Genomic DNA, 72089 nt, shown 5'->3' with positions numbered 1-72089 from the left:
AGAATTGTTCAGTGTGACAGAAGTGCAAACCTTCTGCAAATTTCTGCCGATTTCGGTGCTGGGCCATCAACAAGTGTCAGAGTGCAAATCGTTCAATGAAACTTCATCGATATGGGCTGTGAGAATTGAATGCCCAGTTGTGTATTCTCAATTACTGCATGACCAAAGGTTTATGCCTCACCTGGGCTCAACAACACCAACATTGGACTATTGATGCCCAGAAACATGTCGCCTGGTCGGATGAGTTTCGCTTCAAATGGCATTGAGTAATGGACGTTTATGTGTATGGAGATAACCTCATGAATCCATGGACCCTGCACGTGGATCATGTGCATTTGGAGCAATATGAGAACCCCTGATATGTCTAAATATGACTTTAACAGGTGACACTTATGTAAGCATCCTGTCTCATCACCTGCATCCATTCATGTCCCTTGTGCATTCCAACAAACTTGGGCAATTTGAAGAGGACAATGCAACACCCCACACATCCAGAATTGCTACACAGTGGCTCCAGAAACACTCTTCTGCTGGCCACCAAACTCCCCAGACATGAATATTATTGAGCATATCTGAGATGCCTTGCAACATGCTATTCATTTTAGATCTCCACCCCCCTACACTCTTATGGGTTTATGGACAGCCCTGCAGAATTCAAGGTGTCAATTCCCTCCAGCACTACTTCAAACATTAGTCAAGTCCATACCACATCTTGTTGTAGCACTTCTGCATGCTCGTGGGGGCCCTACATGATATCATGCAGGTGTATCAGTTTCTTTGGCTCTTCAGTGTAAATAACAATGCTGCTTCCTCAGTTATATTACATGGGTGTTATTTATTTTCTATTGGTAGCATAATTCATTGATATCAGTGCATTGGTTGAGTAACAGGGTGATGTCACAGTAAATTTTTCTTTTGTGTCAATCAAGTGATCTGTCAAGCTCTCAGAACTTTTATTATCTATATTATCAAGGTCCCAGAAATAGCTAAATGGACCCTTTTTCTTCTTTAATTATGACAAAATGTCATTTATAAGTACAATTACAAATTCCCCAGGAAAGAAATTACTAGAGATGCCAAACTGGGAGGCATATTTTGTCATTGCTCACATCCCCAAAACCTTTCATAAAGTAGGGATTGTATGGGCATTTTTCTATGGGCACTGCTATTACATATTTCAGTCTTATAGGATATTCTTTTTCCTACTGTACAAGTGCAAGATGGCTCATTATGTGTCAAAATAAAGTCAGCATAGCAAGTACCCACATAACTAGATTAATTAACATTTTCAGTTAAGTAATTATTTTGACACCATCGAAAATTATGTCTTTTACGGTAGTAGTTTTTGAGTGAATCCGTTATATCTACATTTTATTGTTCCTATTTAGTACAATTTGGCTCTGACAAGATGTCTTCATGACAAATGGGTGGTTCCCATCCTGTAACCTAAGTGACTTGCCATTTCTTTTGAACTTTCCAAACCTATCCCTCTTTCCTCCCGGGGGACGAATTAATAGTCACAATATCTAGGCCTCATGATTTCACTTTTAAATATGTATCAGTGGTATGGAAATCCCTTTCCTGAAGGTAAGCTGTGACTAGCAGTTCTCTTGCATTGAAGTTTTATAGTTTTCTCCAGTGAACTGTCGTTTCCATCTACAAGGTGAATCATAATTAACAGTAAAAAATGACATGACTGAAAGTAAACGATATCTCATAAAACATTAGTTCATGGAACTATGTGCACTTGAACTTTTTTCTTCTATTATTATGTACTTTTAGTTGTGATGGTTTTTGTTATTGTGATAAATCTTGAATATATCATTAATCTATACAACACTATTTGTACATACTTGCAAGAAGTTTAACATAATAGAATAAATGGATAAGGTTACACAAGCTGCTGCTTCCTCAGGTGTATGAAACAGCTGACACATATCTCAGATTGTTCCCTTTTTGCATACGTGCAAAACAATGCATAAATAATCTTGTAACACTGATAAGTGATCTCAAATACGAAAAAAGTGGAAAATGAACCATTTTTAGGCCTAAAAAAAGGTGGCATGTGAAACAAGAAACAAACATTTTGAACTGAAAACAACAAACAAATATGATAAAGTAGAGAACAAAAGAAATGATTTCACATCTCCAAGAAGTACCTTGAAGAAGCAAGAAAATACTAAGCATTTGCAAATGTTACACCAGGTGAGAGAAATACCGAAAGGTGATTGCATCTTGTCAGCTAGCCATGGAACATGCTTAGCAGGTATTATGGCCACTATTCAGCATATGTAAGTAGAAACACTATGGAGAGGAGGAGTTGCCATATATGTTAAAATAACTCGTACTGTGAAAAATCTGGAAACTAAAAAGTTTTGCGTAGAGCAACACATAGAAGCATGTGCATGTGAGTTTAAACTAAATAAAGACACTTTTACAATTGCAGGCATGTTGGGAAATTTGTAACTATTTTTGAAAAAGTTGGATTCTTTGTTGTGCTACCTGTCAAACAAAGGAAAGCAAATTATTGTTTGCGGTGATTTCAATGTAGATTTTCTGAAAGAGTCAGATAGAAAGCTTGACCTTGAAGTATTACTTGGTTCTTTCAATTTGACATCAGTTATTGATTTTCCTACTTGGGTGGTACAGGAAAGCAACACATTGATAGATAACATTTTCATAAACCAAGATAAATTTAATCAAATAAAAACTTTTCCTGTAAAGAATGATCTGTCTGATCATGATACACAGCTAGTTACAGTATATGATATAGCTGTATACAGTAATGCAAAACAGTCCTCCAAAATAGTGCATTCCATTAATGATTCACCACTTCAAAATTTTAGGGAACGCTTGCAACAGTTAGACTGGGATGAGGTGTACAGGGAACATGACACTAATTTAAAATTTAACCTATTTCATGATACCTTAGTGAGTATATTTGAAAACTGCTTCCTTAAGAAAACAGTGAAATATAATTTTAAGAAACCATGTAAAAAGCCATGGCTTATGAAAGGGATAAAAATAATAAACAGAAAAGGGAAATGTGTCTTATAGCTAGGAGGAGTAATGATCCCGAAAAAATGAAACATTATAAAAACTGTATTAAGAAATGTTATTAAAAAGTCCAGATGTATGTGCATTAGGTCTGAGATTAGCACATCTGATAATAAAATTAAAAACAATTTGGAATATTGTGAACAGGGAAACATGGCAACCGGGAGCACAATAAGACTGTATTTCCATCAAACACCATGAAAAAACTTTTCCCATGCGGAATGTTTCTTTCTATTTTATAAACACCATGAAAAGTTTTTTAACAAGAAGACAGAAATAGAAAATATTTTTAATAATCATTTTTAAGTGTTGTAGAGAAAATAGATTCCAGCTATTCATTAGAAAATGCAAGGCAGTATATGGAAGAAGCAGTATCTACACAATTTGATAAAATTAAAATTCAGCCCACCTCTTCTACTGAAATTAGGAAAATAATAAATTCACTCAAAAGTAAAAGCTCACATGGAATTGATGGCATTTCCAACAGAGTACTAAAAGGTTGTTCCCAAGAAATAAGTAGGATTCTGAGCCACATATGTAGTAGCTCACTGAAACAGGGAATTTTTCCAGATAGACGGAAATATGCTATTCTTAAACCATTGCATAAACAACGGGATAGATCTGATGCTAACAACTACTGCCCAATCTCACTTCTGACAGCTTTATCCAAAATTCTTGAAAAAGTAATGTATTCAAGAGTAGCATCACATATTTGTGAAAATGAAGTATTAACAAAATGTCAATTAGGTTTTTAGAAACGCTTTTCAACAGAACATGCTATATATTCTTTTACAGATCACATATTAAATGCAATGAATAATTGAACATCACCCATTAGAATATTTTGTGATCTCTCAAAGGCTTTTGATTGTTTGAATCATGAAATTCTTCTAGATAAGCTTCAGTATTGTGGTATGAGTGGGACAGTGCACAAATGGTTTAATTCATAGTTAACTGGAAGAATGCAAAAGGTTGAAATTAACGGTACAGATAGTCTACAAAAACCATCAGAGTCCTCGAACTGGAGAGGTATCAAGAATGGTGTCCCACAGGGTTCAATCTTGGGGTCCCTTACTGTTCTAAATATATATTAATGACTTACCACTCTGTATTCATGAAGATGCAAAGTTAGTTCTTTTTGTTAACACAGATCACATACAAGTATAGTAATCACAGCCAAGAATCAAGAATCAGCTGAGGAAATTGCCAATAATATCTTTCAAAAAATTATTAAGTGGTTCTCTAAATTCTAAGAACACACAGTTTATACAATTCTGTACAGTAAATGGCATAACGCCATTGATAAATATAGACTATGAACGGAAGTCTGTTGCTAAGGTAGAATACTCAAAACCTCTGGGTGTGTGCATTGATGAGAAATTGAATTGGAAGAAACACATCGATGATCTGCTGAAACAGTTAGATTCAGCTACTTATACCATTAGGATTATTACAAATTTTGGTGATAAACATATCAGTAAATTAGCCTACTATGACTAGTTTCATTCACTGCTGTCATATGGCATCATATTTTGGGGCAATTTGTCATTAAGAGAGAAAGTACTCATTGCACAAAAGTGTGTAATCAGAATAATAGCTGAAGCCCACCCAAGATCACCTTGCAGCCATTTATTTAAAGAACTCAGGATATTCACAGTACCTTCACAATACGTATATTCACTTATGAAATTTGTCACTAATAACCCATCCCAATTCAAAAACAACAGCGAAGTGCATAGCTACAACACTAGAAGAAATGATGATATTCACTATTCTGGATTAAATCTCACTTTGGCACAGAAAGGGGTGAAGTATGTTGCCACAAAAACCTTTGGTCAATTGCCAAGTCATATTAAAAGTCTGACAGCCAACCAACATTTAAAAGCAAATTAAAAGAATTTCTGAATGACAACTCCTTCTACTCAATAGATGAATTCTTCAATATGAAGTAGTAACTGTAAAGAAAAAAAATTAATTCATTAATTAATTTCTGTAAAGAAAACTTATGTTAAAGTGACACGTTCCACATCATTATGAAATGTTGTATTCATGATCTATGGAACAAGGGTTAATGTATGTATGTATGTATGCAACCTAAATTAGAAGTAACAGGATTTACCCATTGTGGCACACCTCCACGTGAACTGCTAAAAGACTAAGAAACAATAGTAGCAAAAACTTCCAAGTGTGTTATTACTGGAGGAGGAAATGGCATATATTAGAATGAAAGTGTCAATTCCACCAGGGCTCTAAGAGATTTTGTAGGAAAACTGTATATGTCATAAGCAATCCAAAGAGGCATGGCCTGATTAAGCTTCCTGTGTAAATAAAGAAATCATCTGTGCAAATAGAAAATTCAGGAAGATACGTAGCATTTTCTCTAATGTTACATTTATTGAAGCAACAAGCTCAGTGAAAGAACATTTCACATAGCATAGCCAGCACACAAACAACTATGGTAAAAAAATTCTGTACAAAGAAATATGAGAAAAAATAGCAGCCCATGAAAACAGGTAAATAGACCTACACCACTGTCAATGACTGTAGAAATAGAAGATACAATACTGTATCCAGTAATTGAATTAATACAGCCACAAGATGAAGAAACAGAGGAGGAAACACACTCTGCCCTGCAAAGGAACACGAAACAGATTCATCACCAGGAGAAGAAGGAGTGTCATCACCAGCAGAAGAACTCATGTCATCACCTGCAGAATAATAAGTTGTGGCAGAGACCCTGCAGACAAGATCAAGATGAGGAGAAAGAACAATGAAGGAAAAACCTCTCAAAGATCAGAATTTATTGTACCAGCAGATAAAAAGAAATCAGATTGTACAATATAGATCCAGTAAATTGGAACAGATAGAAGTACTAGTAGCTGCAGAGTTACAAAATATATTTATTATGTCAGAACATGGGCTAAAGGGAAATGAAATTAATGTTTACAACATACAGGAATATAAAAAAGTTGCTAATTTCTGCAGATCTGCACCTACCGACAGAGGCGTAGCAGTCTATGTACACAGTAAAATAGAGGGTATCATTCCACAGTCTGTAGACAACCGTAAAGAAATGCAATTTGAAGCTGCAGCAATGCAGACAACATATAATGGAAAAAAGTGTTTGATTTTGGGCTCTGTGGATCACCAAACAGTTAGGTGAATGGATTTCTAAAGCAGTTGTAAGTACTGTTAGTTAAGACTAGCAGGGAATTCCCTTATATATTATTGTAATGGGTGATCTAAATATTAACACACTAATAGACAACTGTTATACAAAAGGTTTTCAAGCTCTGGTTAAAATGTGTGGACTTAATTTAGCAATAGACAGTCGATTGAGGTGCTGCCAAAATACAGAAACATTAATATGTCATGCACTCACTAATATACACAGAGCAGACAGACAGTACAGGTCATAAACACAACCACTGAAGAGCACTACAGGGTATTAGTTCAAGTAACAGGCAATGTAGGAAGGTCAGAAAAAATATTTGAAGAATTTAGAAGAACAAAGCACACATACATAGATAGGCTACACAGGTTATTGGAAACCAAAGACTTTAGTGAAGTATATTCAATAGAAATCCTAGAAAAAGGATGGGTATCATTCTGCAATACATTGGGCCGTGACATAGCTGTTACACATCCATTACTATATAGGATAATAAAGGAGAAGTATAACAAAAATTGGGTCACAATATAGGTAAAAAGGAAGAGGGAAGAGGTGAAAAGTATTTACGAAAATTTTTGGCTGAGGCCAACTCAAAAGGAAAAAGAAGAAATCCTGCACCAAACTGATTTAAGAAACTAAATCAACATATTATGAAAACAAGACAGCAACCTCAACAAATATCACTAAGACCACTTGCTCTAAAATAAATGAAGAGAAGAAAGGTGTGTATGTGTGGAAAACACTGATAACATAGCACTTGGGAGGGAACTCAGAGATACACAAAATGTCAACAGTACTTTAAACAAACATTACAATGATGTTGTGGAGAAATTAATAAATAAAAATTATACTTCCAAAATAAAGATAATAAACATTCCTTACAAGATGAAATGCTATTCCTGACCCCATCAAATGAATCATAAATCGTTGAAAGAATACATAACCTGAAAACAGAAACCACTGAGGGACTAGATGCTAAACTAAATAAACGCTGTTTGCATTGGCAGTAAAGCCATTAGTCTGTCTGATAAACTTATCTATGGAGAACAGAATATTTCCGATGTGCGTGAAAAGGAGTAAAGTAATGCCTGTACATAAAGGAGGCTGAAAAAAAGACCCAGGCACTTACAGACTGATAACTATTACATCTGTACTCCATAAAATAATAGAAACCATAATAAAAGATATAATACTAAATTTTGTACAAACTAGTAATATTCTCAGTGATGAACAACATGGATTGAGAAAGAGAAAATCTATCAAAACAGCAAGAGCTGAATTTGTAACACTTGTAACTAAAGCACTTGATGAACAGAATGTTTGTGATATGTTCCTTGACCTGTGCACCATGACATTTTATTACAAAAGATTCATTGTTATGGTATAAGGGGGAAAGCAGTCAACATCATTAAACCATTTTTGGGAAATAGAAATTAGTGTGTAGAAGTAAAGCAAAAAGTAACAATAATATAACAAGCGTCTTTTCAAATTTTGAAATTGTGAAATACAGGGTTTCTTAATGATCCATCCTTTGTCCACTACTTTTCATCCTATAGGTCAATAATATGTCCAAAACAGTATCTGACAGGTAGTAATGCATGCACATGGCACCATATTTGTTGTTACTAGTTCTACAACAGATGACTTGTAACAGAAGGTTTTGCTAAATACGAAAAGTGTAAATAATTATTTTGTGGAAAACAATCTCTTTGTAAATGAAAAAAAAGAAAACAAATATGTAGATTGACACAAGCAGCTTTGGACAACATTACTATCAAGCTTGAAGATCTAGAAGGAGACAACAGCTATAAATGTCTAAATGTAATAGTGGATAGGTATATGACATGGGAGTATCACATATAACATTTCCAGCAGAATAGGTTCAAGCAAAGGTGAACCATAACAATTTTAAAATTGTGTGTGGAATCATTTCTAGTATGTGGGGATGCAAAAAATAATATTTTGTGTCAAAATGTCGATGCTGCTGTAATTTTCTTTTTCTCTCTTTCCTGGCAGCACTGAGTGAAGACCAAGGCCCTTAAAAAAAAAAAAAAAAAAAAAAAAAAAAAAAAAAAAAAAAAAAAAAAATGTTGTCTTTTATAATATACTTTTAATGATAATTTTTCTGCAGATTCTGTAGTAACTAGCAGATATATGTAAATGTAATCAGACATTAATTGGTATATATCACTGTATTCTCTCTGTATATGTAACCTTTATGTAAACATGAGGTGTCCAGTATCACTGTAAGAAATGTTCCCCAGACAAATAAGGAGTAAATGTGATCACATTGTTATTTTTCATGGAACAACTGTTACCTATATGCCTTACACATAGATATCTATTTGCAGTGGAATTTGCTACTCGACACGAAGTTAACAGGGATCATTAATTTTTGAATCTAGATAATAATATAATTTTTAGGGGTAGCTAATGAAATATGTTTTGAATTTTCTTTACAATTTACAGAGATTCTCAATACATTAAATTGTGTCAAATCGGAGCTTGTTCAAGACTTTTGTTTCAGACAATAGGGCCCCGCTCTGAACTCTAAGCAGAAGAGAAAGACTACACAGGAATTATGCTTCTATTTTTTGCTGTGATGACACTTTACCTGAACTGATTTTTACTATGGACAACAAATGTCATAGAGGAGTAAATGTACTGATAAAGAAATTACAATTTACAAGTTCTAAAAGGATCCTCTATATGACGTGAATTTATTTAATTTATACAGTACGTTTGCTGTTTACTTCTGCTGGATGAAACCACTGAATCCACTCATTACTGCACCTGCATTGCCCCAGAATATAAATCTGTAAGGAGACAGGTAGTGAAATTACAGAAACAATTCATCATCCCTGTCTTCAGTGTAACAAAGTGAGAGCTATTTTGTAACTGCAGCAGATGCTGAGCTTAGCCTCTTAATTAGGTTGTGCACGTACTGAGTCCATTTTAGCTTGTGGCAGTCATGGCAAATAGTAAAAACAGGTGATGTGGCAGCATAAAAGGAATTTTCTACATTATCTAGTGGCACGAGTATAATATATATTTCTCATAACAGCATATAGTTTTATTTGTTTGAATCTTGATACTGTGGCTCTTTGTAAGATTAGAAGGTAAATTCTTTGCTGAAAATCTGTTGTAGGCATTGAACTGTCACCATGACTGTTTAAGATATGATTGATGCAAATGTTTCCATGTGAACCTAAAGACTGAAAAAATCCAGCAGTCTCATTTTGTTTTGTCAATGAGCAACTTTTATATAACACATAAAAGTGAAAAATCCTGAAAGGTTAGAACACAACACAGTGTTCTGGACAACTGACTGGAAAAGAAAAATAATGGGAAGAGGTCTAAATACAAAAGAAAAAACCACAACTTTTACCAATACAGTTAAAGTCTAATAATGTTAGCCACAGTGTCAGCAACAGGAGTGAACTAATTATCAAAAACTGATCTTAAAATAGTTCAAGCTAGTATTTATTTATACTCTTTGACATGTTTCAGTCACGTAACTGATCCTCAAACCAAAATTGTCCATGATGGGGTGGCAGTGAAAACAGTATTGTCAAAGTAATACACTCTGTTATACTGAGTGATTTTTTCCTCCATGTACAAACTCTAGAGATTGATCAATGAGAGGATATAGAACATAAAATGTCTAGTGAACTTATGTCCAGAACTGCATGCTAGAGACCATTTATTCAATTGTGCATTGTTACAGAGACTGTGATCCAATACATACTGTATCATGCAGCCAAAGTTACAGTATGTGCTGAAAATGGTTTCCACGTGCCTCAATGCATGTGTGTGTCCCATATAACTTGTTCTGTCTCACACATTCATATTGGCCAGGCTGCATCCAAACAGTATCAAAGAGAGCATAAATATGCTGCTCCAGTGTCTGCACATCTGGAATGGGGTCCGCATACACAGTACTTTTGAGATGGTCCCATAACAAGAAATCACAAGGGTTGAAATCTGGTGAATGAGCAGGACATGCAACTGGACCCCCTCATCCAATCCACTGACCAGGGAAGACATGCTTCAGATGGATCCGGACATTAACAGCAAAGTGGGCTGGTGGGCTGGAGCACCATCACATTCCAGACACATAACAGTTCAAATCATCAATCGCACTTCTTCCAGCAAGAGAGGCAAATTCACCTGCAAGAAATCCCAATAGTTCCAGCCTATTAGGCAGTGTGGGTGGAAGACTGGTCCAAAAATTTGGTCATCAATTATCCCGGCCATACATGCCAGATGCACCGATGCTAATGATTCACTGTCGTCACAGCATGGGGATTCTGCATCCTATCGCACAGATGATTGTGACAAAAATTCAAGAACACCATTCTGCGTAAAGGTGGTCTCGCCTGTGAATAGGATGGATGACACAAATCCCAGAATCATGGTTGCCTGGTGAAGAAACCAGTGACAAAACTGCTCCCAGTGTCGAAAGTCTGTCATTAGTAAGTCCTGCACATGCTGTAAGTGATAAGGATAGTAAGAATTGTCATGGAGAATGTTCCACTCTGTTGTCTGGCTTACCCTGAGCTGGTGGGCCAACTGCCTGGTACTGACAGTGGTAGCTTTCCACAACATTAATCACATTTTCCTCCAAGTCCGGTGTCTGAACATTACGGATACGTCTTTCATGGTTTCCTGCTTCCTGAAGCAACCCCATCTCAGACAAATGGTACAACACTGTTGCAAACATTGAATGCCGTTATTGTTATCAGAGAAGAAATAAAAACTTTGAGGTTCGCCGATGACATCGTAATTCTGTCAGAAACAGCAAAGGACTTGGAAGAGCAGTTGAACAGAATGGATAGTGTCTTGAAAGGAGGATAGAAGATGAACATCAACAAAAGCAAAACGAGGCTAATGGAATGTAGTCGAATTAAGTCGGGTGATGCTGAGGGAATTAGATTAGGAAATGAAACACTTAAAGTAATAAAGGAGTTTTGCTATTTGGGGAGCAAAATAACTGATGATGGTCGAAGTAGAGAGGATATAAAATGTAGACTGGCAATGGCAAGGAAAGCATTTCTGGAGATGAGAAATTTGTTAACATCGAGTATAGATTTAAGTGTCAGGAAGTCGTTTCTGAAAGTATTTGTATGGAGTGTAGCCATGTATGGAAGTGAAACATGGACGATAAGTAGTTTGGACAAGAGGAGAATAGAAGCTTTCGAAATGTGGTGCTACAGAAGAATTCTGTAGATTAGATGGGTAGATCACATAACTAATGAGGAGGTATTGAATAGAATTGGGGAGAAGATGATTTTGTGGCACAACTTGACCAGAAGAAGGGATCGGTTGGTAGGACATATTCTGAGGCATCAAGGGATCACCAATTTAGTATTGGAGGGCAATGTGGAGGGTAAAAATCGTAGAGGGAGACCAAGAGATGACTACACTAAGCAGATTCAGAAGGATGTAGGTTGCAGTAGGTACTGACAGATGAAGAAGCTTGCACAGGATAGAGTAGCATGGAGAGCTGCATAAAACCAGTCTGAGGACTGAAGACCACAACAACAACAATATTGTTATCGGTGAGAATGGGTCTGTTGATACAACCTTGCTGCCCACCACCCGTTCCTGTTTGTCTTTCTGTAAGCAAACACAATGACGGCAAGCTTTTCATACAAATACAGAACCATTGTGTACAATGTTGTATCACATCCACTACAAGGTGAGACAGCAAGAGAATTGTGTCAGACACAATATTACCGATCACTACGACAGAAGAGGGAACCAGGGCATGATGTGTGAGGAACAACACCACCCTCTAGGAGGAAACCATGCATAATGTAACTGGGTGCATGATACAGTGCGTTTTAGACCACAATCTCTGTAACAAGGTATGATTAAATAAATGGGTCTCTAGCATGGAAACCATGCATTTCTGGACATATTTTCATTAGATCTTTTTTTGTTCTATATCCTGTCATCAATCAGTTCCTAGAGTTTGTGTACAGTGGAAAAAATCACCCTGCATATCAGACAACTGTGCACAAGTAAACTGTGGTGTAATGAGACACCACACAAGAAGAGTTTGCAATAGTTGGTACCAGAAGTACTGTGGACATCTTCCCACAGCAGGAACATTGCTGCACACAAACCAATCCTGCTGCCCACAAGAATCACCCCTTGCAGCCGCAGCACCACCAGGAAGAGAGGTGCACACTTAAGTAACCATGCTATTAGACACTCAAGATACTTTAGATAGTGCTGTGTCATGGTTTGAGCGACATACAGTTCTGTGCTTCAAAGTAGGCAGTGTAAATAGCCAGTGTGCAAAGTACACCTGCCACATCCAGCTCAAAGCAGCCTGACTGGAACTCAGGCTAGACATGTTCCACATGGCGGTAAAGACCCATTTCACGTCAGATGAGGAGCTAATGCTAAGTTTTGTCCGAAATTTTTTTAGTCTCGTAAATAACAGGCACACCCTTGCCGTAATGAACAATGTTACGACTGTGAGAAGCACAAACATATTCAGTCTGTATTCTTGAAAACATTTAAGCATCGAAGATCACATTTCTGTGCTAATAAAGATTCAGTCATGAGTCTGAATGAAGTTTTGTCAAAACCTGCTCGTAAAAAGTGGCAAAATACTATGTAAGTCAGTGTGTAAATCTGTGTCATACTCACAGAAGTCATCACCCATTCATAGGTAGGTTAATAAATTAAGTCACTAAACATTTCAAATCAAGAAGTGCAGATGCAACTCAACACTGGAGCTTCTGTAACAATTTTTGAGCAGACACGCTTATGAATGCCTAGGCCATCAAAAACTGTCTCAATCACAAAGTGTCATTGATGTATAAGGGAGATGATGTTCTGTTGATAGGTTTTTGTGTTTGTAGCTTACCATACTCACAGAAGTCATCACCCATTCATAGGTAGGTTAATAAATTAAGTCACTAAACATTTCAAATCAAGAAGTGCAGATGCAACTCAACACTGGAGTTTCTGTAACAGTTTTTGAGCAGACACGCTTATGAATGCCTAGGCCATCAAAAACTGTCTCAATCACAAAGTGTCGTTGATGTATAAGGGAGATGATGTTCTGTTGATAGGTTTTTGTGTTTGTAGCTTACCAACAACATATACAAAAACATGGTGAAAACAGTTTCTTTTGCAGCTTTCCAGTCAAAAGACAGTGCAAACATTTTTGGCATGGATGCCTTCTATCTATTTGGCTTATACATACAAGACAATGTGTTGTCATTGGACACTTCTGTGCTTAATGACAATGTTTCTCAATTATATAATAAGGTTAGTGAGCTATTTCAGGACACATAGGGTATGCCAAAAAAAATTTGCGTGCATGTAACTGTAAAAGACAATATGTGAACAAAATTCTTCTACACCTGGCCTGTTCCATAAGACATAAAGACACAAAGTAGCAAAAGAATTTAAAAAAGTGGCAAGAATAAGGCAGTGTTCAACCAACTGCTGAAAGCCAATGGGCTTCTTCCTTGGTAACTTAGACCAAACTGAATGAAAAGTTATTTTTATAGTCAATAGTAAATCATCATGGTTGTGGATTCTCATCAGTTGCCATGACCAGACGCAAATATGGAGAGATTAGGTGCTGGTCAGTACTTTTTGAAATTGACTTAGATGATGTGTATCTTCAGATACCATTAGATGAACATTCACAACAATTTTTTGTGATAATATGTTTTTGGCCATATTCTAGTGTTATTCACAACAGCTGACAGCAAACGTGCCATCATGTTCAAAGTACTTCAACAACATTGCAGTTTATAGTTGTATGCCAGAAGAGAATAGAAAGTTATCTGAAGTGCTTTCTTCTGCAGGATTCTGATGTAAAAGTGTTAATTATTTCAGACAGATTGCATAATTAAGTCCTGTAATATATGTTCAAGGAATTCATCCATCACAAGCACATCTGAAAGCCATTTTTGACTTACCAGAGCCTCCCAATATCAAAGAACTGCAGGCAGTTAGGAAAATCAACATATTACATTTGGTTTATCCCAAACTCTTCTCAAATTACAGCTCCACTGCATCATCTTTGTAGGAAGAATGTTCAGTCTGTCTGGTCAAGAGAGTGTGCTACTGCTTTCAGGTGGCTGAAAGATGCTTTGTTGAGTGACAGTTGCCTGAGATGTTTCGACCCGTCCAAACAAGTAATTTTGGCAGATGACAAATCATCCCATGGGATAAGAGCAGTCTTGTCCAAAACAATTAAAGGTGCTGACAGACGAATTGCATTCGCCTCTAAATTGCTCACTAAAGCACAGTGCACATATTCCCAGTTTAAAAAGGAGGCTCTGGTAATCACATATGGTGTAACGAAGTTTCACCAGTACTTGTATGTGTGAAAATTTTACCTCATCACGGATCACAAACTGCTGATTTCACTGTTCAGTCTGACCTGCCCTATCCCACCGTCCACAGCTCAAAAGTCACAGTGCTGATCTCTCATTCTGCCTAATTATCAGTATGAGAGTCTCTACTTTTCAATTCCGAAACATTCCAACACTGACACACTGTCCAGATTACCTGTTGGAAGTGATCCAGTATTCAACAAGTCAGAGTACTCATGTTTTTATGAAGAGGTGCAGGACACAGAGGAAATATGAGAGTTTCTAATGACGTAGAAGAGGACTAGTCAGGGAACAGCTGCAGATCCAGATTTGCAAGTTTAGGTTCAGTACATCAGCACTGGTTGCCCACAGGCAATTAAAGCAATTCAGAATTTGTTGGTTTATCAGTATTTTGCACACCAATATGTCCTTTCAAATAAGTAATGTTGATTCTTTTTCACAGAGAAGCAGATCAGTCCAGAATGCCCATATCCAGATCATTATAAACTGGGGTTCTTAATTTGTTGCATAGAGGTCATTGGGGTACCGTCAGAACAACATAACTTATCCAAAGCCATTGTACTTGAGTCGGTGTGGACTTCCAAACACTACAGTTAATTGAAAATTGCCATTCCTGTGCAGAGCATAAAATTTTTGTTGGCCTAAAGCCAAAGTTCCATAGCAAAGACTGCATGTGGATTATGCTGGTCCGTTCTGGAACAGTAGATGGTTAATAGTGGTGGATGCTTTAAGAAAGTTTCTATTTGTTGTAACCATGCAGTCCATGACTGCTTCACAGACAACCAAAGTGCTAACTTCAATTTTATGCACTGAAGGACTCCCAGAACTTACTGTCTTAGGCAGCGGACAACAGTTTGTGTCAAATGAGTTTAAACATTTCTGTGATACCATTGGCATTCAACGTATCACAAGTGCCCCATTCCACTTACAGTCTAGCAGAGATACTGAACATTTTGTACATACTTTTAAAAGCAGCTGAACGGGCTTCACACATACCAGTCAGAAACAAGCTCTTCAAATACAGGATGTTCCAAAATGGACTTTACAACTTTAAAAATTCATATAAATTTATTGAAAGAAAATATGGAGCTGGATTTAGGGGTATTTTGTAGGTAAACAGATCAAGCTTTTTATCTTAAACTAAAGATGTTTCATGTGGCTTCCATTGCTTATCCTGCGCACATCCCATTGGAAGTCAGTTTCTTCCCAAACTTGCGCTTGTAACTGGCTCAGGGGCAGTGTAAATTCTTGCTCTAATTGTAAGTTCAGGTAGAAAAGCTGGCACAGGAGGTAGAAATACAACATCCTTGATGAACCCCATTAAAAAAAAAAAATTGATCAGTGTCAGGACATAACATTGTCTCACTCACTCAATGATGCCATCAGATGTGCTTAGATGACCTGATGATTTTCCATGTCTTACCAAGCACACTGTTTCTACAAAACATTTATGCCACTCATAAATTGTAGGCCTACTTGGTATGGAAATTACGCTGAACTGTTGTTGCCAACTTCAATTCTTCAAACCAAAACATACATTTAGCATGCTTGGGTCCAAGGCAGCCATCTTTAACGAAACTGCTGCTAGCGTTTTTTATGGAGTGATTCAGCACTAGCGAACTACATGAGACAAAAATTTATGTATTCCCCTACAAATTGACACTACAGGACATCAGGGATCCAACACAAGACAAAATGTTGATGAATGAAGATCAGCAGACCTTGGTTATGTGTGTGCACTCTACAGTCAGTTTTTTAGTTGGTATTTTCAGGAATTTGGTAGGCAGATGCTGGGTTGCAACCAGCGCCGCCCCATCAACCATAGTTCAAGCACTTACTCCATCACTTACACCAGTGATCAAGCTTTGCCTCTACATCTCCTCCCCCCCCCCCCTTCCCCTACTGTTGTTTCATCTGCCATAGGATACAACAACAGCGAGGAAGTTTGTGGGGAGGAGTGTGATGTACTGAGATACTAAACAAGAAGAGTTTGCAAGAGCTGGCAACAGATGTACCATGGATGTCCATCAGCAGAAGGAACATTGCTGTGCGCACACCAATCACACTCCCAACGAGAATCACACCCCTGGAGTAACAGTGGCACCAAAAAGAGTGAAGTGTGCTTGAGTAACTGTGCTCGAGCAGAAGTCAGTTGAAAGCCGTAAGTCAGTCTAAGTCTTGTTAGGGAACTTCCTGCAGAACATCTGTCATCTCTTCTGAGTTATCGAGTGAGATAGAAACAGTGGTCAATAGACAGACAGTGGTTAGTCTTCAGTAGAGACTGAACAGCGAATAGAATTATCGTGCATGGACAGAGACCACCTGCCTAGAAATTTGACTGAGTACTGTTAGTTTAAAACCGTTCTTTGAATAGTACATCAAAACAGAAGTTGTGTGGTCAATGCAGGACACATAGGCTAAACCTGCATTCTACAATTGCTGTAACCGGCATTATCAAACAAAGTTTAGTAATATATTTTACTATTCACTATTCTGTGTCACTTTCTACACCTACATTTACATGGATATTCTTCAAATCACATTTAAGTGCCTGGCAGTGGGTTTATGAACCACCCTCACAATTCTACATTATTCCGATCTCGTATAGTGTGCAGAAAGAACGAACACCTATATCTTTCCATATGAGCTCTGATTTCCCTTATTTTTTGTAGTGATCATTCCTCCCTATGTAGGTCAGTGTCAACAAAATATTTTTGTATTTGGAGGAGAAAGTTGGCGATTGGAATTTCATGAGAAGATTCTGTCACAATGAAAAATGCCTTTCTTTTAATGATGTCCAGCCCAAATCCTGTATCAGCTCAGTGACACTCTCTCCCATATTTCGTGATAATAGAAAATGTGCTGCCCTTCTTTGAACTTTTTCAATGTACTCCATCAGTCCTATCTGATAAGGACCTCACACCGTGCAGCAGTATTGTAAAAGAGGACGGGCAAGCATAGTGTAGGCAGCCTACTTAGTAAATCTGTCATTTTCTAAGTGTACTGAGAATAAAACACAGTCTTTGGTTAGCCTTCCCCACAACATTTTCTATGTGTTCCTTCCAATTTAAGTTGTTCGTAATTGTAATTCCTAGGTATTTATTTGAATTTACAGCCTTTAGATTTGACTGATTTACCATGTAACCGAAGTTTAATGGATTCCTTTTAGCACTCATTTGGAACACCGTAGTCTTTTCATTATTTATGGTCAACTGACAATTTTTGCACCGTTCATATATCTATTTTAAATTGTTTTGCAATTTGTTTCGATCTTCTGATGATTTTATTAGTAGATAAATGACAGTGTCATCTGCAAACAACCTAAGACGGCTGCTCAGATTGTCTCCCAAATCATTTATATAGATGAGGAACAGCAGAGGACCTATAACACTGCCCTGGGGAATGCCAGAAATCATTTCTGTTTTACTCAGTGACTTTCCATCAGTTATTATGAACTGTGACCTCTCTGACAGGAAGTCACAAATCTAGTCACATAACTGAGGCAATATTCCATAAGCATGCAATTTCACTACAAGCCACTTGTGTGGTACAGGGTCAAAAGCCTTCTGGAAATCCAGAAATACAGAATCAATCTGAAATCCCTTGTCAATAGCACTCAATACTTCATGCGTATAAAGAGCTAGTTGTGTTTACAAGAATGATGTTTTCTAAACCCATGTTGACTGTGTGTCAATAGACCGTTTTCTTCACTGTAATTCATTATGTTTGAACACAATATATGTTCCAGAATCCTACTGTATATCGACATTAATGATATGGTCCTGTAATGAAGTAGATTACTCCTATTACCTTTCTTGAATATTGGTGTGACCTGTGCAACTTTCTAGTTTTTGGCTATGAAACAGTTGTACATGATTGTTAAGTATGGAGGTAATGCATCAGCATACTCTGAAAGGAACCTAATTGGTATTTAGTCTGTACCAGAAGGCTTGCTTTTATTAAGTGATTTAAGACGCTTCAGTACTCCGAGGATATTTACTTCTATCTTACTCATATTGGCAGCTGTTCTTGATTCGAATTCTGGAATATGTACTTTGTCTTCTTTTGTACTTTGGCAGCACTGCCTTTGATTGTATCTCCATTGCTATCATGCAGAGAAGGCATTGATTGTTTCTTGCCACTAACATACTTCACATACGACCAGAATCTCTTTGGATTTTCTGCCAGGTTTTGAGACAAAGTTTGATTGTGGAACCTGTTGTAAGCATCTCGCATTGAAGTCCACACTAAATTTCGAGCTTCTATAAAAGATCGCCAATCTTGGGGAGTTTTCATCTGTTTAAATTTGTCATGTTTGTTTCGTTGTGTGTATATGGGGGTGGGAGGGTATGCATGCACTATCATAGAACCCATGCATCCATCCTACCAGGACATCTTTATTCAGCAGGAATAAGATTTTCATCAAAGTGGACACTCCCAGTCCACAACATAAACAACAACATGTTTTAAAACTCAAGTGAAATAATTTCTTCTGTTCCATGTTGGAAATATGTTATGAGATAACTCACTGAAATCGATGGAAGGTAGTTTAAACTGTTCATATATAATTACTTTAGGCTTGCTTCTATGTGTTTTTATTATTGTTAAGTCAATAAAATGCATTGTGAAGTACAAAATCTGCCCATATACACAGGATATGAATGTTCTTACCTACTCAAGCTACTATTGTTGAAATTTTGCATAGTTCTCACAAATTCTTCTTACTAACAGAGCATGGAGGAGAGCCTCTTTCCACATTAACATCTGTGTAATTGAATCAATGCTTAAGTTGTGTATTTGCTATTGTTGTTCAGATACTCTGCAGCAATTTCACAGTTCCATTTTTTTTTTTTTTTAATAATTTACAGATATGTTGGGACAAATCGTATGACATTGTGTCATTGACTCGGATGTCAAATTAATTCTAGTACAGAAAAGTAAATACTGATGTAAAGATTTAAAGTCAATACATCTATCCTAACAGTTCTTGTTTTGGCAGCCCTACATGGCATAATGTTCGGTGATGTATTATACAAATGTTTTTAGTAAAAAACTACTTATTTGAATAAAAATTGTATAAATTTTATTTGTGAAATGACTCTGCTCTGTACATCTGCATGTTAGTAAGAGCAATGTAAATCTTTCTCAATTTTAAAGCTTTTAAGATTAGAATAATGTCTCACACCCTCATTTTACTTGTAAATATAAATAAATACAAACAACATACATTCTCTATTATGAATAATACTACTGTGTACAAATCAATGATTTATCCAGTAAGATGTTTAAAGAATTTAGAGCAAGAACTATACACAATATAGCAGTCTATCTTTCATTTTCACCAGGTATGAGAGAGAAGTCCAGCTTACAGATGGTCAGACACCATTTGGAAAATTTTTCTCCTAAACATTTTTGCAGTACCATGTTATTCCATCTCTTAAAAGATACATGCAGTTTTCCAATTTTTTATGCTCATATCTGCTATTATAAAAGTACATGTCACTAGACACTAATATAGTGATAAAAGATACCTGTTCCATTGGTATTTATACTAAACACTACGGTAAAAATGGTTAAATATGTTTTACTTTCATTTTCCAACTTCAGCACAAACATTTCTCATGGAAAACTTCCCTCTTGATCTTATATATAATATGTTCAGGGCATCATATTTTTCATTAGCAAAATATTTCTCATTACCAAAACTATTATTTCTTACCATTTTTTCATGTCAAATGAACTGATTCTTAGTCCAGGCACATGCACTGTTTTGTTCACAAAATACTTGGCTATATGTAATTCAAATACACAGTCACTGTACAAAAACATGCATACTTCATAATAGTTTTCATAATATTACTTTTATGTATTGTACTCTTTCAGAACATTGTTCTGATAGTCGATATTCTGAAATAAATTACTATTTAACCACTAATCTCCTTAAAATGCAAGATCATGGCATATTTGGTATCAAATCACATTTGTGTAGGAAACTCCACTGATAAACCAATAAATAGATGAGTCAATAAATTAAAAATATTTAACACAAAAAGTAAATCTCTGATTTTATAATGACTAGAATAGTAGCAGAAGTACATCTATGCAATAAATAAATAAATAAATAAATAAATAAACAAATGAACTGATGCTCTGGAAAACTGTCTTTGGTCACATATATAATCAGCTTAAAATTCCGTTGCTCATATTGTAGTCCTCTTCAGATGGTTCTGTTTTGATCTTAACTTCCACTTGACTTAAAAGATGACTGTAGTCCACAGCTTCTGGTTCACAGTGTGGTTCTTGTTTGATTTTCTGCTTTACCTCTTTGATATTTATTCTTTGTGAGACCATTTTGCTCCATCGATCCTGAAATAGATTAAAATTCTTGTGACACCTGCTTTATTGTGTTTATTTGCATTCCAGTAATTGGTAATAATATGATATTTACATTCTTCAACTGCATTTAGTTTGTATGAAACCAAAGAAAGTAAACATAAATGCAAACTGCTTGAAACAATAAGAGCAACAGTTATCCAAACTAATATACCTTAATATTGTAATGAAAGAGATTGTTGTTACTCCTTTCTTTCTCAACACTGTGATGTTTATGATTTCCTTTACAGTTACAATGTCGACAACATGACTTGCACTCCTTTTTTATTCTGTAACAACAGGTAACATTAGTGGTTAGAATGAAATAAATATATTGATATGGTCATGCACAGCTTACAATGAAAGAAATTTACTTCTGTTTCTTTGATGTAACTTTCTGATGAAAATTTCTCATATGTTTATTGTAATCACTTTTATCTATGTATATGCAGGAACAAGCATCACATCGTAGACAATCTTCAAGTCGTATTTTTGTAAGTCCAACAGGCTTCTTCTCTGAAAGTTAAGGAAACAAAAAAACTTTTAGTACAAGTTTTACCTTTGCTCCACCCTTATAAAAATATATACAACTAAAAAGATACATATTAGAATTTTTATTTCAAACTCTCTTCCTTTGGATAATGATTTTCATTCACATTGTTTGCTCTAAAAAAATAATACAGGTAAAAGCTACCCAGTGTCTAAATTCCATGTGATCTCTGCTTCTGAACTCGTGATGTTCATTCATGTATTCCTTGTTCCATAGATCCCATCAAGGAAAGCCTTCAGGAATGTGGAACAAGTCAAGGTTCTCTAAATAAGGACATTAACACCACAAAAACTTGACCTTTCCAACATTAATAACACTAAACTATCACTATGCAGTGCTGCTTAATACTATTTGTGCTTCATCGCCTGAACATAAACAATTTAATATGTGAGGGCCAGGCCAAAAGCAAAAAACTGTTGCTTCCTTAGGTACATAAATAACTGCCATTTAAATTGTATCTCGATATTTAATTGATCACATTTCTATTTTTTCAAGAAGATAGTTACACACAACAACAGAGACCTGTTTACAATATATTAATACTTGTCATGGGACTTTACATTGATTGTGTGTCTTTCTCAGGGCTAATTAACATGTAAGAGATTTACTATACACAATTTTAAGATGCGACTAAAATGGATGAGATATTTAGAAATACAGGTCAACAAAAATACACAATTACAGTTGAAACAATACATGAATTTTAAATTTCTAAAAAGTTAATGAAGTTCTGACAGGATGTGAACTACCAGAAAAGAGAATGACCAGTCGACAAGTCAAAAATGAAGGTTATACAGGCTGAAAATTAAATACACATTATTCAAAACTGAGCAACAAAAGAGAAAATGAAAGAAAAGGCAAGATAAATCAGAAAGTAATACACAAGTGAGAAAATTAGAAGTATATTAAGTGAAAAGAAAAGACAGAAAGAAATACAGTAAAGTGGAAAAAAGGAGAGCAGATGAGAAATAGTAAATGGGAGTAAACAATGACAGAAGCGATTGAGCTTTATTGGTGTTGAGAATGAAGCAGATACTGTAGAAAAAATTACTACCTGTAAGGTCTCAGTTACCATTGTTCTGGACAAGAATAACAAAGAGCATATGAAATGAAGATAGCAACAAGGCAATGGCTATTGTGTTGCACAGTGTGCTTTGTGACAGTATATTTTATGGTGACATATGAAGTTGAAGAGTTGGTGCACATCAAATGGTGCGTGCAATGGGGTATCGCTGTTTAATAAGAGAGATTTTGCTGCTGATGGAGCTGGATTGGGAGTGATACGTCAGTGCATAGGACAAGTTTTGTGTTAGGGGTGGTCACAAGGAACTGAAGCATACAGCAAGGTAATGGATTGAGGAGAAGCATATGTTCTAATCAGGATGTTGCAAATGTTGAGAGAGTGACAAGAAGCTACTCTAAGAGATGTAGGAACAGTGGGTTGCCATTTGGAGTAATAATTCAAGGAAACATAACTCTATTGGAGAAGCTGATCAGTACCTCCCAGGCCAGAACAGTAAAGTATTGTGTAATACTGTTTATAGTGGAGACAGTAGTTTCCTGAGTTGCTAGGATGGGATGAGAAACCTGTTAATGAGTCAAGCTGCTGGGGTAATCATTAGTGCAGGAAGTGGTGGCATGTCTGCATACTCATGCAAGAAATCAGCAGCTCACCAGATGCATTACCCAGATTCCCTACAAAGCTAGGTGACAAGATGAAAATATCATCTAGTGTGTTTGAATACCGAATATTTTTGGATAAGCCATCTTGCAAGTAGAAAATGCTTTACAACACAAAAAGAAGCAGATGCTATAATTCTTTAGGATGCCTTCCTTATATCTGCTGGAAGTCACAACATTTATGTTGAAAATTATACAGAACAGAGATCAGTTCTTTGCAAAAACTCAAATGTTTACATACCCAATATCAGCCAAAAACTGCAACAACATATAGACTATTTATGCACAAAAATGTAGCAAAATGGACAAAATTATTCCAGAGGAAAACATTACAACACATTACCTGACACTATTGAATAAATGCAAAATATAGCACAATTCTTGTCAGGTGTATCGCACAATAAGTACTAATGTAGTGTTAAACAATGCATATGTCAACCACCTGTGAATACAATCAATCTTCAAAGACTTTTGTGACTTCTTCGTAGTAGTCAAGCCACAGACCTATGAGAAACCCCTTCAAGTGGTGGAATGTGTGGAAGGGGCATGTTTTATGGTGGGTAGTCTATTCCCTCCCATGCAGAGGATCTAATTAATTCTTTGATTTTGAACAGCAGAATGAGGATGTGCATTTTTGTGCAGTATCAAAATTCATTACCCGTAGGCCATATTGCTTATTCACTGCTCATCAAAGCATCCTGAAGGTTGAACATACACATCTGAAGTTATTCGTCATTCTTTGTGGTATCAAATCAACTACAGAACATCAAACCCATCTAAAAACATGGCTGCAATAATCCTGCATGTGATGTGGAAATTGTTTGTTCGACTTTCACATTAGCTGGGAATTTTTATGTCACTATTGTGTTTACTGTTGCTTTGCTCTTGGAGTTGAGGCAACTGTGTCCCATCCTCAGTGGCAATGTGGTCCACGTCACCTCTGTCCTTATTGTCTTGAATCAGAAATTTCAAAGCACAGGCCATTCTCCTATTTAATATTCCTCAACAAGCAGCCTGGGACTGCATCACATATACAATTTTTTGAATTGAAAGTTTGCAAAAATGATTCTGTATGGCACTGACCTTGAAAGTAGTGGGAATTTTGCAGTGAAAAGGTGAAATACACCACCAGTCCTCATAATTTTTTGCAACAACTTGTGATGCAGGTAGCTGGGATACTCTTACCTTCCCTCTTGTTTTGCCATTTGCCTCCTTAGAAATCGATTTTTTTTTTTACCCCCCACCATTAACATACGTGAGTATAATCTGCATTTTCATGAAAGAGAAAGGTTGGCCCTCAGTTTTAAGGAACATAACACCAGATCTAATTTTGTGCTTAGTTTTACGTATGTAATTGATTTTCTAATTTATTTTGACTATTCCTAGTTAATATCTTTTGTTATATGGTGAAATCAGTAATTTTTTCATAAATTAAATTCTATTGTTGACTTACAAGCAAATATAAATTCTGTAATAATCGTAAACATTTGGAAGATGAAATACTTGTAAACTTAAAAGTATCTATTTCACTCTCTTCGAAAACATGTTAGCGAAGCCAGCCGCCGGCCGCGGTGGTCTCGCGGACTGCTACGGTCGCAGGTTCGAGTCCTGCCTTGGGCATGGATGTGTGTGATGTCCTTAGGTTAGTTAGGTTTAAGTAGTTCTAAGTTCTAGGGGACTAATGACCACAGCAGTTGAGTCCCATAGTGCTCAGAGCCATTTGCACCAAAGCCAGCCCTTAATTAATTTCAAAGTAATTGACAGTTTTATCAAAAGTATTTTTGCATAATGATATTTGTTAATTTAATCATTTAAACAAATAATTAGGACTAAATCTTGTAGTAGAAGAAACTGTTAAAAGGAACAAATTTTTTGATGTGTTCATTTAATTCAAAGAGTTAAATTTTAAATGTGATTTCTATAAATTAAACATCGAACAATATGCATTTTCTGCACCTATTAATGTGAGGATATATAAGGGCCCAATTTTTGGTCCCAAGGCAGTCAGTCCATGGCCGAGTTTCAGATGAGGAACCTGTATTGTGTAAAAACAATGACATTGTCTGTTTCCATATGTATCTGTTTATTTTTCAAGAACTGTGAACACTGTGGTTAGGTTTTTACTGTTCATACATGTTCACATGCAACCTATTAATGAGGCTTATCAAAAGTTAAATAATAGTGCACTGGCCATACAACTGTGTAATATTGGAGGCTTGTGAACATTGAAAGTAAAAGACTGTGGAACGCAACTATGCATCTGTTGGCTACATCACTTACAGTAGACAGTAGACAACCCATTTTTCAGCCAGTACGTCGACATCGAGGAAAAACAAGTGAAGAATTAAAGAAAGTGAACTGTTAAAAGCTGTGCCCACAAAAATAATTTGTGATTACAGAAGGCTAGTTCTACTGCGGCCAATCTGTTGTAGAGCAATCTTACCCATTAATACAATTTGCTTTTAGTCATTGCATTGGACTGTACCTACAGTAATGCCCACCAGTAAGTCATTCCTGGTAGAATTCAGTTGAAGTAGCTGGTTGAGTTTTGTCATTTAATTAGTGGAGACTAGCCATCATCCAATCACTTTTACTTTATACTACACGTCCTAACTAAATTCCCTCTTTGCACTTGTAGCTCACAAAAATCAAGTGTATATAAAGAAGCATAATTATCTACATGCATAGCCTTCAAAAACATGGTGAACAAAATTGCATGAGATAAGGCTGCTAAGGCTGAGCATGTAAGACCACTTACCCCTTAAGGCAGTTCACAGTCCTGAGTGTACCAAAATCAGGACCATATTACAACACAACACTGGACCATTTAGATGACCAAAACAATTACACTATCTGCAGTCCAGATTTTATTTTCAAAAACTACATGTAGCATTTTGATCATGATTTGTAGGCAACCAAAAGTGATGGGGCCCATATTTTTGAATAAATGGTACCCAACTAACAGTGCTTCCAGAAAAAAATGCACAGTGTGAGCACCTTTGTGAAATGAGGAATTCCAAGCACATGTGCACAGTGACTGTACATTGTTGCACCACAATAATTAGCAGGTGTGACTGATCACATGTTCTGAACAATGGTAATTAAAATAACAGAATTTACCTAAGCACTGATACTACTCCAGAACAACTCTTGACTACCCAAGCCTTTGCCACTGGTGATGATATGGCAACAAAAAGCTTGCAACTTTAGTTAGCATCTACAAATGGCACACAACATACCAGCTCACAAAATCAATTTCTCCCATTACAATCAGTCAGTCATTACTCTACATCTACCACTTAATTTTAAATTTGCCAGCAAGACATCCACCACTGGGGACTGGGAAATGGTAGATAACATATGAGGGTTGGGATATAAGGCATTGCAACAACCTTTTTTTCCATACAGATACCAGCCTGCCTGGAAAATAAGGCACATACAAACAAAAAGATGAGATGGGAATGACATGAGTGGACATTGAAGAATATGTAAACATTGTGCCTCACATATTAAATAAGGTAGTGTAAGAACATTATTGATTTCATCATGTAAAATGATTGCAGCATAAAACACAGACAGATGACACACAGAACTAGGTCTAAAGGCCCTGAAGCTAGTACCCTATAACATTCACCACAAATTGCCAATGTGGTATGCACTGAATACCATCTGTGTCACCATCTACCACACTGTGTCTGAAATGAGTCACCTGCTGTCTCACAGTGTCAGCAATGTCTTCTAGTGTCACAAACTGCTTACCATGTAGTAATTCCTTTACCTTTCTTTTGAGATCAAAGTCACAGGGCAAAAGATCAGGAGAGTATGACATGCACTCCAGTTCTTTCCATCCATAGCATTGCAGCTCTCACTGCACACACTGTATTTTGTATTCTTTTACATTGTCATGCTGCACAATTGCATTGTCCACAAGATTTGGACATTCTCCCAAATGCCATTTGGTACCCGTCACACCAGGAAGTCCCTGTAGTATTTTGCACTCACTCTTCTGTCATGTGGAAGATAGTGGCACATAATGACATCCCTGAGATCACACACAACAAGATCATCAGTTTCATGGGAGGAAGGACTCTGACGGAATTTCTGTCACCTTGGTGATCCAGCATGTTGCCACTCTGTGGCTGATGTTTGAGTTCCCATTCATATGCACTAGTACAACATTCATTGATGGTGATTATTCATGACAGGAATTGGTCACCATTCTGTTCTCAGTGTGCTAGGTTGTCAGACAATATTCCATACCACATACACTGTTAAACTTCCATCAGCTCATGTGGTACCCACCATGAGTACCCACGATGATGTGATTTTGTGTAGCTGCAGCTCTGTCAGAAATGTTCTGTGAATGGTGGGTTTCTCGATGCCAATTGCCCTCTCTAACTGTAGTAGCATCCATCATCTGTCTTCCTCCATGAGCTGTTCAATTGCAGTGTGTGCCATGTTGGTCAGCACAATGACAGATTGCTGATCACTGGTTGCCGTATGTACTTGCTAAAACTTTCCTATCTACCACACCACTGTATGGTATAGAAGGGCACTATTCTCGAGGGCTTCCAGCAATTCACTGACATAGATACCACTCTTTGTGATCTGCTCACATATCTGCAAGAAAAAAATAGTTGCAATGACTGCTGCCCCAACTCTCACAGTAATTCCCCAACAGAGCACTGAAAAACCTGATTCAAAAAGAGGCACCTGGAGTAGACAACATTTCTCCAGAATTACCAAGATCCTTGGGAGAATGAACAAGAGCTCTGAAATATTTTCAGACTTAAAGACAGATGTAATTATTCCAAATCCAGAGAAAACAGGTGCTGACAGTTATCACCATTACCATACAATCAGTTTAACACACCTTGGTTGCAAATTCTAACACAAATTATTTTACAGAAGAAAGGTAAAATTGTGTTTTGGAGAAATGAAGGAACAAGTGAGGCAACACTAATCATGCAACTTATGTTTGAATGCAAATCTACATTTATACCATTTTACATTTAGGGAAATCTTTTGACAGTATTTATGGAACACTCTCTTTGAAATTCTGAAGGTAATAGAAATCAAATATGGGAAGCAAAATGTTATCTACAACTTATACAGAACTCAGGCACTAGTTGAAGGGCATAAAAGAAAAGAAGTAGTTGAGAAGGGAATAAAATGGAGTTGCAGGCTAGCCACTAAGTTACTCACTCTGTTCATTGAGAAAGATAAATTTGGAGTGTAAATTGAAGTCCACAGAGAAGAAATACCAACTGTACGATTCACTGATGATATTTAAATGCATTCAGAGATGACAAAGCTCCTGGAAGGTCAGCTGAACAGAATATGAAGTGTCTTGAAATGAGGTTATAATATGAATGTCAACAAGGGTAATGTAATGTAGCCTATTTAAACCTGGCAATGTCAGGGAAGTGTATTAGGGAATGTGATGCAAAAAGTAGTAAACGAGTTTCGTTATTTGAGCTGAAAGATAACTGATGGATGAAGCAGAGAGGATATAAAATATAAAGTGGCAATAGAATGAAATGAAATGCTCTTCCAGGACAAAGAGAGATCTGTTAATGTCAAATAGGCTATATAAATTTTCAATTTCATGGCCACTTGTTAACAAATTGCCTGTTGACTCCTGTCTCAGTTTCTTCAGTTGACATTTGATGATTTTTCTGATGTTACACAAGCATAGCTGCCAGGTTTTGTTAAAGCTTTACTCCCCACTGCTGGTGGTGGGCTGGAGAAATGGAGCATGAAGCTCTGATAATGCCAACCACTCATGCTGGTGAAATGTCAGAAAAATCATCAAATAAATGTTGGCCAAAGAACCTGAGGCAGAAGCCAAAAGACAATTTGCCATAAATTTTCAGTTTTAGGAAGTCTTTTCCAAAGCATTTGTCTGAAAGCTATTTGTTCTGTATTACTGATGGTAATTCACTTGGGCCCATAATTAACATAAAATACACATATGTCACAAATGACATGTATAAATTAAAGCACATAGTTAACAAACAACAGTGTTATTAATCACCTATTATATATTATTTCATACATGTTTGGAATATTTATTATTCTGTGGGGTAGCTTTCCTGGTGCATAGACAATGTTCTTGCAGAAAAAAATCACTCATGACAATCTTAAGTATGTGGGCAGTTTTGATGGAAAGACGATATTAACAGTATTTTTGCTCTACATTAAAGTCTATCTTTGTTCAGTAAAAATGCACCATACGTAAGCACTGTCCTTGACTACACCTCAAGTAAGCACTATCCATGATAGTGCTTATATAAAATATAGATAGACAAAACAATAAAAGGACTTTTGACTAACATAAATATGACTGTTAGCCTGTATTTTTCTGAAGGAATTTTTCTAGAGTGTAGCACCAAATGGAGAAGAAATATGGACACTAAACAGTTTATACAAGAAGAGACTAGAAGTTCTTGAAATGCGTTGATACAGAAAGATGCTGCAGATTACAACAATAGATTGAATAGCTTATGGGGAGGTACTGAATTGAATAAGGGAAAAATGAAATTTAGAGCAAAAATTGATAAAAGAAGGGATCAGTTGATAGGACATATCCTGAGGCATCAAGAAATAACAATCTGGTAACAGAAGAGGGATCATGGGGGGGGATGGGGAGGGGGGGGGCAGGATGAGAGATGGGGGAGGGGGAGGGTAAAACTGTATAGTGAGATCACAGCTCGCTTACAGTAAGAAGGTTCTGCATCTACACCTACACTCTGCAAACCAACATGAGGTGCATGGCAGAGGGTAGATCCCGTTGTACCAGTTTCACGTATGGAGTATCGGAAAAATGATTGTTTGAATGCCTCTGTGTGTGTAGTAATTATTCTACTCTTATGCTCACAATCCCTATGTGTCTGATACATAAGGGGTTGTAGTATAAGTAGTTCACATGGATGTAGGTTGCAGTGGTTTTTTAGAGATTAAGAGGACTGCACAGAATAGACTAGTGTGGAGAGCTGCATCAGACCAGTCTTTAGACTGAAGACCCAGCAACAACTAACCATCTTACCCTACCTGTACCATACTCAGTAGTCACTTCTCCATCTAGTATTGTATTTATTAATGTTACTGATGTTTTCAAACTGTTATTGATTGTCACCAGTAAATTTTATAAGAAAGTAAACATACTATGAAGCTGTCGTCAGTATGTTCAGTTCTCTAAAAACCTATCAAAGATATTATACTGTGGAAATCATATTATCTTATTACATGCTTCCCCAATGGCAAGTTATCCCACAATCAGATGCCTTAGAAAAGCAATTTGAAAAATTGTTATGTGACAAATGTATGTATAAGTTAACAGAATTTTAATAGATGTAAAATTATTTTAGTTTTTATACGAGTGTAAGCTGTACTGATGTAAAGTATATACACTATGTGATCAAATGTATCTGGTCACCTGGCTGAAAATGACTTACAAGTTTGTGGTGCCCTCCATCAGTAATGCTGGAATTCAATATGGTGTTGGCCTACCCTTAGCCTTCCACTCTCACAGGCATATGTTCAATCAGATGCTGGAAGGTTTCTTTGGGAATAGCAGGTCATTCTTCAAGGAGTGCTGCACTGAGGAGAGGTATTGATGTCAGTCGGTGAGGCCTGACGTGAAATCGACGTTACAAAACATCTCAAAGGTGTTCAATAGGAATCAGGTCAGGACTCTGTGCAGACCAGTCCATTACACAGATGTTATTGTCATGTAATCACTCCGCCACAAGTCATGCATTATGAACAGGTGCTTGATCGTGTTGAAAGATGCAGTCATCATCCCCAAATTGCTCTTCAGCAGTTGGAAGCAAGAAGCTGCTGTGATAGTGTCACACAAGACAAGGGGTCCAAGCCCCCTCCATGAAAAACACGACCATACCATACCACCACTGCCTCCGAATTTTACTGTTGGCACTATACATGCTGGCAGATTCAGATGATGTTCACTGGTCATTTGCCATACCCACACCCTGCCAGTGGATTGCCACATTGTGTACCATGATTCATCACTCCACACAACGTTTTTCCACTGTTCAATCATCCAATGTTTATGCTCCTTACACCAAACGAGGTATTGTTTGGCATTTACTAGCACGATGTGTGGCTTATGAGCAGCCACTCGACCATGAAATACAAGTTTTCTCACCTCCTGCCTAACTGTTATAGTACTTGCAGTGGATCCTGAAGCAGTCTGGAATTCCTGTGTGATGATCTGGATAGATGTCTGTCTATTACACATTGCAACCCTCTTCAACTGTCGGCAGTCTCTGTCAGTCAACAGACAAGGTTAGCCTGTACGCTTTTGTGCTGTATGTGTCCCTTCACATTTCCACTTCCCTAACACATCAGAAACAGTGGACCTAGGGATGTTTAGGCCTGTGGAAGTCTTGCGCACAAACATATGACACAAGTAACACCCAATCACCTGACCACATTCAAAGTCCGTGAGTTCCACGGAGCATCCCAGTCTGCTCTCTCACGATGTCTAATGATTACTGAGGTCACTGATATGGAGTATCTGGCAGGAGGTGGCAGCACAATGCGCCTAATATGAAAAAGTATGCTGTTGGCACTGTCCAGATACTTTTGATCACATGGTGTATGTACTTTGAAAACTCATCTCATTTGCAAAGTAAACTTTTACTGATCACTAAAAATTTTAATTTTAATAATGATGTCCATTTCAGTGAGAACTGACAAATAACAAAATCATTCTAGCCTGTCTATCATTGATATTACAATAGTACAACTATCTCATTACTGCTGCCTTAGTCTATAGTGTCACGTTAATCCTGTGAAACAAAATATGGCCTGTACTCACGAGGAAGGCCCAGCTGCTGCTGCTGCTGCTGCTGATGCTGGTTCTGCTGCTGCTGCATGGGGTGGGGTATTGCTGCAGAGGAAGTGCTCTGGCCTGGCTCATGTACAGCAGTCACTACCTGTGTACAGTCCTCAGTTTTCTGCCCATCTCCCTCATGGACTCTGATATGCAGCTGCAGAATCTGTCCATGTGCAAATGCCTTTTTGCACTTGGGACACTGATGGAGTTCTGAAAAGATTTAAAACATTATTTTAGGATAAATTTTCCAATGATGAAAAGGTGAGTTGACTTTTTATTGGCAAGATGATTTAAACTGGTGCTGCAATTTCTCAAGTGTGAAAATGGTCTCCAGAACTCATAATCATTCTTGTTTCATTTGGTAATGTTCAGTATGAGCAGAAAACCTACTCATTATTTTACTCCAGTTAGTCAGGTGTCTGCTATTTAATGTTGTTATATATACATAAATAAATAAATCTTTGTTCTTGTACTGACCTGCAGAGAGGATTTTCTGATTACTTTCTCTCAATTCTAGAATACTTCCTAATCTCTGGAACAATATAGCTAATGTCAAAAAGGTACCATTTATTGTACAAGAGTGTTCAGTAAGAATGCTGAAAGAAAGTTGACAGCCGAACATCTGGCAAGAGCCTTTTCAGGGAACCAGGGATACTTAAAATCTAATGCCAATAATACTCCATAATGGCATTTGTGGTTAATAATATGAATGATTCTATGATTAACTGTATGCATCAGAACCACAATATCAAAAGTCAGACATTTTCCATGTAGACTGTGCGTCTCTGTCTATGGTCCAAGACGGAGTTTTGCATTCTGACCAAGAAGTACAGAATATGTAGACAATAGACATCAGTCTGGAAACTGAAAACCTGCTAAATTGTAGCCCTACTGCATTAGCCACTCCCTTATACTTTATAAGAATACTGGGACTCGAGGATGTAAATTCTGCTAAACCCTAATGTTCAAATTAAACAACAAGTTTTAACTTTGCCACTACATTGTTGACGAATAGTTAAAAGCAGAAGCCGAGTACTGTAGGAAGGATAGTAGAGGCTTTTTGTAAAGCAGCTACTTGTCTCCTAATATATAAATGCATAGCAAATGCTTTATGTTAAGGAAAATATCGCATCACATTCCTTCAGATAAGTAAGACAGCACCTATGAGACAACTTAATACTGGAGAAATAGGTAGTATGAATTGAAGGTTCACATGTTAAATGCCAATACTTTCTCGATAAACAAAAATCTCAGCACTTCTGAGATAAAAAGAAAAAGACTGTGGCTGCACAAGGGCTGTTTTTGACTATCAGAGGTCTGTCAGAAAAGTATCTGACATTTGGCTGGGGAGAAAAATTGGCTTACATGGAGTGTTGGACGCCTAAGGATCCTTAAAGTAGTTCCCTTGGGACTCTAACACTTCTCCCAGCAGTGCTGCCATTGTTGAAAGCATGCCAAAAAAGCCTCATTTGAATGGGGTTTAGCTCATCTGTCGTGTCCTTTCTCATCTAAAATTGCTTTCCTTTCAAAGGCCTCTTGAGTTTGTGGAACAGCCAGAAGCTGCAGGGGCCATATCAGGAGATCAAGGATCCTGCTGAAGCACAGGAATCTGGTTTTTCACTGGAAAAGTCTGAATGAAATGCAAGAAATGTGCCGGAGCATTGTTGTGATGGAGGTGGCAATTTCCTGTTGACCAGAAGTTCAGCCTCCTGTGATCACAGCATCATGTAGGTGATTTAGGAGATCCCAGTATTCTTTCGTGATTCTTTGACCGTATGTTGCGCACTCATAATGTACCAGATCGCAGGAGTCAGAAACAGACAGCATCACTCTGATATTGCTGCACACTTTGTGGGCCTTCTTTGGTCTTGGTGATGAGGAACACTTCCACTGTGATGATTGGGATTCGGTTTCTGGGTTGTACCTGTATACCCAGGACTTGACATCAATGATTATGGTGTTCACAAAGTCAGGGTTACTGTTTGTGGAGTCCAGCATGTCCTGCAAGACTTCAACAAGAAGTGGCTTTTGCTCTGTCATCAGCAGTTTTGGGACAAATTTTGCCAACACTCTCTTCATGGCCAAATCTTTGGTCACAATGGAATGTGCCAAAAAAGTGCTGATGCCCACCTCTTCTACAATTTCTCTGATAATTACATGACTGTCGCTTATCACCAGAGTATTCACTTTAGCAATGGCCTGGTTACTTCAGCATGTTGATGGCCGACCAGCGTGTGGCTCTCTCTCCACCAACGTGCAGCTGTTTTTAAACAGGTTGTACTACTCAGTAATCTATGTGATGCCCATAGCATTGTCACCGAAAGCTATTTGAATCTTCTGAATGGTTTCCACCTGGCTGTTGCAAAGTCAGACACATTTCTAACAGACCTCATATACTAGCAAAATTAAAACATTGTTTAATTCATTTTTATTGTCAAGTCAACTGAAGAGTGACTGACTACAGTTAGTTGGAAGAGACCTGTAGAAATGAACACCTATAAAAGAGACTGCATACAGAACTCTTGTGTGATCTGTCCTTGAGTACTGCTCAAAGTGTCTGTGATAGCCACCAGATCAGATTAAAACATAATAGCAAAGCAGTTCAGATGTAAGTTCCAAATTATCAGTCTGATTAGATTGGCACTATAGTCTGATCCATAACGATGGTGGTTCGCAGAGCTCAAGACACAGACAGGGATTGAATTGTTGCCATATCCAAGTTATGGTTGCAGTAAGTGCCTACACATGCTCTGCACTTAAAGAAAGTGTGTATACTGCTAATTACATCTCTCGCTTGCTTGTGGAGAATTTGTTGCTTAACACTACAGTCAGGTGTGACAAATCACAACAAATGGAAGAATAAGTCACTAAACAATTTGCTACAATGCTCGCATTGACTCCAACATTCAAAACACAGCACTAAGAACACTGCTGAACGCTCATTGGTTGTCAAAGAAAGTGTGATGTAGATGCACGGAACAAGCCTGATCTTGACCGCCATCATTCGTGACTCCAACTATAGTTATAGGTTGATGTTAGTATACTTTACAGAAGTAGTCTATGGTGACTGCTTCTATTTGTTAGAGCATAACTTGACTCATTCCAGATCTCTGAAGGCTATCCTTCACGACGAGATTCACAGAACTAAATGTGTGAAAGAATGAATGACTATCAACCTTAATAATTCTAATTACATCACTGTAGAACAGACAACAGAACTGCCTGTAAGTATAAACAGTGAGTAATCTAAGAGATACTTTTTGCCTCTTAATCTCAGTCATAATATTATTCTTTTTTAACTTTTGTTCTGTTAAACATGTTTCATTTTTGTTATTTGAATTTCACTTCCTATTTCCAAAAAGTCCATCTTTTCATTCAGTAAGAAAATATTGGCATATAAGAACTTTAACTCACACTGATTTCTCAAGTGTCAGTTGTCCACAGATGCTCTCTCACTTAACTGAAGAAAGATGATGCCATAATTTCCAGGCCATGTAAGAGTGATTCTTGCCTTAATTTTCCATTTCACAGCTGAAACTATTTAACAGTAATCTCCTAGATAAAAATGTAGATGATACTTTCCTACCAATGTCAACTATGTGACTTTCAATCCCTAACAGAGGTTAGAGCATCATGGCTGTGGCAGTATAATTTCTATTTGGTACATAGACTGTCAGTCTGCTGTAGTTGGAGTCACAGGTGATGACAGTTGAATTTAGACTTGTTCTGCACACCTATGACAAGCATTCAACATAGTTCTGACTTCTGGGCACTGTACTGTGAACGTTATAGCCAATGCTAACATTAAATGTGACCACTGTGAGCAATTTAGTGAATTTTTATTCCATTGGTTGCAAGCTGTCATAGCCGATTGTGGAAGTAATTGAAAAATCCTACGTAAGCAGGGGAGAGGCATAATTTGCTTTCTTCAGGTGCAAAACTTGTGTATGAGCATACTACAGCTGTCACTCGGAACTGGCAATACTGGAATCCCCATCCATGCCTGACCCATGCAAACCACCATTGTTCATGAATCAGCCTATAAATCTGGATAAATGTAAGTTAATGGTGATGAGAAGGAGAAACATCCCAGTAATATTCAGTTACAGTATTAACAGTACGCTGCTTGACTCACTCACTTGGATTAAATATCTGGCCATAATGTTGCAAAAGAACATGAAGGTGGAATGCATACATCGGGTCAATTGAAGGGAAGGCTAATGGCTGACTACAGTTAGTTGGGAGAGATCTGCAGAAGAGTACAACACCTATATAGCAGAGAATATGCAGAACACTTGTGTGGCCTGCACGGCAGTACTGTTCAAGTGTTTGGGATACCAACCTAGTCATATTAAAGGAAGACATCAAAGGAATTCAGAAGTGTATCACTAGATTTGTTATTGATCCATTTGGCCAGTAAGAGTGTGCTACAGACATGCTCTGTGAGCTTTTTGAGAAATCCTTGCAAGAAGGATGACAATCTTTTCAGAAAATACCATTGAATAAGTTTAGAGAACCAGCCTTTTTCCCAGAGCTGTGTGGGTATTGGCCGCGACAAGAAAACAGAGTGGAGCACCACTTGCTGACCTCAACACAGGGGAGTGAACCCATAGTTTTGTGAGAGACCCTAATATAGTAAATGGAGGACCTCTCACCACAGACTCACTGGAACAATGACATAGGGAGTGCATCCTTCCACAGACAGGAGAGTAACACCGTAAAAGAGGGAAAGACAATGGTGCAATGCATAAAAATTCTGAAGAAGGTCAATTCCCTGCCAGGAGGGCAGTCAATTCACTAATGTTGTATCATGCATATGACCTGCCAAAGCACCAGTTCTGCCAGCACACCAGAGGCAATATGGGTAATGGTGATAGAGCCATCCACAGTGTGCCTTGCCTTTTGCCTTGCCTTTGTTTCCCCTGGATGAAAAAGGACTTGGGGCCCACAGTGAGCCAGGACAGAGCATCCATATTTACATGTTGCGATGTGGGATGAAAATTGATCTCATAATTGTACTGGGACAATAATAGAGTCCACTGCTGAAGATTGTGAGCAGATTTGTCTGGTAAGGCTGCCAGTGGATCCAACAAGGAAACCAAGGGGTTATAGTTGGTAATTAAATGAAATTTTGCACCATACAGGAGAGGCGTTGACAACAGCAAGAGCTTCTTTTTCAGCCTGAGAATAACGTTGCAGAGTGTTTTCAATGCAGAGGCAATGGGATATTCAGAGCCATCTCAAGGACGATGGGCCAGGTCTAATCCCACCACATACCAGACTGTGTCTGCAACCAGAAACCGATGCTTGCCATGTTGAAATGTCAGAAGAAACAGCACAGAGGGAAGATAATCCTTAAGCTGCAAAAAACCACACTCACAAGTGTAGCTTCCCAATGCAAGAGTTGCGAATAGTTGGTGATAGCAGCTGCTCTGGGAATAAATTTGTGATAGTATGCCACTTTGCTGAGAACAACCTGAAATTCTAGTGGATTAGACAGATAGGATAAAGCTGTAAATGGAGGTGACATGTTCCATGGGGCATACACCCTGCTGGGAACTTTAATGACCCAAATAAATAATAGTAGGCTGGAAAAAGTGACACTTGGCAAGATTATATTTAAGGCCCACAGTCTGTAGAATAGTAAACAAAGAACGGGGGTTACAAATGTAATCCTCCATGGTAACGCCTGTCATGACGATATCATTGAGATAGTTAATGCAATGAGGCACAACCATCATCATCTCTTCTAAAAAATGTTGAAAGATGGCAGGCACACTAGCAACCCTAAACATTAGTCACTGATACTAGTAGAGGCCAAAAGGTGTATACTGACAAGCAATTGTTTCGATGGTTCAACCAATGGAATCTGGAGATAGGCTTCATCCAAGTAGATTTTTGAAAAGAATTGACTCCCACCAGCTTTGTGAGCGTCTCCTCTGCGCAAGGCACGGGCTAAGTGTCTGTGACTGTGCATTCACAGTGACCTTAAAGTCACCACAGAGCCAAAGCTGACCAGATGGCTTCTTTACAATCACTAATGGTGTAGCCCATTCACTTGAGGAAATCAGTCAAATTACTCCCAATGAATTTAAACGATCCAGTTCCATCTTGACCTGGTCACGTAAAGCTACTACCATTGGCTGCACCCCCAAAAAATAGTAGGGGTGGGCGGAGTTAAACTGTTTGCACAGCCTAACCCTGGAGCAAACAGATCTGTAGACTCAAAACACGAGGAATTCAGTTCCTGATAAGGCACTTGGTCTGACAACAGATGCACTGCATCTGCAACAGCAGAACCAAAAGTAGGGAAGCATCAAACCCAAACAAATTTTCAGTATTCGCATCATTTATCACCAAGTATGGAACAGAATGGACAACTGACTTGTAGCCTGCAGGAATCTGCTGTTTATTATAGCTTATTGACTGAAGCTCAATGCATGCTAACTGTGGGAAGTCTTTCCTGGTGTACATCACTGCTATGTGACTTCTTTTTTGTTTACATTTATGGCAAGAGCGCCACTGCTTGGGGTACTCATGTTGTATGAAACAAGATGTGCATGAAGGATGTGGCATTCAACTGTTCTGCTGCCACTTATATGTTTGTCTGTATTGGCCCAGTTGGCTTGTTTGTACTGCAGCTACCTCTTCCCCCAGCTCGCTGGGCTTCATGCATCAAGGATGTGTGCTATCAACAATGGCAACACCACCCCAAGCCTTTCATTGGTGGCTCATGATGTAGGAAACTTGGATCAGCTGTGCAATATTCAAAACCTATTCCAGCATAGGGTCCTCAAACTGAAGGGCACGTTGACACCTCCTTATTTGAGCCAAACAAATGATCATGTGTCTGCCCATGGTATCCATATAAGGCTCCTGAGACTTAATTACAACATACCAACACTTAAGACTGAGGCTGTGAAACTCAGCCACCCAAGCTTAATATGATTGCTGCAGCTATTTGAAACATTGATGGAATTCAACACATGTAGCAATTGCATGCACACACTTGTGTTGATAGGTGGGCAATAAGCTACATGTATCATCAAAAGAAAGTGATACTGATTCACACTGGTAGTGACACATATGAGGGGTATGATAAGGAAAGTGCCTTAAAAATTTCTTTGTTGACCACTCGGAACACCCTGAAATGGTGGTGAAGCCACATATCGTAAGCGCATCAGTCTTTCACAGATGCATTATAGATGGTGAACGGCAGTGGATGAACAACAAGCAGCTGAGCCTAATTCAGCACAGCCAACAACCATTTCAAAAAGGCTGTATGTTCCTGCTGTTGGTGCAGAAGTGACTGGAGTAAAGCGTCCATGGAAGAAATGCACATCAGAAAAACCACAGAATCCAAAACACAGGAAACTTTGGTCCTCACTCATCAGCACTTGTGTTCTAACTAGGAACACAAGGAAAAACATAGCCACAAAAGAGACAAAAATTTATTGGGACACAAAATGGAATCAACAAGAATACAAAGAAAGTAGTGAACACATCTATATCACCTTTAACAACTGAGGGTCAGAGGCTCATGTATGTCCTTATAAAGGTATTATCTATGGCAGGTGTTTCTGGGGTAGTGCTATGTATGCACTGGAGACATGGTGATGATTTTCAGTGACCGAGCTGCCCTGGCAGCCACCTCAATCAGTTATATGCATGCCAATTTGAATGTTAGTGCAGGCTATACTTGCTGTACTGGCCCAAATTACGTCCACTGTGGGCAGCAGGTGTAGTAACAGTCGGGTTACCACAGCCTTCATACCAACAGCCTGTACAACTGACACCATGATATAGTATATCTACAACTTGACAATAACAATTGAAACATGGTACTTTGCAGAGTGGTGTGGATCGCTTGACATGCATTACAAACTAAGCTTTACCCACATTAATTTTTCTAGACACAGCAATCACACAAGGACAGCCTTTCTCACACATGTAGAGCACATGGTGCAGTTAAAGAGTTTGCAGGAAATGATTATGTACACTGAGGAGCCAAAACTATATGACCATCTGCTTAATAGCTTGTTTGTCCATCTTGGGATGAAAGACATCATTGATTCTGCATATCAGGCATCTTACAGTTTGTTGGTAGGTATGTGGACGTATGTGGCATTAGATTCCTATACACAGGTCATGTAATTGCCATTTAACAGGCCACTGATTGATGGCACCCGACAGTGACTCAGATGGGTTCCATAGGATTTACGTCAGGCGAATTTGGTCGCTGACTCATCAACGGGAGTTCACTATAATCTTCAAAACATTGTAACAAAATTCTGGTTCTGAGACACAGACAGTTATACTGCTGAAAGATGACATCACCCTCAGGGAAGACATCAAGCATGAAGGGATGCAGGTGGTTCACAGTTGTCAGTGTCTCTTTAATTACTGCCACAGCTCCCATACACGGGTAGAGGAATGTCTCCCTTTAGCAGATGCAGTAGAAGAATGTCTCCCTTTAGCAGTTGCACGATTAACAGTTCATCTGTCACTGACACATGAACAAAAAGTTTGTTCTGGCTTGCAGACAGCGGCGAACACAATGATAAAATACTGTTCCCACTAGCCTGTGTCTGTATTGCACTGCATGTTTCTAGCCACCATTCATCTCGATGATAGAATTTGTGGAGATTACTATCAACCTACTGTAGCAAAAATGTGATTCACTCGAAGATCTGACACGTTTCCATTGAGAAATGGTCGAATCCTAATGGTAACATGCCCACTGCAATCACAATTGATGATGTTGGATAAAAAGGTGAACATGTAGGGATGGTCTGCTGTGGAGCTCCACATTCAACAATGCATTGTGAACAGCGTGCTCTGAAACACTTGTCCATGCACCAGAATTGTAATCTTTTGGCAGAGATGTCACAGATCACAATCTATCCTACTTTACAGCGGCAAAAAGCCTCCAAACCCCACATTCTGTGAAGAGTCGTTGACATCCAACCACTTGGCGTCCACTGTCCTACATCTTTCCATAGATGCTCACAACAGTATCATGAGAGCAGTCAACCAGCTTTGCTGATTTTGAGATACTCGTTCACAGGCTCTGCATAATAATAATCCACCCTTTATCAAAGTATCTTATGTTGATGGATTTCCTAATTTGCAGCCTGCATCTTCACTAGGGTGATTAGCCATCCATGTCTGTTCTGCTTACATATTTTTGTCGCCATGACAGGTGTCTGCAACACCAGGCGTCCAATGTTGCGGTGGACAGTGGTCATAGTGTTCTGTCTCATCAGTGCACGTTAGTGTGTAGCCTACCACCTGGTAAGTCAGGTTGACACATGTATTTTGTGATTAGCTGCCTAATTATGATCCAGGGTGCCCATACCAATGAGGTAAGGAGGGGCCACACCTCACCCCCTCCCAGCTCACAAAGAAAGCAAAAAATATAGGTGTTATTCTTTCAACAAAATGATTGAAAAGTTGGTATTACACAGGTATTTAACAACGACGAAAATAGACCTTTTTAATGGCTATCTTCAAGTTGCAATTCGTCTTCCAAGATACTGAAAATACTCCAGGCCCCAGGTCATGCGAGGCAGAATGAGAATTCAGTTAATATATTTTTTTCCTTGGTAAGGGGGAGTCGGTTACATGCCTTCCTGCCCTTGCTGGACATGGCCTAGACCTTATGGTACGAGGTGCTATCCTAAATTTTCGGGACTGGTGCTGCCATCTATTGGAAATATTACCTTTGGACTAATTGTCACCATCACCCTCGAAGTAGTTCCCATTTGCATGTACACACTGGTGCCAGCGTTTCTGCCACTGCTCAAACATTTTCTTGAAGTCCTGTTCTTTGAGGGTGTTTATAACTGCCAGCGATGCTTCTTGAATCCTCTCTAGATGGTCGAACTGACGGCCTTTCAACTTGAGTTTCAGTTTTGGGAATAACACGATGTCGCAAGGTGCCAAATCCAGCGAGTATGGTGGGTGGGGTATAACCGCTATGTCGTTTTTTCTCAAAAAGGTCCTGGTGAGCAAGGACGTGTGACCGGGCACTTTGTCGCGATGCAGCAGCCAGTTCCCTTGACGCCAAAGTTCAGGTCGTCATTGCCACACATTTTCATGTAGCTGTCACAAAACGTCACAGTAGTATGCAGAATTCGCTGTTTGGTTAGGTGGGATGAATTCTATGTGCACAATTCCCTTGGTATCAAAGAAAATGATGATCTTGCTCTTCACTTTGCTCTTCACCTGTCTCGCTTTTTTGGGTCTTGGAGAGCCGGGCTCTTCCACTGGGACTATTGTTGCTTTGTCTCTGACTCATAACCATAAATCCAGCTCTCATCGCCAGTGATAGCCCGTTGGTTAGTTAGGTTAGGTTAGTGTTGTTTAACGTCCCGTCGACAACGAGGTCATTAGAGACGGAGCACAAGCTCGGGTTAGGGAAGGACGGGGAAGGAAATCGGCCATGCCCTTTCAAAAGAACCATCCCGGCATTTGCCTGAAACGATTTAGGGAAAAAAGGGAAAACCTACATCAGGATGGTTGGTGACGGGATTGAACCGTCATCCTCCCGAATGCGAGTCCAGTGTGCTAACCACTGCACCACCTCGCTCGGTTTGATAGCCCGTGACAAGAAGGTTGGATCATCAGATGCAGCCTGACGAAGGTCAGTGCACACTTCAACACGCTGTGCACCTTCTGATCAGCAGTCAAGATCCTTGGCACAAATTTTGCGGCAGCACGATGCATGCCCAATTCATCAGTCAACATTCGTTGACATGTCCCATAACGAATACTCACTTCATCTGCAAGGTCTTCAATGGTTTGACGTCGATCCGCACGAACTAGTTGTTGAAATCTGGCAATGTCTTGCGCTGTGAGGCTAACGGGCCTTCCAGTGTGAGCATCATCTTCGACGTCTGTACAGCCGTCCCTGAACTCAGCATACCAATCGAACACACGCCTACGACTCATTTTCTGTCTCCCAAACACATGTTGAATCATTGCAAGGGTCTCTGTAGCACTTTTCCAAAGACTCGCACAGAATTTGATACACATGCACTGTTCTGTTGTGGATCCATCGTCAAATCGCCACACATCAAACACAGAGTTTCACGGAAATGGCTGTGGATAAGCAACACGTCCTCCCAGTTAAATGTCACTCCGCACATTGACTCATCCGATATGCAGCTCTTGCCACCTAGCGGTGCAAAGATACTACTCCTATTTTCCAGATGGCAGCACCAGCCCCGAAAATTTTGGATTCTACCTCGTGTATAGGAAAAGGTATCTGGAAGTATTATTTCTGCACTATTTAGACCGGTTTGGCGGACGTGTCTGTTGCCTTATGACTACAGCCCATTATAAACGAGAGACTTTCTCGTCTTATGTGACAACTCGTGGCAACAGGACTGGTTTAAGGCCCAAGCGATACAAGTCAACATTTGGAGCGCTGAAGTGCAAGATTTGTGTAGTGTGTATCACGATTATTAGCAGAAACTGACATAGGGGAACCCGATTCGGTCTTGTCTGGCAAATGAGTCTAATGCAGCGCCTCTGGTTTTTACTTCTCTTGTGCAGCTCGGCACCTGGACTATGAAAGTTTGTTCATGAGGTGCAAGCCTTCTGGTGAAAAGCGCGAAATGTAACAACAGAATGTAGGAAAGAGCTATGGTAACAAAATATGTGACCTATCAAAGCAAAATTCATTGTTGCGTTGTTGAGAATCGTCACATGCTAAATTCTCCAAACTCCTGAGAACTCAAACAATAGAAAAGAAGTGTCATCATTTTTCCCTTAAACAGATGTGAATTTTGCGGTAGTGAAGCTATTTTGATTAAAAAATTCATGTTTTATTTATACGTAGCCTAAGGTTTTTCTTTGTATAGGCGCTATAAAAACGTATATAACTTTTGCTTACAGATATTTCATCCTTCTTGTGGGAGAACAACCTTTGGAATGTGTCACGAAAACAAAGCAAACAATAAAATAAGGACTAGAAGACACAAAAGCACAAAATCCTTTCTTACAGCTTGAGTGAGCAGGGCTAGTGTTGGTTAACTTTGATGTTAGTAGACAACGTAACAGTCCTCGCTGCCCCTGTCTGCAGAACACTCAAGGTTTTAAAACTCCACACTCACTGAGCGAGGTGGCGCAGTGGTTAGCACACTGGACTCGCCTTCGGGAGGACGACGGAACAATCCTGCGTCCGGCCATCCTGATTTAGGTTTTCCGTGATTTCCCTAAATCGCTACAGGCAAATGCCAGGATGGTTCCTCTGATAGGGCACGGCCGACTTCCTTCCCCGTCCTTCCCTAATCCGATGAGACTGATAACCTCGCTGTTCGGTCTCTTCCCCCAAACAACCCCAACACCCCAACCCAACTCCACACTCGGCACAGTCAGTTGATGACTTACATCACTGGCGCACGCGCGACATGGTTGCCGGCTGAGTGACCACAATTTACATGGAAGCAAGTGACACGCACTCATGACGGGCAGTCGATTTTGACAGGAAGTTATTGGTGTAAGACGGACTTCAGTGTGAGGAAATTTCTCTAGTTCTGTCACGCCGATCTTGTACGATGTAATGCTGCTAAGCCTACAGACAACTTTAGACCTCTCTGACAATATCCATAGAACTTGGCTAAGCACCTCTTATATCTTACTGCAGCCAAAGAAACCGCCTGTAGCAATCACCAATTAATCACAGAAGACTGGCGTAGTCGTTCTTAGACCCTCGAAACAAATTTTGTGTGGAAAGGCAGATGTGATTCGTCACACTTAAACTATTGAGGAAAGCTTAGTGGCAAGTGTGTGGATACACGACCGACAACATACAGGCCATACACTTAAGAGATTATGGAAGCATTCCAGAAAAGACTTAATAAGGCTCTAGCGCGAAAAGGCGAGCTTTCGCTTTTGGCAATATTGAATACAGGCCGAGGAATGGAAGGAATGAGACGAGAACTGTATGCCGGAGTTTCGACAGAACTATCTCCTGTGAGGGCGACACTTATACGCGCTTCAAAACTCGGTATACCGAGAACAACAATGCGAGATCACAATGAAAAAGGACCTTAAGGTTAGACATTTTCGACAGACGTTCGTAAAGACAGTTATCGGATACAGACCGGAATGGGTGCGTTTTTTGCGTGCCAAGTTTATTAACTCACTTTCGAAGTACAGTGAACCGTGCCAAGATTATGTTGTCAGATAAATGTGCCATTTATCATGGTTCACGTGCTAGAAATATTGTCGTTTGGGCCACAGAGAATTCTCGATTGCACAGTCGAATTAGAAAAGAACTCTCACGTAATGATGTGGGCAGCGATGACATCACATCTGCTTGGACCATGCTTTTTGGAGGGACTGTGAATGGCGCAAATTATTTAACATGTTACAAACATTGTTAATATCTCAGCTTCAGGAATGTGGCCTCATGGAACGCTTATGGTTGCAGGAAGACGCAGTGACTCCTCACTATGCTCTTTTCAGTGTGTGAGCTCCTAAATGAACACTTTCCAGGACGGTGGGTAGATCATGGTTCATCAGCAACACCTGTTTTCTTGAAATGAGCACCAGAAGTCCTGATCTCATCACATCTGACAACTCGTTATTGGGAGTCATTAAATCGCATGTATCTACACGTCGTTATGCTACAAACGAAGAACTGCAAAGGATGCATTTCGCTCTGTAACAAGGGACATGCTCAAAAAATGTCAAGAAGAACATGAAGGATTATGGATACGTGTTTCAAGCTTATAGGGGAACATACTGTTATATTTGACACTTAATACGTAGTTAAGTACTTGTGCTAAAACAAATCAAATCAATTAGCGTTCGATAATAGGGGAAGGAGATTTCTCCCCTACTCTAATATTTTATCCTCATCTGGGGTGAGATGAAGACATTCGCTTCCTTGGGGGCTACGTGATGAAGGGAGCCAAAAATAACGCGTCACAGGAAGTTTGAACGCTAATAAACCCAGAATGTTCGACGAAGGCTTTGGAAGGCTCAAGCCTCTTCGAGAGCCTCTGAGAGCACTAACCGTAACATCGTGACAAACAGCGAGTAACCTGCCACTTCACTTCTATCGCGGTCTTCTGACGTCCTTGCCGCTCTTGAGCATTTGAACTCGCTTGGAATTCGTGGATCACATTAAGAGCACTACTACTTCGCTGTCAGCTAGAATACTCCTAGGCTACATACTTACTCGTCTACAGAAATGTTGGATTTCTACATTAATTCGATGTCCCCATTCTTTTACACATGTATTACGCTTCACGTTCCATCAGATCTGCAAGAGACGTAGCACTGTGTAAGTGGTAAACGTTAACTTCTTGCTTGTAAATTAGTAGTCACCAATGGGGAAAACAGCAAAGTGGGGCGTCAATGAACGCAATTCAAAGGCTCGCGAAGCAGTCACTCACGGGCAAAATTTACTCGTACTGTGGATATACAGTTTCCCAATCCCTGTCCATTAGCCATTATGTATCTCGACTATTTCAAATTGATGCCTGAAAGATTTCTTGAATAGGCCAATCAAATTCACATTGAAATGAAATGTCGTGTGACGAGGGCCTCCCGTCGGACAGACCGTTCGCCTGGTGCAAGTCTTTCGATTTGACGCCACTTCGGCGACTTGCGCTTCGATGGGGATGAAATGATGATGATTAGGACAACACAACACCCAGTCCCTGAGTGGAGAAAATCTCCGACCCAGCCGGGAATCGAACCCGGGCCCTTTGGATTGACAGTCTGTCGCGCTGACCACTGTTTTTTTTTTCGTTATTGTTCGTTTCAATTGTTCGTGGCGGACGTTGAAGTTCGTTATTGATCCATTCACTCAGTTTTTTTTATTACAGAGAGCAGCTAACCCTCTGACCGAACACGCTGAGCTACCGTGCCGGCTGAGCACTCAGCTACCGGGGCGGACAAATTCACATTAACAAATGTAGTTGCAGATAAGAAGCTACCACCAATAAACGTTAACATGCAGAGGGTACTGCAAAATCCTATAACGTAAAATTAAGGCAATTACAACAACAAATGAAAACTATTTTACGTTTAATTTTCGTAGATTAATTATCACATAAGACATATTCAAATTATACAGATTTAAATAAAGAAAACCTATTGAGGATGGCACAAAGATGATGAACCATGTTTGGGTCTACATAAAATAACTGTTTTGCGTAAAGGGGGGCCGTTGTAGGAAGTAATTTTTATCTGTAAACACGGCCAGTGCAATAGCAAGAAAACCTAATGGTGAACACAGAGCTAAAGTTTATATGATTTCCTTGTCTTTCGTTACGGTATATCTTGGCACGTTCTTCATCCCTCATGGTTCTTCTTCCTGCACACAATGGCCACATGTATGAGTGAACAGACGGAGTAATCCCCGCAGAAACGTCCGTATTAAATATAAAGATCAGCTTTTCACATAAAGGAATCAGAGTACCTCGGAAAATTATTCGTATGAAGCCCGTAAGACTGAATATACGGCAAGCAACAGATGAGCAGTTGCTTTTATAAACAGAAGAGTAATGTCTGCGTGTTTTTCACTACAGCGAAATGACCTGTCTGATATGTAAATCTACATCAAAATGAAGGGAGCAGATGTCTCACTGACACCGCAGTGGATGTTCTTCACCATCCAGCAAAGGTCCTGAAGATTAATCTGTGGGATTTGGTAACTAAAATACCTTACCGTAACACGTCTACTGAATTTGTCATGACGTAATTTTCTGTTTCCAACACTGTCTTGAGGTACCAACGGCCCACTACAGCTGCCGTCCAGAAGCAGATAATACCTGGCGATCACATTATTTTACTGATTATTCGTTAGCATTTGTTGTTTATGTGTAAGGCATAAACACAATGTTCCACAAAAGACATTTCGCCTTGTGAAGGCAGCATCAATGTCGAGTTTTTGTTTACTCGAGCTACACACAGGGAAAGCGTAAATGGAGTTATTCAATTTCACTTGTTGGGTGCACTGCAACATTGTAATGGTTAACATAGTCTGTTACTAGGTGACATGTATGAGAAACAAGAGTGACTATAGGAAGAAATGCGTTTGGTATCAAGTTTGTCGCATAACATGCAGGCCTATACAGGGCGAGTCACGAGGAATTGTACATGCTTTGAGGATGACAGTGAATCTGAACCAAAAAGTCATATCAACGTATGTCCTGTTCTTAATAGGTCCCGAGGAATTAATGACAACAGTGGGGAACAGGGCAAATGTAGGCGATAGCAAATGAAACATGTGACCTAATGTTTTTTGCTGTCCGGTGTGGCCGTGCGGTTCTAGGCGCTTCAGTCTGAAACCGCGTCACCGCTACGGTCGCAGGTTCGAATCCTGCCTCGAGCATGGATGTGTGTGATGTCCTTAGGTTAGTTAGGTTTAATTAGTTCTAAGTTCTAGGCGACTGATGACCTCAGAAGTTAAGTCGCATAGTGCTCAGAGCCATTTGAACCTAATGTTTTGTTTAATTGTAAACATTTCCTCACAAAATATGTTCAAAAAGTCCCTATCATCAACTCCGTAAGGTACTTTGCAGCTCTTATAGTGAGCTGCTGTGTTGCTGATCTGACCTCGTCTGCACGGTCCTTTATTTACTACAGCACATGCACGTAAAATACGAGCGAAGTGAGGTGCTCATTGAAATGGTCAGTAAAGACAACACTACGTAGCCTAATGTCGCTTTGGTTGTATTCGCATTTGAATTCTGGTGAAGAAGAACATTCAATTGACGCCCGTGATTTTCAAACAGCTGTATGTCGGATACGGTTAAGAAAAGGGCATGTGTTCAGTGGAAGATTTTTGTTGCGAATCACCTATATTATTACTAGCATCAAAGAAATGAACACGGCAAAAAACAAAAACAATAATAATCTTAGCGTCACACACACACACACACACACACACAGCCCTCGAAGCCAGGAAGCCATTTCCTCCCCACAGTACACAAGTATTTCAAACACAGAACCTTTTTACTTCTGCCAACAATGTCCTTAACAGACATTTCGTTTTAAATTGTTCGAGATTGTCGCTTATAGGCTGACAACATTTCTACTATTCATAAGGAATACTCAGTCTTTTTTTAAAAAAAAAAAGCTGCAACTCGACAGACTTCATTGATATTTTTGGGCGTTACAACTGCTTCAGTTTATCATCAAATAGTAAACGAAAGATACGGTTTATTGATTTCTACGAGAATAGCGTTTCAGACTAGAACTACAACCTAAATTTTATTCATTTATTTGTTAATGCCATCTGTGACAGTGTGCTCGTAAAACTAATAACTGTATTGTACATACTGCTAGGTCTGTACGTCAATGTACTGACCTGACGCGCTGTCTCTTAAACGCTTTGGACTCCCAGATAAAAATAAAATATGGTGAGTACTACCAAAAATATCCCTAACATCTGTCAACAAATTCTAGTTACATATAAAGAACGCAATAGTACGCTTACGGGACTCTTTAACGAAGCTACTATTTCTACAGTCATCTATTACTCGCCGGGATTTACCTTTCTCGGGCAAGGAAGCATCGCGTACGCCATCCCCATCAACATTCAGTCTCGAAGGCTCTGCGCCGTAGCCGGCAGCTGCTTCGGTCCCAATCGCCATGACTGTTTTCTTGACTGCGAATCACACATGAAGCACTGCGCAAACACACCGCATGTTGTAAAAGCACATGTGTCTAATGCCGCGGGAGATGGGCCCCTGTTACCTGCATACGAGCGGCATTTGTTTACGCCGGCCTCACACAGCTGACGAGTGTGCGCGCGGCGCAGTTGCCCGAAATGCACTTGCGTCGCCGAGGCTGACGCTTCTGAGAGCGGCGCCTGCTGAGGCCAATCGATAACACATCAGAGCCGGGAGCACGCTGGCTTGGGGGAGATGCCCCTCGCAGCTGTCACCGGCGAAGCGTAGTTGCAGCTTTAGGCATGCGCTCACAAGTTCCGCACACCGCAGGCGGCAACATCCAACAGACTTGCGTAAATTTCGGCGGCGGAGAGCAAAGAACTTCAGCGTCGCCGGCATGCTTCGTGCGAGGCGGGTGCGCAGAGATCCGGAGCAGCTGGTCTATTTTTAGGGACCCCACAACAGCGCCTGCCCCCCGCGTTCGCTGCACGGGCCCTAGCACAGCCGTATCAGGTGACTTGGGGGGGCTTCCAAATATGTCTTCAGAACTCGTTACGTCGCCGACTGGGCCCGCCTGGTCTACGACTGTGAAGAACCACCCAAAGCACCATGGGGTGTCTGACAAGAAATTAGGACGGCAGTTATCACTGAAACGACCGGTTTTTATTAAACCATTTCTATTCCACGTCAGATTAACAAACTTTTAAAACCGCCTAAAATAACCGGTTTCTGAAATAGCCGATTTCCGGTTGTTTGTTCCTACTTTTTCCCATGACAAACGTCGAAATTATACAAATGCTGAAAAATGTTGATTCCCTCAGTTTCCAGAAACGTATAATCAAAATACTGAATTAAGCAGGCAAATAAAAGAAACCTCTCTCCGTCCTATGTTCCCTACCCTTCTCGAAAAGTGGTTGATTATTACAAAAAGTCACCAGTATTCTCCTAACTGATGCCAATTTTTTGAAACTCGGCTCAAAAGTCATATTGTAATCGATGATCGTACCATCATTTGGGCATTATGAATAAGTTGAAACAACTCTGTTTTTCGTTTTAACTTGTCCGTTTTCAAGGGCTACAAGCAGATAAAGGCACATTATGTAGATATAGGCGTCAGATCAGCTACTTTTGTTCTTTATTGTATAGCACGAATAAAAATTGTTGTTAAGATTTTAATTTATTACTGTTAGCAGTTTCCTTCCTTCTCTATTACACTACTGGCCATTAAAATTGTTACACCAAGAAGAAATGCAGTGGATAAACGGGTATTCATTGGACAAATATATTATACTAGAACTGACATGCGATTTTATTTTCACGCAATTTGGTTGCATAGATCCTGAGAAAGCAGTACCAGAACAACCACCTATGGCCGTAATAACGGCCTTGAAACGCCTGGGCACTGAGTCAAACAGAGCTTGGATGGCGTGTACAGGTACAGCTGCCCGTGCAGCTTCAACAGGATACCACAGTTCATCAAGAGCAGTATCTGGCGTATTGTGACGAGCCAGATGCTCGGTCACCATTGACCAGACGTTTTCAATTGGTAAGAGATCTGGATAATGTGCTGGCCAGGGCAGCAGTCGAACATTTTCTGTATACAAAAAGGCCCGTACAGGACCTGCAACATGCGGTCGTGCATTATCCTGCTGAAATGTGGGGTTTCGCAGGGATCGAATGAAGGGTAGAGCCACGGGTCGCAACACATCTGAAATGTAACGTCCACTGTTCAAAGTGCCGTCAATGCGAACAACAGGTGACAGAGACGTGTAACCAATGGCACCCCATACCATCACGCCATGTGATACGCCAGTATGGCGATGACGGATACACGCTTCCAGTGTGCATTCGCCGTGATGTCGCCAAACACGGATGCGACCATCATGAATGCTGTAAACAGAATCTAGATTCATCCGAAAAATTGACGTTTTGCCATTCGTGCACCCAGGTTCGTTGTTGAGTACACCATCGCAGGCGCTCCTGTCTGTGATGCAGCGTCAAGGGTAACCGCAGCCATGGTCTCCGAGCTGATAGTCCATGCTGCTGCAAACGTCGTCGAACAGTTCGTGCAGATGGTTGTTGTCTTCCAAATGTCCCCATCTGTTGACTCAGGGATCGAGACGTGGATGCACGATCCGTTACAGCCATGCGGATAAGATGCCTGTCATCTCGACTGCTAGTGGTACGAGACCGTTGGTATCCAGCATGGCGTTCCGTATTACCCTCCTGAACCCAGCGATTCCATATTCTGCTAACAGTCATTGGATCTCGACCAACGCGAGCAGCAATGTCGCGATACGATAAACCGCAACCGCGATAAGCTGCAATCCGACCTTTATCAAAGTCGGAAACGTGATGGTACGCACTTCTCCTTACACGAGGCATCACAACAACGTTTCACGACGGTCAACTGCTGTATGTGTATGAGAAATCGGTTGGAAACTTTTCTCCTGTCAGCACGTTGTAGGTGTCGCCACCGGCGCCAACCTTGTGTGAATGCTCTGAGAAGCTAATAATTAGCATATTACAGCATCTTCTTCCTATCGGTTAAATTTCGCGTCTGTAGCACGTCATCTTCGTGGCGTAGCAATTTTAATGGCTAGTAGTGTATTTCATTGAAATGGTAGATACGTTTTTAATCTTTTAAAGCAAATGAAGCACTGTAGTTAATTGCTAAGTCACGTCGCAAAAATATTGCAAGATTATGGATGGTGCCATTCTACAACATATGTCGACCGACAACAGCGAGAAACTACCATATAGACCAGGTGAGGGCGAAGTCCTGCACACTGCACGTACAGGCGTACCTTAGGCCACAACACTCGGCAAAAGGGATATTATTGTCTCAGCTGTGCTTGTCTTATACCATGTGTTTGTAGCTCGTTTCTGTAGGCATTGTTTTAAAACAGCACTGACAGCTTTTTCCTTTTTGTATAATAACGAAATATCTCAAACTAATGCAAATATTACGAATAAAAATTACACATTCTTCAAAAAAAGGTTTATTTAAATATGAAAAAATTTAGCTCTGCTTCTATGAGTAATTGGTACTTCGATCTTTTACTCGTTTATAAAAAAAATAATAAACATTTGCAATAATAGAGACCAAACAAATATCTAAAAATACCGGTTATTCAGGATTAAAATACCGGTATCGGTTTTAATTGCTCACTACAAGGGAGTAGTCGAATTTGACATGTCGAAATCTACACTGAAATTTTACACTCAAGGAGAATACACCGAAATTTTACCTGCTAAGGCGCACTGCAAGTATTTTTGAAAAAAATGTAGAATTTACTCATTCTTGCCGCACTAGGAACCGCTTACAACAGCGGTTTGTGCAGGAATTCCTGTTTAGTGGGCGAATCTGCGAATGAGCGACGTCGCGCAAATTCACACACGTGAATTTTAAGCACTTAAACCACAGAAAAAAGACTCAAATCGTTAATTTTTTTTAATAATTTGCAGTTCCTATCGACATTTAAACTGTTTCAAATGCAGTTGTCACACAAATGACTATCACAGGAAAGAAAACCAAGGAAATGTATAATATTGCATTACAGTCGACTTCCGCGAACCGAGGCTTTAATTTGTTGACACTAAATATTTTATAACAATTCCTAAGGTACAGTTGTTATCATAATTTTTGAATAATGTACATTCGGTAACAATGAAACAGTTCATCGTAGTCGTCACAAAAGAGTGAATTTGTAAGAAAATGAAACGCTTCATCCGAGCAAATAACTGTCTTCCATTGCACCATAGTGTTGGTTTTATGGCTTCTATTGCTGGCATTTGCCTCACAAATGTTCGTGTTGTTTTGGTGCTGACAGTGAGTGCGACTTATAGTTCTGCAGTGACTTTCCCAGCTGTCGTGCTCTTATTTTTCGTCACAGTTCTCTTCAGTGTTCGCCGGTACAATCACTCTACAAATACGAGGGTTGGAACTTTAATAGCGGCAACTATTTATTTACAGCTCGTACAAAACAGATACGTGTTTAAAAGTTTTACTGGCCTTCAGAGTGGTCACCATCATTGTGTATAACCCGTTGCCAGCGATGTGAAAGTCGTAGGATACTCTTAGCAGTGCCAGTTGTGTTGACAGTTTGAGCGGCGCGGTCTATTGCCCGACGAATTTGTTGCAGTTCTGAACCGAATGCCATGAAGTGTTTCCTTCACGTTAGAAATCGAGTTGAACTCACGAGGGCTTAAGTCAGGGGAGTGCTGTAGGTGGTATAGCACTTAGCATCAGTCAGACAAATCAGTAACAGCTTGCACTGTACGTGCCTGAGCACTGTGCTGCAAAATGATGGCCAGGTCCTGCACAAAGTGTCATTATTTCCGTCTCTATGCTGTTCATTTTTGGAACACACCCAAGTCCTGCTTAGAGACAGAAGTGATGGAAACAAATGGACACACATAAACATTCAAGAGCCAAGAACATCTATTGTTCTGGTATCGATTGTTGCCGATACGAGCCGATTCGCAGAGCGAAACGGAGGTCTTGTTCTCGAATATGGGATTCAAAAATAGTCACATCTCGAGAACCCGCTGGAATCGGAAACTTCCCACTTTTCGCTCTCGGAGCGCCCAATAGTGGCATACAGCGACGAGTGCCAGACCGAAGTGAGAAATACGCTGCCCGACGAAAAAAGTGAAAAACCGAGAAAACATAGTCGGACGCAAATATAACTTTGTGCATGAGCCAAGGACATCTATTGTTCTGGTATCGATTGTTGCCGATACGAGCCGATTCGCAGAGCGAAACGGAAGTCTTGTTCTCGAATATGGGATTCAAAAATAGTCACATCTCGAGAACCCGCTGGAATCGGAAACTTCCCACTTTTCGCTCTCGGAGCGCCCAATAGTGGCATACAGCGACGAGTGCCAGGCCGAAGTGAGAAATACGCTGCCCGACGAAAAAAGTGAAAAACCGAGAAAACATAGTCGGACGCAAATATAACTTTGTGCATGTGCACACCCTAGGTGGGTATATTAATAGTTAGGATTAGAATTCTCTGTTACCCTGATTGTGCCCATGCCGGTATTTTTGGCGTGGCAATTATCATAGGTTACAAACTGCCTGTGACTGTTGCCACCTTATGAAAGAAGCCTTATTTTGATACACGGCACTATCGAGTTGGTCAACAATGCTTTTGTTTAACAGTTTTAGAAGTGTGCCGACTCGCCGATTTATGTACGGACGAGGTGGCGCGTTTATAAATAATTGGTTTACGAAGAGTGAAGTTATTGCAGAAGCGTATCAGCGGAGGAACGAGAGACATATGCGGGGCTTATTTCAATAGCAATATTAAGTCCAGAAATATTCAAGCGTATGGCTTCTTGCTAGAGATGAACCTTTCTTTCTGTATGTTTGGATCATTAATTTCAGAAGCATTATAGGCAGAAAAGTGGAGGTAATGGACTTGTATCACTATTGAAATAAGCCCTTCATATATTGTAATTGCCGGCAGAATGTATTTACGTGATTTATACTTATTTTAGTGAGACGCGCTAGCGTGCCAAAACTTTTTTCCACACGGCGTTAACTGGCGAGACTTAGTAATATTTTTCATTGCAATGTGGGACATCAAGTAAAGCACTGGCTTTTCGGGAGCGCAACTTTGAAACTGTGAATCACTGGATAAAGAAGACCACATCTATGATCACAGTTCACAATAAACACAGACTTGGCGTAATTTATCAGTTATTTTAATACAACTGTAAAGAGTGCACGATTCAAACTTTTTCTAAGACGTCTTTGAACGTAACGTTCTTTTTAGTCAACAATTTGACCAGATGAAAGCCATTGTGGAAGGTTCGAGAACAGTTTTCCACACAAGCGACGTCAAATGAAAATATTTGTACGAAATTGTCAGTTAAGCGAGATTTTTTATCTACTTCCGTATAAACGCTATAATAAAATTTTTGACGTTAAACACTGCCTGACCAAAAGAGAGAAGCTTCCAAGGATGGTGTAGGAAACGAAATAAAATTTCCCAGGTTGAGGGGCATGTGATGTTACTGTATTGATTACAAAATCGAGGTAAATTTACAAAGAATTCGACAGCATGAGCTCACTCATCAGCATGATGTTGCACCCCTTTGGTCTGGCTGCTTCCACTGGTTAGGTAGGGAAAGGTGTCACAAATCCGTTGTATCCTGAAAGTAAGGTAGCCCTAAGCTGTTGTAACTCATCCTTGATTTTCTTTCCCACTTGCCGCCGTGATTTTACGATCCACCACCTGATGCTTAAGGTGGGTCTTTATTGACCACTTAGCCTCTGCGATCGGTATATGGGCGCTGATATGGCTGAACCTCCACACCAGTTCCCGCATCCGATCGCACCGTTGTCCGTGTCCAGCTACGTGGTTGCGGGTCATAGTTGATCGTGTTTTGTTTTTGTCTCTCTTATTTTGTTTTCTTTTGCTTGGTTTCTTTGTTTGCTATTCGTCTTTCTTTTCTTTATGGCAGCTTTCCCAAACCGTTTAACAAAAATTTACATGAAATTTAAATTTTGAAAAAGAAATACAAAAATATAGTTTAGAAAGAAGACAAGAAAGGAAAAAGTTATAGTCCCTCCACCCTGGGGAACTGAGTATGAATGCCTTGGAATTAGTCGTCAAGCCATTGATCCTCAGTCTCCAATCCTTCGCTTGCCTTGAACTAAGAAGATATATGCTAATCTATAATTTCTATGCTGATCTATAATTTCTATGCTAATTATTAAAGCTGTTACTAAGATAATTACGCTATTAACAGGTTTAAAGTGCCGTGTTTGCCTGTGGCAATTGCGACGGTGCGTCGACACTGTTTACATCTGTCACGCGGTTCCAGACTGAAGCGCCTAGAACCGCACGGCCACACCGGGCGGCTCTACATCTATTCATGTTGAGCTTTAGTTATGTGTAATCTATTGTGATATCTGTACATTATGTTTACACTAATGCATTTCTGTCGGTCTTCTTTCTCTCTCGGTTTTCATCCACACTGCCGGCCGCGGTGGTCTAGCAGTTCTGGCGCTCAGTCCGGAACCGCGCGACTACTACGGTCGCAAGTTCGAATCCTGCCTCGGGCATGGATGTGTGTGATGTCCTTAGGTTAGTTAGGTTTAAGTAGTTCTAAGTTCTAGGTGACTGATGACCACAGATGTTAAGTTCCATAGTGCTCAGAACCATTTCAACCATCATCCACACTGTGGCGTCTATGTAGGTGCTGCATCTAGGTTTGTCGTCTGTACGGTCTCTCGCGCCTGTACTCTTTATGGCATTCATCTGAGATTTTTTCTGTCAGTACGTTTAGTTCGTCCCATAACTCTAGTGTTCTGATTGCACCGTATATGTGTCGTTCAGTTTGTAAGTGTTGTATTCCTGGTGTGATCCTGTGTTCTCTGTATTTCCCGTAGAATAAGATTGTGTGTTTGAGGGTTCCCATACTCCCGCATGTACATGTAGATGTGTCTCTTAGACTTGATATCCCGTATACTGGCACGTGGAAGAGCTTCATGTCCAAGCTTATCCCACACATGTCCTGTTGCGGACAGGTCTGGTGATCTTGCTGTCCACAGGGGTACCTGAACATCATGCATGCATTTCACAGAGACGCAAGCCATGTTTGGAAGAGTGTATTTCTGTTGAAAAATGTCATCACGATACTTTCGCATGAGGACACAGAATCTTCGTGACGAATCGTTGTGGCATTAGAGTTCTCTCAACCGCTACCAGCCATGTCCTGATGTCATATCTGATGGTTCCCCACTCCATAACTGCTGTGTCTCTCAAAAACTTGGAAAGGACGGGTCCACTCCCCAGATCGCCTTCATTCTCGCCGACGATGCTCACACAGGGTAGCGCAGAACCGCGATTCTTCGCCGAACACAGTGAAGCTCCATTCATCAGCATTCCATACTTCCCTGTCACGATGTCGTCTGTGTAGCGGCGCTTCAGGAGCCTACGCATGGGACGATAATTCCGAAGGCTGGCTGCTAGTCTCTGACCAGTGGTGTGGGATGACACACAATATTCCTGGGAGTCCAATAGTTGTTCTCGGGTGGCAGGTGCAGTTGTGAAGGTGTTTCAACGTGCACAACGCATAAATCCTCGCTTGTGGTGATCAGACGTGGCCGGCTGGAATGTTGACGATGGGTATCCTGTCCTCCAGTTCTAATGGAGTGCAACGTCGGATCACAGAGACGCCCAGATGTCCCACAAATATGTACATTTCTTAGTTCGAGCAGCCGACTAAATGGAGACCCACAGTGAGTCATCTTTTAAACTCTGTAAGGTGCTAATAGCACTGTCTCCCACGACATCTTCAACGTCTGTCGCAGTTCACACGCCTTATACACCCTGCCAATCCTGGTAACAACATTAGACATGAAGACACTAATGGTCATTGTACCTGTCATAAACAGTTGCAACTCTTATTCACATGCACACATGCTGATGGGGTATATGTGTATGAAGTTACACTGATACTCCACCGTGTTTTCTGCGTGCTTCACTTTTTTTGGTCAGGCAATGTATACAGGGTGCTTCAGAAGGAATGTCACATAATCTGTGAGGTGATTCTACAAGCGAAAATAAACCGAAAAAGTCCTATGAACATGTGACCTATTTTCGATCATTGCAGAATTGCAATGGGTTGAAGATTACACACATTCATAAATGATTATAAAGACAAGTGTGAAAATCACTTAACAAAATGCTGTGTAACCGCTATGGTAGACGGAATAATGTGGGACAGATGACTGATCCATCCTACATGAGGTGTGTGGGTTCTCCAGCAGATGGCAACACAGTGACGTTGCCATGAGGCGACTGCTGCAAGCGTACCCAGTGTGCAATTGTGGGTTGGATCAATGAACAGTCGTGAGACCGTGTGCGTGTCGTGGCTGAGTGTTGTTTAATTGAGCAAGTCCATTGTGTCAATCAGTACAAACATGCTGCCTATGTTTACCCACGCAGAGTACACAGACATGTTGTTTGAATACGGGTACTGTAATGGCAGCGCCTGTGCGGCTGTGACAGAATACCAGAGATGTTTTCCTGATTGACATACCCCTGTGCCAGGTTATTTCCCAGTGTTTTCCAAACTTTATGTGAATCTGGAACACTACCCAGTGTACACATAACATCGAAACATGAGGCCGTCCAGTCAGTTGAGGAAAGGAAAGACGTTATAGCAGTGGTGCAACTGAAATGGCTCTGAGCACTATGGGACTTAACATCTGAGGTCATCAGTCCCCTAGAACTTAGAACTACTTAAACCTAACTAACCTAAGGACATCACACACATCCATGCCCGAGGCAGGATTCGAACCTGGACCGCAGCAGTCGCGCGGTTCTGGACTGAGCGCCTGAACCGCTAGACCACCGCGGCCGGCGGTGCAACTGAGCGCCACCACCAGTACATGGCGTATTACCGTCAGATCAATATGCAGGTGTAGCGTATGTTACAGTCTGAGGGCTTGTACCCGTTCCATATGCAACTCGTGCAACATTTTCATCTGGGTGACTCAATAAGCAGACAATGGTTTTCTCAATGGTTGACTGTACAGAGATGTCGTGGAATATACTTCACTAACGGATGAGGCTATATTTACATGCAGTGCTATCATGAACACCTATAATTCTCATACATGGGCGATGGAGAAACAACGTGACTCTAGGGAAACAAGATTTTAAGTCAGATTCTCAGCGACCATCCGGTGTAGTATCGATGACCTGATGATAGGGCCTGTATGTCTGTCATACCGTATGACAGCCACAGCATGTGCACATTTCCTGATAGAAAACCGACCTTCACTTTTGGTGAACGTGACATTAGAGTAACGACAGCAGATGTACCTGCAACATGATGGATCACCGATTCACTCTAACAGACAAGCATCCCACTATCTGAATAACAGATTTCCTCAATGGTGGATTGGCCGTGGCGAACCCATCGACTGCCCAGCCAGATCACCTGACTTAACCCCATTAGACTTCTGTTCATGGGGCTTGTTGAGGGGGGATTTGTACGGCGAAGGCGAGGAACTTGTCGCTCGCATCGCCGACACTGTTGCCAACATTAAAACCCGCCGAGATGATATTTGATGTACGACACAGCACACCAAAATATTCAAATAGGTGTGAAGTCTTATGGGACTTAACTGCTAAGGTCATCAGTCCCTAAGCTTACACACTACTGAACCTAAATTATCCTAAGGACAAACACACACATCCATGCCCGAGGAAGGACTCGAACCTCCGCCGGGACCAACCGCACAGTCCGAGACTGCAGAGCCTAAGACCGCTCGGCTAATCCCGCTCGGCTCACAGCAAACCCTCGACCGCGTTGACAAGTGCTTTAAGATGGGTGGCGGACGTTTTGAACACCTCATGCAGGACAGATCCGTTATCTGTCCCACCATTATTCTGTCAGCATAGCACCTACACAGGATTTCAGTAAATAATAGTCAAATGGCTCTGAGCGCAATGGGACTTAACTTCTGAGGTCATCAGTTCCCTAGAACTTAGAACTACTTAAACCTAACTAACCTAAGGACATCACACACATCCATGCCCGAGGCAGGATTCGAGCCCATGAGCGTAGCAGACTGTAAGGCCTAGAATCACTCGGCCGGCAAAATAATATTCACACTTTTATAATAATTTATGAATGTGTGTATAGTTTTCAACCAATTCCAGTTCCGTAACGATCGACAATCGGACACATATTCATAGGACTTTTTCCGTTTATTTTCTTATGTACAATATCCTCACAAATCGTGTGTCATACTTCCTCTGTAACCCTGTATAGAGATGCGTCATAATTAATAGTGAAACCTGACACGTGTCAAAGTATACCTTAACGGAAGCAATAATGTTCCAGGAAACAGGAGCCCAAAAAGAGCCATTAGCAGGGTGAGGTGTGTGCTAATGTACTGTCGACCAACTTGCACTGCAACGTTTCTGCTTCTATTGAGTAGTTAGAGCCGTGGCAGGTTTCTCTGCTAATTATGAAAAGTCTCGTATTCAAATTTTACACACGGGTGCCTGTGGCACTCTTCTCATCTTGGCCACTAAGACTTGCATCGCTTGGACAGTACAACGGCGCTGTGTAGAAGGTATCCGACAAGTCCTCGTAAGCTCATACAATTAGGGCAACATATCGTTGTTTTATGATATACCTTCTGTAATGCCTGGCGAAAAGCATTATTGTTAGTATTGCACTGTTTTGTTTCAATATTATAGTGTTCCATTTGTCAAGTCACGGCTGATGTGGGTGGACAGTTTATGGAGCAATTGTGATGTGGATGGACGAACGACCACAGATTGGACAAATAATGACAGAGATGATGAATGCGTTTAGAGATGACTTTGGTAAGCCCTCATCTCGTAAAGCAACCCTGCATCAGTGTGAGAAACGAGCTTCTTTCACGGGGTCTCAAATACAGGCCGCATAGTGGATGCAAGAAAATGCGAGAGGAAACGTGTGACGCCGTCACTCATTCAGTCCAATGAAATCCATCAGGAGAAGAGCAGCTGAACTTTCAAGTACCGCGGTCAACAATACACCGCCACATTACAAGATTCACACAGATTTTTGTAAACTAATTATTTGGCAACGATATGGAGCACTGAGTTGCATGCAGCTTGCCGTGTTTTCTTGGCACGATCTCCACATGCGTTGTCCCGCACAAAGGTGTCATTCTACGCTGAAAGTACAGGGTGATTCAAAAAGAATACCACAACTTTAAAAATGTGTATTTAATGAAAGAAACATAATATTTATCTTCTGTTATACATCATTACAAAGAGTATTTAAAAAGGTTTTTTTTTCACTCAAAAACAAGTTCAGAGATGTTCAATATAGCACCCTCCAGACACTCAAGCAATATCAACCCGATACTCTAACTCGTTCCACACTCTCTGTAGCATGTCAGGAATAACAGTTTGGATAGCTGCTGTCATTTCTCGTTTCAAATCATCAATGGTGGCTGGGAGAGGTGGCCGAAACACCATATCCTTAACATACCCGCATAAGAAAAAATCGCAGGGGGGAAGATCAGGGCTTCTTGGAGGCCAGTGATGAAGTGCTCTGTCACGGGCTGCCTGGTGGCCGATCCATCGCCTCGGGTAGTTGACATTCAGGTAGTTATGGACAGATAAGTACCAATGTGGTGGCGCTCCATCCTGCTGAAATATGAATTGTTGTGCTTCTTGTTCGAGCTGAGGGAACAGCCAATTCTCTAACATCTCCAGATACTGTAGTCCAGTTACATTAGCACCTTTGAAGAAAAAGGGACCAAAAACTTTATTGGCTGAAATGGCACAGAAAACGTTCAACTTAGGCGAGTCACGTTCATACTGAGTTGCTTCCCGCGGATTCTCAGTGCCCCATATACAGACATTGTGAAGGTTGACTTTCCCGTTAGTGTGGAAAATTGCTTCATCACTAAACACAATCTTTGAAACGAAAGATTCATCTGTTTCCATTTGAGCAAGGATAAAATCACAGAAATCGATTCTTTTAATCTTATCAGCTGCAGACAGTGCTTGAACCAATTTCAGACGATAAGGTTTCATAACTAACCTTTTTCGTAGGACTCTCCATACAGTTGATGTAGAATTTGCAGCTCTCTGCTAGCTCTGCGAGTCGATTTTCCTGGGCTGCGAACAAATGCTTGCTGGATGCGTGCTACATTTTCATCACTCCTTCTCGGCCGTCCAGAACTTTTCCCTTTGCACAAACACCCATTCCCTGTAAACTGTTTATATCAACGTTTAATACACCACCTATCAGGAGGTTTAACACCGTACTTCGTTCGAAATGCACGCTGAACAACTGTCGTCGATTCACTTCTGCCGTACTCAATAACACAAAAAGCTTTCTGTTGAGCGGTCGCCATCTTAGCATCAACTGACGCTGACGCCTAGTCAACAGCGCCTCAAGCGAACAAATGTATAACTAAATGAAACTTTATAGCTCCCTTAATTCGCCGACAGATAGTGCTTAACTCTGCCTTTTGTCGTTGCAGAGTTTTAAATTCCTAAAGTTGTGGTATTCTTTTTGAATCACCCTGTACTATGTATAGCAGTTCACAAGGGAGGAATGTGGTTCTCTCGTCTAACGGAAATAGTCATTATGTGCACAAGTTGGAAAGGAACCCGCCTCGTATTATGGTATGAGCCGGACTATTATCAAGGTACCTATTGGGATCCTACGTTTTTGACGGAGAGGTGAATGGAAATTCTTATCTGGACATGCTGATAACGACGTTTATACCTCAACTCGAAGACAAGGAATCATGAGTTGTATGTGGCTACAGCAGAACGGGGCTCCAGCACACTTTGCTATTCACATGCACGAGTTCATCGATGAACAGTTTTTTGAGTCCTCTGTTTTGGACAACTTCTTCAGCACAACTGAAATAATTACGACGTAAGGTAATTCAGTACAGGGAATAATCAAGTCCCGTATTACTCATCTTTCGTACAAGACTAATGAAGAATTGGGGAGAATGGTTGACGGAGCCTTTCGAACCATAACTCCTAAGATATTCCGCAAGATGTCAAGAAAAACATTGAGACACAGGACCTCTTTGTAAGGCACAGAGCCGGCCGCGGTGGTCTCGCGGTTCTAGGCGCGCAGTCCGGAACCGTGCGACTGCTACGATCGCGGGTTCGAATCCTGCCTCGGGCATGGATGTGTGTGATGTCCTTCGGTTAGTTAGGTTTAAGTAGTTCTAAGTTCTAGGGGACTAATGACCACAGCAGTTGAGTCCCATAGTGCTCAGAGCCATTGAACCATTTTTAATAGGCACAGAGTGCGCATACAGATCCGCCGAATACACATATGTTTATATACCAATATTCCAATATCCGGGGTGTTCAAAAAGTCTCTTCGCAGTGTCGTATGATTGTTAGTCGCGCGTGCTGTATGCCGCAGTGAATATACGAAAAGAAACTCAGTGAAATACAAGTTATTAATTTATTGAATACTCATTTTTACGTACAAATGTTCACATTAAATGTTGAAAGTGTCCCCCCCCCCCCCCTGTTGTTGAATACACAATTCAATTCGTCTAATCATGTTTCCAAACACTAAACCCGTACTTCGAAATTTGTTAATCAAATCTCGTACAGTATCGCAATGTGGTAGTGTTGTTTCCGGGAAAACTGAATTAAATGTTTGACGAACTGAAACTGTGTATTTACCGCCAGCTTTGAACGCTTGTTCGACTAAAAACACACGTTCTTCAATGGTAAGTATTTTAACAGTGACAAAAACGAAACAAAGGAACTAAACTTCAACGTTCAGGTCGACACGTAACGACACATAACAATGATACTACTGACGCTGGCTGAGATAAAGGAAACAGTGGAATATTGGGAAAGTCCACTAGAAGGGAAGTAACCCAGGAAGGCCAACAGTCATACGGCAAGCGCGGCTAACAATCATACGGCACTGCGGAGAGACTTTTTGAACATCCAGTATAATCCACTGTTTTGACCTCTGGGTACAGGGACTTCTCGGACACAGTGTAGTATAGAAGTAGTTCTTAGATGATTAATATCATCGAGCGCTTATACTGGAATAGTTCTTTTACAATTCACTAAAACTGTCGAAAAATTTAGTCTCGTTACAGACGTTGAACTGCCCAGACATTCCTGTTGGTTTACTTAACCCTGTCCGAACAGGCCTAGGGAGGTCCAACGGTACCGAATCCTCAGCCGATAGGCGTCACTGGATGCGGATGTGGAGGGGCATGTGGTCAGCATACAGCTCTCCCGGCCGTTGTCAGTTTTCGTGGCGAGAGCCGGTGCTTCCCTATCAAATAGCTCCCCAATTGCCTCACAAGAACTGAGGGCACCCAGCTTACCAACAGCGATCGCCATACGCGAATGATCACCTATCCAAGTGTTAGCCAAGCCCGACAACACCGAACTTCGGTGATCTGACGGGAACCGATGTTACCGCTGCGGCAAAGCCGTTGGGTGCTATTTACTTGTTCTATTTTATTGCAAGAATTAAGAAAATAACGCCTGTTAAAACCTGTAGTTGAGTCGGGGTAAGCTGATTCCTCCAGTTGCAGTGCGCTGTGCGCAGTAATAGCGCGGTCCTAATTTAGCAAATAATGTAACGCGATTTTGTAAACATCTCTATGGCAACGCCACATTGTTGTCACAGCTCTGTGGATGGCTACTGTTTTAGCCTACAGCCGTTCGTTAGTGCTTCGCAGTTGAAAGCTGGCAACAGTGCTACAAGCTGTCAGGGCCTTCTTACGCCGTCTCAACTATAGTATAAGAAACAGTAGAAACATATTTATTATATGTTCCACCGTAACTATAAAGTAGCAATTTTTATATTTCGTATGCAGCAACTTTTATTCTCTGTGTTTTAATGCTAACTGAACCAGTCATTTGATAATTTGGGTAAATTTGTGTACATTTCTATGCATTCTACAATGACTGTTCTTTACTCATATTTTTACTTTTTTTTCAGTCACTGTGTTAATAATAAATATGGGAGGAAAATAACGCACCCCGAAATTTTTACGAACGAGTTCGGCGATCTTTTACAGAAGCTCCAATTTAGGGCGGACTTCAAAGCTAGATGCTTACAATGGTTTCCACAATGAAACTTCGTCTCGAAACCTGGTAGAAAATCCAAAGAGATTCTGGTCGTGCGTGAAGTATGCTAGCGGCAAGTCACGGTCAATGCCTTCTCTACGAGTTAGCAATGGAAATACTATCGAGGACAGTGCTGCCAAAGCAACGCGGCCTTCTTAAATTCCTTCACCAAAGAAGACGAATTAAATATTCCAGAATTCAAACCAAGAACAGATGCCAATATGAATAACTTCGAAGCAGATATTACCGGGCTAGTGAAGCAACTTAAATAACTTAATAAAAGCAAGTCATCCGATCCAGACCCTATACCATTTATGTTCCTTTCAGAGTATACTGATGATATCTCCACACTTAACAATGATATATAATAGCTCGCTCGATGAAACATCCGTACCGAAAGACTGGAAAGTTGTACAGATCAGACCAATACTCATAAAAGCTAGTGGGAGTAATCCACTAAATTACAGCCCAATATCATCAACGTCGATATGCAGCAGGATTTTGGAACGTACACTACTGACTATTAAAATTGCTACATCAAGAAGAAATGCAGATGATAACGGGTATTCATTGGACAAATACATTATACTAAAACTGACATGTGATTATATTTTCACGCAATTTGGGTGCTTAGATCCTGAGAAATCAGTACCCAGAACAACCACCTCTGGCCGTAACAACGGCCGCGATACGCATTGGCAGAGTCAAACACAGCTTGGATGGCATGTACAGGCACAGCTGCCCACGCAGCTTCAACACGATACCACAGTTCATCAACAGTAGTGACTGGCGTATTGTGACGAGCCAGTTGCTCGGCCACCATTGACCAGACGTTTTCGATTGGTGAGAGATCTGGAGGATGTGCTGGGCAGGGCAGCAGTCAAACATTTTCTGTATCCAGAAAGGCCCGAACAGGAGATGCAACATGTGGTCGTGAATTATTATGCTGAAATGTAGGGTTTCGCAGGGATTGAATGAAGGCTACAGCCACGGCTCGTAACACATCTGAAATGTAACGTCCACTGTTCATCAAAGTGTCGTCAGTGCGAACAAGAGGTGACCGAGACGTGTAACCAATCGCAACCCATACCATCACGCCGGGTGATACGCCAGTATGGCAAGGACGAATACACGCTTCCAATGTGCGTTCACTGCGAAGTCGCCAAACACGGATGCGACCGTCATGTTGCTGTAAACAGAACCTGGATTCACCCGAAAAAATGACGTTTTGCCATTCGTGAACCAAGGTTCGTCGTTGAGTACACCACCGCAGGCGCTCCTGTCTGTGATGCAGCGTCAAGGGTTACCGCAGCCGTGGTCTCCGAGGTGATAGTCCGTGCTGCTGCAAACGTCGTCGAATTGTTCGTGCAAATGGTTATTGTCTTGCAAACGTCCACATCTGTTGACTCAGATATCGGGACGTGGCTGCACGATCCGTTACAGCCATGCGGATAAGATGCCTGTCATCTCGACTGCTAGTGATACGAGGCCGTTGGGATCCAGCACGGCGTTCCGTATTACCCTTCTGAATCCACCGATTCCATATTCTGCTAACAGTTAATGGATCTCAACCAACGCGAGCAGCAATGTCGCGATAAGATAAACCGCAATCGCGATAGGCTACAATCCGACCTTTATCAAAGTCGGAAACGTGATGGTACGCATTTCTCCTCCTTACACGAGGCATCACAACGTTTCACCAGGCAAGGCCGGTCAACTGCTGTTTGTGTATGAGAAATCGGTTGGAAACTATCCTCATGTCAGCAAGTTGTAGGTGTCGCCACCAGCGCCAACTTGTGTGAATGGTCTGAAAAGCTAATCATTTACATATTACAGCATCTTCTTCCTGTCGGTTAAATTTCACGTCTGTAGCACGTCAGCTTTGTGGTGCAGCAATTTTAATGGCCAGTAATGTAGTATAACGACGTGTTTATAGCATTTAGGCTCTTCTGCTTGACAGTACTCTTTTCATGCTGGATGTGGTGCCTTACGCAACTGATAATCATTTTAGGATGATTTTATTTTATTGTACGCCAGTACAGCCGTAACAGATTATAAATAGGGCCATGGACTTCCCATCATTACAGGACTAATAACGTTAAGATTCCATAATAGCGGATTCCAGTAGAAGATTCAGTTTTCGTTTTTACGGACACGCCTAGTTACGAGTTAACAGGTGTAGAAAAGTAGTTTGTTGATTTGAACGAGCGAGCGAGCGCAGGACTACCTTCGTGACGTACGCGCCGCAGTCTGTCTTTCTCGTAGGCTTCGGTGTGCTGTAATGTGACGTCATCCCTTCTAGAACTGTGAGTGCTACGTTACTCATAGCACCAGGTCTGTATTTTTCTGAAAGTGCGTGTAACATACTCGTATTGCGGAAGCGTAAAGTACGAGAGATTCTTGAGAGTCCCTGTGGCCGAGTGACCACGGACACTGACTGGCAATTCGCCAGCACTAGTTCTATTGCTCCTGCAACTGTACTTTTTTCTTTTCGTTTTATTTTGTTTCGCGCAATGTTAAACCATTAATTATAAAATTTAAACATATTTAAACAATTCAATTTATGTATACAAAATTAATAGATTAATTTTTTAATTACTATCACAATCCTTGTAAGCCAAAAGGCAATTCACGTGGTAAAAGAGCGAGGAAATTTAGTACAAAGTAGATAACGTGCTAAAAAGAGTTTTTTCCAGCCGATCTTTGAATGAGAAAGTGAAATTTAAAGAGGTAGATCTATTCCGAATATAAATCTTAACGTCAGCCTCATCGATTTGCCTCAAACAAAGTGAGTGGAAGCAGGTAGATGCTCCTTTCAAGTTCCTAGAATATTTCACCTGAGTGACCAATAGTAAACTTAAAGCGCTCTCTGAAAAACATGAGGGATTTTTGACAAGTGATTTTGTATGCTCGGTAATGCAGTGGTGCAGTGCACTAATCACTAATTTTGTTGGCTCAAGTTCGACTCCTGCGCCTACCATAATTTTTTCACTTTCTTTCATTCCTCGCAATATTAAACGAATGATTTTAAAATTTATATATACGCTGAAGCGCCAAGGAAACTGGTATAGGCACGCATATTCAAATACAGAGATATTTAAACAGGCTGAATACGGCGCTGCAGTCGACTATGCCTATATGAGACAAGTGTCTTGCGCAGTTGTTAGATCGGTCACTGCTGCTACAATGGCAGGTTATCAAGATTTAAGAGAGTTTGAACATGGTGTTATGGTCGGTGCACGAGCGATGGGACACAGCATCTCCGAGGTAGCGATGAAGAGGGGATTTTGCCGTACAACCATTTCACGAGTGTATCGTGAATGTCAGTAAGCCCCTTAAACATCAAATCTCCGACTTCGCTGCTGCCGGAAAAAGATCCTGCAAGAACGGGACCAACCATGACTGAAGAGAATCGTTCAACGTGACAGAAGTGCAACCCTATCGCAAATTGCTGCAGATTACAATACTGGGCCAGCGTGCGAACCATTCAATGAAACATCATCGATACCAGGATTTCGGAGCCAAAGGCCCGCTCGTGTACCCTTGATGACTGCACGACAAAAAAGCTTTACGCCTCGCCTGGACCCGTCATCACCGACATTGGACTGTTGATGACTGGAAACAAGTTCAGGGGCGCCGACTTATAAAAAAATATTGGGCGGGAGGGGGTGGGGGGGGGGGGGGGGAGACTGGGTGTCTTGTCTCAGACAATTTTCTAAATTCTAGATGAAAAATAGTGAGACGTAAAGTTTTTTTTAAGCATTGTAGAGTCACATGATTAACATTAGAACCCCGAAAACTGGGCTCTCGACAACTCGACACCCCGGGAAACTCAACAAGTCTGACACATCTTTTGGCTCTCGAAAAAGAAATAAAACATAATCACGCACGGTATTTTTGTAAAAAGCTAATGTAATTTACAGTAATAATCATGCTTATAGACAATTACAGAGCAGTGAATATATAGCTCTGAGAAGACTAAAATTACATTTAAATAAATCCTAAACTATCATTAAAAGAATGAAACATAAAATATTGTATCTGATTTAAGCTTACTTTGAATAAGGCTCAGTGTTCATTAAATAAAAACAATATCTCAAAGTTAATGCTTTAATACAGTATGCCTAATACTTGCAGTCAAAAAGTATGTAAAGAGCGGGTTTTAATTGGGTCTTACACCTTGAAGTATTTGAAAATAACTAATACAGTACTATAGTAATACAGTACTAAATAGTACTAATATTTCGAAACTGAAAATTTAACATTATGTATGTATTTAATTCTCTATTTTATAAAGGTTTTTATTATTGTTCTAAATGCCATTATAAGGGCTAGAGCGTCTTTACAAAGGTGCAAATGTCGACCGTCTGGCTGGATTACTGAATTTGAAGTCGTTGATGACTCGGATATCCAATTCAACATCTCGGTGAGCACGAAGAACAGCCAAGTTGTTCAATAGCTTCTGTCCAATTGTTGGTTGGAGATATGACCTCAGACGTCTAAGGGCGCTAAATGACCGTTCTGCTGTTTCTGTTGTGAGTGGAACTACTTGGAGAAGCTTGATGCACTTCACTATTTCACATCACATTGCTCCAACTGCAGGCTCTTGTGTAATGTACTTTCTTACATCACGCATTTTTTAAGACCAGTTGTTTTTTATTAGCAGTATCGGCTAACATACTCAAGTGCAAGCGCAGTCTCTCAATGTATAGGTCATTTTTGAAAAACTCAGTTGATTTTTCCAAATTTGTTTCACCTTTGTTTACTAATAGCAAGCACTCTTGTTCACCTGTGTGAGTCCAGTTGAAGCAAACCATTCAGTGACGCAAGATTGCTCCGTTGCACAAACTTCAATGTAAATAGCTTTGTAGTATTCCTTTGGGCTTCTGAAAGTGTGCTGTGAGCTGGCTTCGTTGTTTTCATACTTCTTTGGTATACTTCGATTCCGAGGAAGCGAAGGTTCATCAACTTGTGAAAAACACAATTCCCAAAAGTGTTCAAAACTATCACGCCTTCCATTCAATATACAAATCAAGCCGTCATATATTTTTTCCAGATCAGCAACACTTGGATAACGGTATTGAATTTTTTCATTGACATCCTCTACTGAGTTCATTGCATGGCAAAAAAAGACGCAAAATGAAATTAGTCTTGGACTGTAACATTGACTCAAGGTAGCCTGCACATTTGTAACCTGCCTCTGTTTTGTCCTCTGTAGAAAATGTTTCAAAAAACTCTAGAAGTTCTTCAAAGTTTTTCAATATTCTCAAGATTCTAGAAGCTCGCATAGTCCATCGAGTCGGGCAAAGGGGTCGTAGACCAGCTTGGTCGTTGACGCTCTCACAGCGTATGTTTCTGAAAAAGTCCCATCCTTTTGTTGGATTCCCTTACCGTGTTTATTAAGTACTTGGCTAAAGCAATAATATCCCTCATAGACGTAAGATGGTGGAAACTGTTTACAACTGCCAAGTCCAAACTGTGAGCAGTGCAGTGCACATAACGTGCTTTTGGTTGTATATCCAAAACTAACTTTCTTAATCCTTTGAACTTACCTCTCATATTCGAGGCACCATCATAGCACTGTCCTCTTAAGTTATTTATTAACAAATCAAGGCGAGCAAAAACATCTTTTAAAATACTGAACAGAGTTTGTGATTTAGTGTTGATTCATCGACAGTACGAATACAAAATGACTCTTGTTCGTGAATCGAAGCAATACTTGTTTCGTCAACCATAATAGAAAAATGTTCAGTCTTCTTGATTGAAGTCAATACTTTCTCAACACAGACTTTCCTAGTAGATCAATGACCTCGTTTTGAATGTCGTGGGACATCCACTTATACCCCGAACACCCTAACCAATATTTAAACTCTGGTATGTCATTCTTTCCGGGTTCCAACAATTGAAAAAAATTTGAGTTTACATCTTCGTGCCCTCTAACTGTTCCTTCAATTCGGAGGCCACACTTCGGTTAGTGATAGAATTTAGTTTCAGAACACCTTCTTTATGCGTAAACATATTTTCATGAAGACGGAATTTTTCCAAGCCATTTTCCAGTTAGAAAAGCCTACGGAAGTAAATGCATCTTCTTTTTTTTTTGAAGAAAATTGTAATAGATTTTTAGCCTTTGCCTCTTTGCAGGTTTTGTAAAAAACCTTTTATGGTAGATGCTTCATATTCTAGCCATGTACATTTGATCAACCAAGACATCTGAAATGATCTTCCCTTACCGGATTTTCGAGGTTTCGGCTGTGAACGGTTCTCGCCTGAAGACGACGAAATAGTTGACGACACAATGATTGTTGGAGGTTGACTTGTAGTATCATCAACTTCCAAGCCCTCCTTTTTGGTAAAAAATTTATCCATTGCAAATTTAATTCACAATACACTAAGAGACTAAACTAAACGTATAAAATATACTCATATAAAATACTCCACTAGATACTAAACACGTCTGCCGCATGCACTGAACGAAAGTATCCACACTGAGTGACTGCGACAGAAAGGTGGGCTTTATTTAGCCGCGGCGCCGTTAAGTCTCGAAGCGTCAAGGTGACGCAAAGCGGAGGGTTCCAGGCACTTCTGCTCCAGTCCTTTCGATGTTACCGCGGCCGCAGCGCTGGCCCGCCGGCGCCAGACTTTACACGACGGTTCGCCCACCGAGACAAATGTTAAGTGTGCCCGCAGCACCGTAACACTATCATGATTCACACCACTCGTTTTCAGTTAATTTGCTTACTACCGTAATAATTATATGTTTTGTC

At 40.2% G+C, this 72089-nt stretch overlaps 1 protein-coding gene across 1 annotated transcript; it reads right to left on the bottom strand.

Moving 5' to 3' along the window:
* Positions 1–19180: 19180 nt before the first annotated feature.
* Positions 19181–50099, bottom strand: LOC126336977 (zinc finger protein 569-like). The gene is made up of 5 exons (XM_050001205.1): positions 49588–50099; positions 32049–32276; positions 21348–21489; positions 21149–21263; positions 19181–20967 (listed from the first exon to the last, which is right to left on the bottom strand). Exons 1-5 carry the CDS (start codon positions 49685–49687, stop codon positions 20782–20784), a joined length of 771 nt encoding a protein of 256 aa, XP_049857162.1. The 5' UTR covers positions 49688–50099; the 3' UTR covers positions 19181–20781.
* Between the last annotated feature and the right edge of the window lie 21990 nt (positions 50100–72089).

This window comes from Schistocerca gregaria, chromosome 1 (assembly GCF_023897955.1).
Source record: "Schistocerca gregaria isolate iqSchGreg1 chromosome 1, iqSchGreg1.2, whole genome shotgun sequence".
In the NCBI taxonomy this organism is placed as follows: Eukaryota; Metazoa; Arthropoda; class Insecta; order Orthoptera; family Acrididae; genus Schistocerca; species Schistocerca gregaria.
This window is presented reverse-complemented; position numbering and strand designations above follow the sequence as displayed.

Bases quoted from the DNA above. Each gene is read 5' to 3' on its own strand.
- LOC126336977 (XM_050001205.1), bottom strand. From the start codon at position 49,687: ATGGCGATTGGGACCGAAGCAGCTGCCGGCTACGGCGCAGAGCCTTCG. The intron at 32,277-49,587 runs GTAAATCCCGGC...AAATCTTTTCAG, and splicing joins TGCTTCCTTGCCCGAGAAAG to AACTCCATCAGTGTCCCAAG. The intron at 21,490-32,048 runs GTGAGTACAGGC...CTTAACTTTCAG, and splicing joins GCAGCAGCTGGGCCTTCCTC to AGAAGAAGCCTGTTGGACTT.